The 72,089-nt window shown below is 38.1% G+C and overlaps 1 long non-coding RNA gene across 3 annotated transcripts; it reads left to right on the top strand.

Moving 5' to 3' along the window:
- The first annotated feature begins 32,695 nt into the window (after positions 1 to 32,695).
- Positions 32,696 to 61,962, top strand: LOC135448511 (uncharacterized). 3 transcript variants are annotated; one of them, XR_010440478.1, is made up of 5 exons: positions 32,696 to 32,767; positions 39,482 to 39,640; positions 40,132 to 40,311; positions 50,441 to 50,515; positions 50,855 to 51,839. It is a non-coding gene; the product is annotated as an uncharacterized LOC135448511 (long non-coding RNA). The 3 variants fall into 3 exon arrangements; XR_010440480.1 differs by lacking the exons at positions 50,441 to 50,515; positions 50,855 to 51,839 and adding an exon at positions 61,248 to 61,962; XR_010440479.1 differs by lacking the exons at positions 50,441 to 50,515; positions 50,855 to 51,839 and adding an exon at positions 40,923 to 41,673 and having other exon boundaries at positions 32,698 to 32,767.
- Positions 61,963 to 72,089: the final 10,127 nt, after the last annotated feature.

Raw genomic sequence — 72,089 nt, 5'->3', positions numbered from 1 at the left:
AAACAGTGTTGGATTTCTGCTATGGAATTTATCAAGCTCAAGGGAAGAGAACAGGAGCATTTTTCTGGATTTGGGTCAGCTTTATGGACATTGTGGAAGCAGTTTTGTAATTTTTTGTCTTAATTTTCAGCCTAGCCTGGCTTTTCTTCGTTCAGCAGTTTCATTGCCGTAGTAAGAACTCTAAATCTTATTTCTGTAACTCTTGCATAAAGGCAGAGCTTATGTCTTATTTTGCTTTCTTCAGTCTCCCACAGAGAGAATATCCAAGTTTTAGATATTGTTTCCTATGGCAAATGACTGTACTGAATACTGGGCATTATTTATATACCTACAAAATTCCTTGTTATCTCTCAGGAAACCAACTTGCCATTGGATCTATCTGTTCCAAGAAAGCCTAATTCTAAAAGCAGAATTTTTCCTTTTGGTATTAAGGCATTTTGCTCTGTCACAAAGAGTAGTTCTTTCAGGCTTTGCCTTGAAGAAAAATAGCTGCATTTGTAAACTGGAGAAGACAACAAGAAGTTTTACGCAGGTCAGAACATGGCAGTGATGTTTGACAGCTGTTTCTGGTGAAGTCTCCAGAAAGCAGGTGGTGAACCCTCAGAAAATGGAGATAACCTTTTTATTTCTGATCAAAATGCTCTAGCTAGGCATTACAGGCAGTGAAATATTTATGATGTGAACTTCCTCAGAGTTAAAATCAATCACAGGGGCCCAGTTTTGGTGTTTTCTTTCAGAAACTTTTTAGAGAGAGTAAGGAAATCTGTGACTATCAGAACAAGCCTGGGAATATCTGAGGAACAGAGTGAAGATGTTGCAAGTTAAATATCTGGTTAATTTTTTTGCATTATTTCTTCGTGTGATTGTGGCACCTGCATAGCAATACAGGCTGGAAATTAGACCTGTACTGTCATATTTGGATATTTGTTGCACAAAACCACAATCCATAAACCAAGTTTACTCTTTATACACATACAGAATGACCTGTTGGCTGAAGCTAAAATATTTACCTACCAATACCCACATAGGTTGTTAACATTCACGTTTTCTTGAATGAATCAGTAAGAAAATAAGCCTACAGTTACTTTTTTAATTTTGACACTACCTCAGCATACCTGTGTGTTATGACTGGTTTGAGTGGGGAGCTTTTCTTGCAAAAATTTTAATACTCTTTGTCAAAAGTTTTTCTTTATTTTTTTTTTTTGTTCAGGAGAAGATTTCTAATCTCAAAACTGTACAGGACATTACCTGCCAGCAGTCCACTTCAGCAGGTAGGAAACTTTGCTTTGCTTTTTTTGTTTCTGTGAACATTCAGTCTTTGGAAGGCTTGAAGTGATCAATAAGAAAAACCCACCATCAAGAAGCATTTATGATTTTTGTTTTGGTTTAGGATTGTAGTCTCTTGAGGTATTTATGATGGAGGCATAGTAATATGCTGAAAAATATTGCACATTATAAACAAGAATCCCAGATTGAATCAAATGTATTTTACACAAACATCAGCACTACATTTTTGGACTTATTATGTCTCACAAGAGAACCCTGCTATTGACTTTAGTAGGAATAGGGTTTTAAAAGCTTTTGTTTCAAATATCATGTGCATGCTCACGTTCAATCACTGTACTGCAATTGTAATTTTTTCTAAATGTATTTAAAATATATCCAGTTATAAAAATGCCTTCCATCAGATTTGTGTGTTGCAACAACCAGTCTCAACATGTGTGTTTTCAAAATGTCTTTCTCTTGAGAATTTTTTCCATAGAAAATGAAGAAAACTCCCATAATAATAAGGATTATTCAGGTCGCTAACACCTCACAGGGTGAACTGTTTAATAATAAAATAAAAGGTGGGTGGGTGGATGAGGAAATGTGAGCTGAGCTGCTAAATGAGATGTTATTTATTGGGTTTTGGGGCAAATTTGACATCTGATTTATGGCTGCTCTTTATGCCATTGTTGTCTGGTTCATAGTTATTCCTCAGTATGTTACAAAAAAGGTAAAAAGTTTATTTCACTGTGCATTCCCCTCCCTCCCTCCAGCCCCCAGTAAATTCTTGTCTAACCACTTGCCCAGCACAGACACATCTGGCTCTCCATCCCAAACCCCACTGAATGGAGCATTGTGTGTGTGCAGACTGCCTCTAATCAGATCATACATGACCAAACCATGCCACAGGTGGAGCAGCGTTTGGTGTGGTCAGGAAAGGGGGAGATAAAGGAGGAGCAGGGCTCCCACAGCATTCCTGTCATAAGTGCTGTGCAGCACAGCCCCTGTAATCCTCCCGAGCCTGCTCTCACAGGCTGGGGGTGAGAAGGGCCAGGGATGCTCTGGGATGCCAAGACATGAGCTCATGTCTGCAGGGAATGGGGATCCTGCTCTGGGGAGCAGGGATCCTGGTTTGGGGAGCAGGGATCCTGGTTTGGGGAGCAGGGATCCTGGTTTGGAGAGCAGGGATCCTGGTTTGGAGAGCAGGGATCCTGGTCTGGAGAGCAGGGATCCTGGTTTGGAGAGCAGGGATCCTGGTCTGGGGAGCAGGGATCCTGGTTTGGAGAGCAGGGATCCTGGTTTGGGGAGCAGGGATCCTGGTTTGGGGAGCAGGGATCCTGCTTTGGAAAGTAAGGATCCTGCTTTGTAGAAGGGATCTGGCTTTGGAGAACAGGGATCCTGGTTTGGAGAGCAGGGATCCTGGTTTGGAGAACAGGGATCAGGTGCTTTGGAGAACAGGGATCCTGGTTTGGAGAGCAGGGATCCTGGTTTGGAAAGTAGGGATCCTGGTTTGGAAAGTAAGGATCCTGGTTTGGGGAGCAGGGATCTGGGTTTGGAAAGTAGGGATCCTGGTTTGGAGGGCAGGGATCCTGCTTTGGAAAGTAAGGATCCTGCTTTGTAGAACAGGGATCTGGCTTTGGAGAACAGGGATCAGGTGCTTTGGAGAACAGGGATCCTGGTCTGGAGAACAGGGATCAGGTGCTTTGGAGAACAGGGATCCTGGTTTGGAGAGCAGGGATCAGGTGCTTTGGAGAACAGGGATCCTGGTTTGGAGAGCAGGGATCCTGCTTTGGCTCTGGGATCAGGTGCTTTGGCTCTGATTTCCATACAAAGCATCTTTAGTTTGCCATTAAAAAGAATTATATAGTTATACTGTATAGATAGAATTTATAAGTAGGTATTATTTTTATAGATAGATATAGCTGGATAGTATTTATACTACTTTATACTTCTGTGTATTTATAGAGAGGTTTAGGTGAATTCCAAACACCCAGAAGTGTCCCAGTTTAGTTTTAGTACCAAACCTCATTGTTCTTCATGTAGCAAGGCCTGCACTGCTTATCTGGGATTCTTCACCAAGTTTCATTCATGTAATTATTGCACTGACTTTACATTTTGATTAGTATTTCCCTGCAATGGCCTGATTCTCCTGATTGTAGGAAATGGAAAGACAGAAACTTCCACAGATACTGGAGGATTTGATTTGCAGCCCTGGAAGAAGCTTGGGTTGATGTAAAAATAAAAGTACACAGACATAAAGCAGAAAAATCATTAACTTACATTTCTATAGTTGTGAGTAAGAATATGCCTTAAGTAAGTGAGAAAGTGAATTGATAAATGGGGAATGGTTTTTAGTGCAGTAAAGTAATAGCATGGAGTAAGCTCAGAGTTTACAATAGAAGCACATGTGATAGCAGTCCATGGGATAAAAGTATCCACAGTGCAGCAGAATGAATTAAAGGTGATAGCTTAGAAAAACAAAATAAACTTTGTGGCAGCTTTCCATTGGATTAGAAAGTTCTGTATTGTCTTGTAATGAAAAAACTTGGGACTACTCTGAGCTACGGCTGAGTTCTTGCTCCTCTAAAATCTCACAGCCTCTGAGGCTGATGTTTATCTGAGCAATAAATGGTTTTTAGCCCAAAAAGAGTCTCATCCCTTCATTAAGGCATCAATAATAATAGTTATCAATTCCAACTGAAAAGGTAAACTTGGAACATATAGCTGAAAGAATACAGACTTCCACTTGGAAATGGAGTTCACTTTTTCTGTTTTAATGCACACACAAATGTGTGTATAGTATAGGGTATGCTCTAATTGAAAACAACAAAGAAATGGTTTCCATCCCACTTTCATAGTTTCCAGTTCTGAAATACACTGGAAGATTGTAAACTTGAATTTTCACTTTATCTATATGGTTATCTCTGAAGAATAAACTTTCTGTGTGATCTGTGTGCCTGTTTTGGGTTGTGTACTTCACCTTTTACAGAAAATTGTCCCTTAAACAAGTTTTACTTTAAATGAGTTTGTTCTATAGGAAGGGATTTAAACAGTCAGGCATATTTGAAGGACTGAAGTGTTTAAATTTTCTTCTGAACCAAAAAGTACATTTTAAAAATCCAGATTTTTTGTGTTCTTGTTCTATGCACTCATTGATATAGAAAATAGTCTGGATCTTTTCTGAATACATTAGGCTCTGTCTAGCAGTAGATGGATTAATTTTATCTAATTTTTTTTTCTTCTTCCTGGATGTTGTAATCTGAAGGGAAAATAGAGACCTAGAAAGAAAAATAAATTGCTTAGATTCAATACTTCTTTTCCCTCTCTTAAAAGAATCCTTTTATTAAGTTAAATGTTAAAAGTAACAGAGGTCTCAGTACATGGATTATTGTGGCAATAACACAGCCATATTTGACTCTAGTGCTTGCATGAGGCACTCCCCAAGTATAATATAGTATGATATACTGGTTTTTTAACACTTTTTTTTTATTATTTTCTCTCTGGAGATATTCCTTTGGGTCCTTTGGTCTGGGCTGCAGAAGGTCCTGGGTCAGGCTGGTCCTTGTTTTTCAGTTCTGAGACATTTCAGGCTCTGAGATGTGCTGGTCTAAGGCGTGGCTGTGCCTGTCTTTTGGGAAGTGATGCAACATAAAATCACAGAGTGCACTCAACTGAAATGTACTTCCCATTTTGGTAGGTTGGGAAAGTAAAAAAAATTTTAAAAATTTAAAAAAAAGGTGCAAAGCGTGACCACTGCATTTATGAAAGGCATTTCTGTGCACAGCAGTAATCCTTATCTATAAAAAATCCAAAGGTGTCAGCATTTATACTTGAATATAAAATATTGAATGTGTTATATCATGTTATATTATATTATTTACATTACCTTGTATTATATTATACTATGTTATGTTTATTATATTATATTATATTATATTATATTATATTATATCATATCATATCATATTATATCATATTATATTATATTATATTATATTATATTATATTATATTATATTATATCATATCATATCATATTATACTATATTCTATTATGTCATACTATATTCTGTCATACTATATTATACTATATTCTATTATAAATATTCAAAGATATAATTTGAAGCTCAGTACTCATACAGAGAAAGCTCTGAATTTCTGTTGGCCTTGCATTGCTTCAGTCATTCTGCTTAAAACACCATTATGTAGTTTTTCATACGAAAAGGAAATAGTTGTTCTGAGCCTAAACTATGAGGTACAGAAGTTAAAATTTGCAAAATATCTTCTATATTTAAGGGATGTTAGGCTCATGCAACTGACATACTTTATAACATCTATCTTATGAACAAGAAGCCTCTTTACACTTAGTAATTTTTTATACACTAGTATAAAACTTCGTAATATTAAGAATATTTTAATGCCAAGTTTTGCTTTCAGTATCAACATCTATGGCATTTTCAAGTCCATCCTTAATTTCTTTTGAGCCAAAAAGTCCTGGAGAAATTCTAGGAGTTCTCAGAGAGCATCTTAGTCCAGCAGAGACTCACCCAGAGGCTCCAGAGAGCCAAGGAGTGAATGCTGCTGGTCCTGCAGCACTCAGAGCAGTTTGGTAGCTCGTGTTTGGCTGGCTCACATGTGATCTAAGAATATCTGATAAGAATATCTGATAAGAATATCTTATCTGTGGTTGGATAATGTCAGGTGTCTTGCTGCTCAGAGAAAAGGAATGCAGTGCCAAGACTGCGGGGAGAAATGGAGTATGGAAAGTGGGGATGGCTGAGATGTTTGCCTTGACATTGTTTCTCTAGATCTAAATTAAAGGGTAGATGCAGCCAGATGATTACTGAGAATTAATTGTTTAATATGCATTCTTGCATATATTTTTGCAGGTACACAAAGGCGACGAAGGCACAGAGGAAGAACTTCTCTATTAACAGAAAAGAACTGGGAAATTATTCTGAGAATCAACCCAGAGCTATTATGGAAAGACTAAGTAAGTGATGACTTTAAATTCAAGTATTCTCTCATTCAGCATTAAGTGATTTTAGGTTTTCACTGGGTGAAAAAAAAAGGGTTTTTACAGCTTTGGTTGTTGACCCTTGGGATTCCCACAGGGCTGTCCCACATCAGAGGCATGGTGATGTCCCTTGTGCCAGGGAGAGCTGTGCTCAGACATCTGAGACCCAGGCACTGCTCTGCTGTGCAGGAGAACCCTCTGCTGTGCAGGAGAACCCTCTGCAGTGCAGGAAAATCCTCTGCAGTGCAGGAGAACCCTCTGCAGTGCAGGAGAACCCTCTGCTATCCAGGAGAACCCTCTGCAGTGCAGGAGAATCCTCTGCTATGCAGGAGAACCCTCTGCTGTGCAGGAGAACCCTCTGCAGTGCAGGAAACCCTCTGCAGTGCAGGAGAACCCTCTGCGTGCAGAGAACCTCTGCAGTGCAGAGAACCTCTGCAGTGCAGGAAATCCTGCGTGCAGGAAACCTGCGTGCAGGAAAACCTCTGCTGTGCAGGAGAACCCTCTGCGTGCAGGAGAACCTGCAGTGAGAGAACCCCCACTGGAAAACCTCCTGGCATCTCTCTGTGTCAGGACTGTGGGCTAGGAAAACTCTGCCAGGAAGAACCAGCTCTGTGCAGAGTGCCTGGCAGTTCTGACCCTCTGCTGGCAAGGACACACTGTGGGCTTAGCCCAAGATACTTGGTCGAGATGCACTGACTGACCATGTCCAGGTTTCAGACTCTTACCTAAAGAGCATGTTCTGTGGTAAGAGAAAAAATCTGCTGGGGGTTATATCCAGATGTTTATCGTACGAGTTGAGGCAATTCTCAACGAAGGAGCGAGTCCTTAACCTTTAATAAGAGGAAGGGGGGAAGTGAGCACCACGTGAAGGGTCAGTAGGGCCCTATAGGCAATGCCAGGCTGGGCCATCACACGCCTTGTATTACCTGATTAGGCACACCAGCGAGGCGAGGGAAGGAAAGTATAGCACACCTGGAAGGACCGGTTTATAACTGCCTGCAACACACCGCAAAGCACACCCATGGTTGCCCTTAGCGAGTCAGGAGTCAGCTGATTATCTCCTGCCAGGTTATCTCAGCTCATTCCTGACATAGCCAGCATGTTTTGTGGTAAAAAAAAATCTCTTTATTCCATCCCTTGTCTAGCCAGATGTTCATATAACATCACTTTCTTAATTAATTGGAATTTTGTATCCAGAAATGAACGTGTTCAGTTTTGAAAATTTGTATTTCCTTTTTTGTGCCTCTTCATTGAACAGCTTTTACGAAAGTGGCAAATTATTTACACATTCATGATAACCATAATGCTTTCTTCTTGTGGTAGTTCTGATAGGACTTCCTATTCTGTAGGCAATTCTCATGCAGAGACATCTGTAAACTACAGACTCAGATTTTGTCAAAGTTGGTCAGACTGCAGCTTCTGTGTAAATTTTCTTATTTTCTCTAAGTAGATGTCTTTCCTTAGTCATTGTTGGATCAGTAAAATGTGGCTCTAGAGAAGCCTGGTAGAATCTGCTCCAGTCTTATCTATGCTCAGGCATGAATACTGGGAAAATAGAATTAATAGATATGTTAAAGAATTTAAATTTGGGTCAAACTGCTCTTGAAGCACCATAATTCATAAGAGCTAGCTAGTGGTCATTCTAGCTATAGTTTAAAAATTAAATTTTTTCAAAAGCAGTTGATAGATCTGTCTCAATTCCTGGAGCTCTTAAAATCTCTTTAAGCTCATGACAAATTTCGCTTTTCTTTCTGGGAGTGCTTTTCATTTCTGGCAAACCACAAAATTATGTCCAAAATTAATTTTTTAGTTGCATTCAGGGTTATATCTGTGTTTGAGTATAACTAGTTATGAATGTCATTTTTGTCAGTAGTTCTGTTTTGTGCTTCTTCAGAATCAGGTGTCTGTGGGAATGTTTATTTTAGCCAGGTGAAAAAATTAAATGGTTGTCTAAAATAGCCCAGGTGAACTGAAAAGTGATACATGAGACCTCCTGAGTGAATTATAATAAACAGCATACACTAAATGAGATCTGTTGGGAGGGATAAAATAATCTAATAAGCAAATACTTTTAGATATTGGAAAGCAGCTTCTCGCTGAATTCAACAAGAATATGTGATAATATCAGAAAGAAACTGTAGCTGTACTTTTAAAATACTGTCTTTGTGATGTCGTGGGCTCTTCATCCCTTCACCAGTGAGGCTCTTTGCTTCATTCTGCTTGTCCCTTTGTTTTGTTTTCATGGAAAAGCACTTTCCACAGTCCAGGGTCCCATTGTTACAGTATTTTTGCGGAGTGGCTGATTTTCAAAATTACAGTATTTTAAAAATTGTTTTGCTAAGCAATTGTTACATGCCTGACTTCTGTAGTTTAATTTGATTTCTCTAAATTGAGATTAACCCCTGAGATCTCCCCAGCTAGTGTCACATTCATGCCCACAGTTGCCCAACCTAAAGGCACTGTGCAATGGCTGAGAGAATGGGGATTGTCCAGCCTGGAAAAAGGCTCTGGGGGTGGGTGAGCTCCCAGGAATTTTACTGGGACAAGGAACATCTGCCAGATTCCATGAGTTTCACCCCAGGTTGTGTCTTTTTGTCAATGTTTCACCACTGCTTGCTTTCTGTTGCTCTTCATTTTTGCAGTAGTTTCCAATATGGTGTTTTACTTGGATTTTCACTGGGGAAATTTTTAAACATTGCCACTATCTAAATAATAACAATAACAGTAACAATGACAATGACAGTAACAATAACTATTATTATTATTATTATTATTATTATTATTATTATTATTATTATTATTATTATTATGTTATATAATCATATTATATATAATATTCTATATTATAATATAGAATATAATATATAGTATTTAAAATAAAGTATATATTGTAATGATATAATGATAACATACTTATATATTATAATGATATGATAATAATATATAATTATATTGGATGACATTATATAATAATATATAATTATACTGGATTATATTATATTATATTAAATTACATTATAGTATATTATATTATAGTATAGTATAGTATATTATAGTATAGTATAGTATATTACATTCTAGTATATTATAGTACATTATAGTATATTATAGTATATTAATTTTATTATATTTATTATAGTATATTAATAATATCAATTCTGCCCTATCAATACTGTAAAGAGTGGAAGTCTTTACAGTCAAATTCTTGCAGGCCATTGGTATCAGGCTGGTTTTAAGTAGATCTGCTCAAAATCATGGTGCATGATACTCAACATTGTGCGCTGGATTGTGGCCACTACTGATTGCCAGCAGTATCTGGCTTTGCTTGGGCTGGGGATGGAGATGTGAAGGGTGTGCACACTCAGACAAACCTGTTTCACACTCAACAGAAACCCAGAACTTCCAAATGCTTCTCATATCTCAGAGGGCGAAATCATTTGGAGGTTATGAAATCCTAGATGGCTATTTTTGGACAGCAAACAGGAGAATCACATGGCATGTCCATGGTGTGAAACTGATAAGGTGTGTTGAGGAGCAGAGATTACCTTCATATAAACAATCCAGAAGCTTTAATCTTCATCATCCTCAGATGCTCAACTCAGAGCCCACAAAGGTGGCTGTACTCAGAATGTTGCCCACAGATTCCTAAACAAACCCCAATGTCTACTAGAAGTACAATCCTGCCCTTGGAAAGATACCTTGACAAATACCTGTCCCTTTACAGCTTTTGTGTACTAAAGAATCCATCACATTAGTACACACTCATTTCAGAAAAAACAAACTTGCTGCTTTGCTTTTCCAATTATGCCTGATTTGTTCTGCTTTTATCTGCTTGAGTAAACATTCCTTTTTATGGAGAGCCAGTGCTGCACTCAGAGTCAGTGCAGCCCGTGCTTTTGGAGGTGAATGATCCCACATTTCACAGGAGGAGTCTCTGGGGACAGACCCCTTGTTTCTCTTGTTGGAACAACAGGGATTGCTACCTCTCAGCCCTTCTGTTCCTGGGATCTGTGACTTTATTAAGGTTCAAAGGAAAGATTATTTATTTATTTTCTCCACACATAAAAGACACATAAAACAAGTTGTAAAAATAAAGCAGGACCTCTATGATCTTATTTACACTTTGATCTTTTCTTGATGGTTTCTTGAAGTTCATGTCAGCTCCTTTACTATTCCGAGTGCAACATGCACCATCTTCCCCTGCACGTTTCCTTGCTTCTGTGTTTGCTTTTATCAACACACCCTTGATTCCCCCTCATCCTTTGCTCCAACTCTTCTTGGTTTGGTAGCATTTCAATGCTTGCCAGCTTCGCTCACTGTGGAAAAAGTCAGCTTTGTCTAGCAAGGAGACAAGGAGGCATTTGGCAATCCCATACCCACTCCCACTGAGAGTTGCTTCTCCTCCCCTTTTATTTCTCCCTTCTCTCCACCAGTTTTCCATCCCCTTGTTCAGAGTACAATAATAAATTGGACATGCCTCTGGAGGTTTCAGTGGCCTGCTTGGCATCCAGGTCTGTTGTAGTGTGTTGTAATGTCCTGTTTTAGACTTCCGGGTCCCGAGTCCCTTCCCAGGTGTGCCTACATGCCTCTCCCTTCCCCCTTGCCCCCATGCTCAGTGAGTCCTGTCAATCAGGCTTAACGTACCAGCAAAGGCATCGTGTGGTTGGTCAAGTTCAAAGGATGCCCCTCAGGCCTGGGGGTCATTGGCCTGTCTAGGTGTCCCTCGTCCCTTGAGACCTTGCCCCCCCCACCTGGTTGGTGGCTCACCTGTCCCCTCCCCTCCCCCTGAGCTTAAAAGGTGAGTCAGGCCATGTGCTCAGTATTCTGTTGGAGGTCTCCCCAAGATTCAGACCTCTGTAACCATGGAATAAACCACTGCATATAACCCTCTGGCAGCATCCTCTCCTTTTTTCTCTTCACCTTCGCCTGAAGCCTCTTCCTGAGGTAAACGGAGTTCCTAACAAGCCTGGACTTGTTTAGCGCCCAGCTGAAACCATCAGCAAGCTAAAGGTGTCTCTGGGGTGATACACCACAGATGCCGCCTTTGGCTCAGCAGCGAGGGTCAGACTGGCCCAGGCACAATCTAACTGGTAATATTGGGATTCATATTCCAATACAGGTCTTCTTCAGCTCAGCTCTCAGCTCCCGTTCAAAGTAGGTGAGGGTTGGAGCCCTCTGTCCATAAATGATAAAGCTGCCGTGTCCTCCCACTCCATGGTGCCAAACTTCCAAGTTGGCTTGTTGGAACCTGAAATGCAGAGAACTCTCAGGACTTTGGGTTTGTAAGCCAAAGCTTAGAATTAAACCCAGGATTTGACCTGAGGCCTTGGAAAAGGCTCCCAAACTCGGGTGCTGGAAGCCAGAATGTGAATTTATAGTTTAAAGCAAAGACACATTGAGCTAAGTAAAGTTCAGAGTTTTAGAGTTTAAGATATAGAAAAAATAAAAGTTACAGAGGTAAAAAAGGAATTTAGATTGCAGCACTGTAGGTTTGTGTGTCATAACATGATTGCTAAGAAAGCTTACACTGTAACATGGGTGATGAAATATTTAAGGATTGGGTCAAAACCATAAATACCCTTGTTGGCAGTGTTTTATTGGTCAATAACTCCTTAAAATGTCTTGTAATTGAGGGTCTTGTGGCCTTCTGAGCCATGCAGTGAAGGTGTGAGCTGAACTCACCCTTCCTGCCTATGCAGAAGATAAGAAAAATAAACCCCATCATCAAAAACAACTCAAAGATTCCATCTATAACTCATTCAAAATTCCCCACAAGGGAATTCTCACACTGGCTGGGAGCTCTGCCTCAGTTCCTCACTAAATCTGATGTCCAGGATTTCTGTATTCCCATCCTTTGGGCTGCTGCTGGAGATGTGGCTGTTCAAATGCTGCAGGTGTTTCTTTGTTACCTCAGGGGTTTCCTGTGCTAGATGTAGATTTCTCTTTCCTGAGTTTATTTCATCAAAAATAAAACTAACTGTTTTTCCTTTAAGCCTTGGACCTCTAAGAATTAATCTTTCAGTCTTGAAGGGGTACTTTCATGCTTTTCCTATCTATGTCATATATCCCATTCCAAGGTTTTCATTATAATCAGAATAGTGTCAATATTTTTGCATGGAAATGATTTTGCATTGAAATTTATGCTGAAATCCTCCCTAAGAGACCATGATGGCTGGTTGGGTGTTAGCTCCTGCTAATAGCAGTGAGATTCCTGATATAAACTAGGAAGCTGAGCTGTTTATTCTCAATAAAAAGAGAGAATGATGGAAAATGCCTTGTTTATCATAAAACCAGTGTGAATAGGCTCAGGCTGGTGTTTATCTCAGCCTATAGATTACAGAAAAATCCTAAACCCCTACTTTAGACTGGATGACTTCTAAGATCTCATTTCTGCAACATGAAACCAGAACCCATCTTAAATTGGTGGCTGAAGTAGCTGTTGTGGTTACTGAAATTTAAATTGGCATGCCTCCATTATCTAACTGGATGGAGGGAAATGCACATTCCATTTTCTTTTTTACTTTGTCTTCCATATATATAAAATATGTAACTTAGTGATTGAACTAAACTTAGAAATATGTTTGTAGAAAACCTCAGATTTCAAACAATAAAATGCATTTTTTCATATTGCTACAGGCTGAAAAAGCAAAAAGATTAAGTGAGCAATAAATGAAACATCAGCTATTAGGGTATTTTTATTTTTATATTATTATCTTTATTATTTTTATTATTATAGTATTATCTTTATCTTTCCATGCAATCATTACATACTTCAAATATGGATTTGAACTTAATATTAATTAACATTTATTAATTCATAGGTATTGGAATACCAAGAAAATTGGCATATCAATATGGAAAATATTGTTTGATGTCTAGTTAATGTCCAATATTTAATATCCAGTACTTACCATCAGCATGTGGGTGGATTATTTATATATACTCTCCATTCTTGAGCTCAAATGAGAATTGATATTTTATATAAATATAAATTTAATATATTTTTCTACCCCAAAAGCCTTGCCACATTTGTTCCCAATGTGCCTCTGCTAAGTGTGACTAGGAGAAAATTTAATTAAGTGGTAAAATGGGGTGTGATTAGATAAGGTGGACATGATTACACACACATATATTTCTTTTAGTGACAAATAAGTTTAAGTAGTCTGTCTTTAACACCTCATCCACATATTATTGCCCCCTTCTCTCAAATTATTTTAAGTAAAAAACCCCAAAGCATCACTTTTCCAACCTGATTCTTCACATGTCTTATACAATAGTTATGAAGGTGAAGATGTGAAGAACATACTGAAACTCAGTCTGTGAGCAGGTAGAGCAGAAAGGGAGATGAGACTGAAAAAACTCAAATTAGAAGTAACCATGCTTCAAGAGAGTGCAGTAGCTGCAAAGAAATTGCCTTTTAGTCAGAAGAGAGAGGCAAAAGAGGATTTATGATCTAAAGGAATAATTCTAGAGGACTTAGGACCCAAAGAATCATTCTAGAGGATTTGAGACCCAAAGGAATGATTCCAGAGGATTTAAGACCCAAAGGAATCATTCTGGAGGATTTGAGAACCAAAGAATCATCCTAGAGGATTTGAGATACAAAGAATCATTCTAGAGGATTTGAGACCCAAAGAATCATTCTACAGGATTTGAGACCCAAAGAATCATTCTAGAGGATTTGAGATCGAAATAATCATTTTAGAGGATTTAAGATACTTATAGAATTATAAAATGTTTTGGATTAGAAGGTATCTTAAAACTGATCTTGTTCCAGGGTCACTTTGTGCTGTCCCAGGTTGCTCAGAGCCCCATCCAGCCCTTGGACGCTTCCAAGGATGGGGCAAGCACATCTGGGCACGCTGTGCCAGGGCCTCCCCACCCTCACCGGGAACAATTCCTTCCTAAGAGATCATCTGAACCTCCCCTCTCCAGGTTTAAAGCCATTCCCCTTGTCAAAAGTTCCCCTCCAGCTCTCAGGACTGGATGTGCCACAAGCTCTGCCTGGAGCCCTCTCTTCTCTGGCACAGCCCCGTCACTCCCAGCCTGTCTGTGCCTTCCCAGCAGCTCCGCGGGCTCCTCTGGCCTCGCTGCCGCAGCTCTGGGGACGCAGCGCTGGCTGGGCTGGGGCATGGCCAGCGTGGAGGGACTGTCCTGTTAGCAGCACTGTGATGGCACAGCGGGATCTGCGGGGGACACGTGGTGTGGGATGGCGGGTGCAGTGACACCAGGCCTGTCCTGAGGCTGGGCTGCGCCAGGGGCTCAGCACGGCTGTGGAGCCGGGCCTGGCGCTGTTGAGTGGGGCTGTGGAGCTCCATGGGCCTGGCACTGTGAAGCTGTTGAGTGGGAATGTGGAGCTGGGCTGTGGAGCTCCACGGGCCTGGTGCTGTGGAACTCCATTGGCCTAGCATTGAGGAGCTCCATGGGCCTGGCGCTGTGGAGCTGGGTTGTGAAGTTCCATGGGCCTGGTGCTGTGGAGCTGTTGAGCGAGACTGTGGAGCCAGGCTGTGGAACTCCATGGGCCTGGCACTGTGAAGCTCCAAGAGCCTGGTGCTGAGGAGCCGGGCTGTGGAGCCAGGCCTGGAGCTGTGGAGCCAGGCTATGGTGACTAGCCACGCAGTGACGCTATGCCTGTCCTGGGACTGGGCTGCGCCAGGGGCTCAGCACGGCTGTGGAGCTGGGCCTGGCACTGTTGAGTGGGGCTGTGGAGCTCCATGGGCCTGGTGCTGTGGAACTCCATTGGCCTAGCGTTGAGGAGCTCCATGGGCCTGGTGCTGTGGAGCTGTTGAGCGGGACTGTGGAGCCGGGCCGTGGAGCTCCATGGGCCTGGCGCTGTGGAGCTGTTGAGCGGGACTGTGGAGCCAGGCTGTGGAGCCAGCTCCACGAGCCTGGCACTGTGGAGCTCCACGAGCCAGGCCTGGAGCTGTGCAGCCGGGTTGTAGAGCCCTGCCTGGCGCTGTGGAGTGGGGCTGTGGAGCCGGGCCTGGCCCTGTGGAGCTCCACGGAGCAGCAGCGGGAGCGGAGCGGTCCTGGCCCTGTGGAGCTCCACGGAGCAGCAGCGGGAGAGGAGCGGGCCTGGCCCCGTGGAGCTCCACGGAGCAGCGGCGGGAGCGGAGCGGTCCTGGCACGCCCCCTGCCGGGCCCGCCCGCGCCTCTCGGCCCGCTCCCGGCTCGATCCCTGTCCGGAATTCCCGGGAAGCCAGGGATCCCAGGGGCTGCTTGTCCCGCCGGGAAGCACGGCTGGTTTATCACGGAAGTTAAAATATCGCTCTGTTAGTTGATTTTTTATCATTATCGTCACTGTAGGATTCGGCGCTTGACGAGCTTCAAACTGCCAGGCCTTTCCTTCCCGGAGGGAAAAGGGCAGGAATTAAAGCTCCGCTTTAATCGAAGAAAAGAGAAAGCCGTTTAAAAATTGGGGCTTTTGTGGTAGAGACTCCAGGTAGGAGCTAAGTGTGCCTGTGGCTGTCAGCCGCATCCTCGTTGTCAAACTAATGCGAGGGGAAGTTTGATAACCCCGCAGGTAAAAGCCCTTGGATTTTGATTTTGAAATTCCGATAAAATCCGAGCGCTCCCGTTTTGAGGCAGGGAGCTGTTTTGCGGGATATGACATCTCTCCGTCTCGTACTTTCTGTCCTAATGCCTTGTCATAGTTGTTGATGTGTGCCTGTCAGCGCAGCGAGAGGGATTTTTTCATGTCTGAGTAGTCACCTTAATGATAGCAGATGGAAACGCCACGGGGGGCCCGAGCCCATCACACTGTCATTGTCACACGCTGCCCTGACCCGCTTCCACTCCTCCGTTTTTTTGTCCCTTTTTAAAGGAGAAATGGATGGTAATTGAAAAGGATCTTAAGCAAGACTTAGGAAGCTGCAGACAACGCGATTCCCCCGCTCGCTCTCTCTCTCTCTCTCCCTCTCGCTCTGTTTTCACAAATAAAGTCTTAACCTCTTAAGCACCAATAAGAGCAGAAAGCAAGCTAAATTGGTAAAGCTTTATAAAGATTGGGCTGCCAAAGCTTTCTCCTTTCCCTCCTCGGGATGCATCCGAGCTGTGTTACGTCCTTAGCGTGGTTTATTTCCTTCAATGTATCTTTTATTTGCACAGATTCATCGATTTCCTAAGGATAAATATACAAGCACTATCAATTCTTTGCTGTGCTATGTGTCTTTGTCACGTCAAGAAGCTTCTAGGCTCTTGTCTAAAAGTAGTTGTAAAGACCCATAAACTAAAACCAGTTGTAAAGACTCATTCTGTGTTGTTTGCTTGATTATTTTTTATTTGGATTTGTTGGCAATTATTTTTTATTAGGATTCTCTAACCTGATTTGTGAAATCTGCGTGAAGTTACGATCAGGGAGAAATCACATTTTGGTTTTAGTAATGCTTTTAGCTAAGAAAAGCCGTAAAATCATTACAACTTGAAGAAAGTGACATGTCAATGGGATAGTGGAAGAAAGTGTTAGTTATGTACAAATTTCTGTCTAATATCATGTGATATTAAAATACCCTTCATATCTCCAGAGGAAAAATTACAAGCTCTCAATTGTACTGGAGCACAAATAAACTTCAGAAAGGCAGGGCTGTGAGGTTTTACAGTGAAGAGACCACTTCTGAGGTGTGCAGAAACTTTGTACATGGATTTGAGTCTCCCTTTTGCCATACAGAAATAACATTCCTTTTTTTTTTTTTTCAGTTTTAAATATTAAAAAAAATAGGCCAAATACCTTTTGAAATGCGTCTTTTTTATCAACCTCAGAGCTATTAAATCAAATTATTGAATATTTTGGCTTCTTTCTTAAGTTGAAATGGAATCATACACTAATTATCTTCATTGTTACTCAGAGGCTGAATGGAAGTGAAGAAGAGCATCAGAGCTAAGTTAATTTCCTAAAATCTTGGATGAAAGCAAGTTCAGGATGCAGGAGAAGCAATTAAATAATTTTGTAGGCCGTCCCATTTAAATGAAAATGACACACTATGAGGGGTGAGCTGGCTTGTTTTATTTTTGTGGGCGTTTGTTTGTTAATTTTTAGTGCTACAGTGAAATGCCTCCAACTGAATTAAATGTGATAAGTGATGAGGCACTTTTGAAAAAGCTCCTTGGTACCTGTCTGAATCCTTAGAAAATGAGTTACCTTTAAAAGCCTGGCTGTGATCAAGCTAATTGAGTTTTTAAAAAATCAATTTAATTGATTTTTAAATTTTTTTTAAAGCCTGTCCTAAATCTAGATTCAGTAATACTCTGGGTAAATTCAGAATCAATTAGAATTGGAGAATAAGCTAAAAATTACTCAGTGGCAAATCTTCCAGTCATTGTTCAGAAAAGATTCTTACTGAAACATACAATTTATTTATTTTTTTTACTTTTGTACTTGATATAAGCCAATTTGGCTCTTTCTTACACCAGGAAAGGATTGCTCTGGCTATTCCCTCATCCATGCTCAAATGACCTGGGTTAAACCAATAAAATCTATTACTTCATAATTCAGTGAAAATCAGAGGTGGATTATTATATGATTTTTAATGAGTAGTTATAATATTCTAATTTCAAAAGCAGTTTTTCTGTCTCTCCTCTCCCATCAATTTATGATTGGTTTACTCAGAAGGAAATCCATGTATCGAGCAAATAACTTGTTCTATTTTTTACAACTTATAAATTTATATTTTACACATTTTGCTATGTTTCTTTTAGTGTCTTATGAAATTATATTTCAACCCATTGAATCTCACTGTAAAGTCAAACTGACAACTAATACTGGCTAATTTCACCCCAGTTAATTAAAAGTGGGCTTGTTTAGTTTTTAAGTTAGGCTGTTTTCTCAATAACCCTGCAGTAAAATCAAAAATAGCACATAATCACAAGGAAAAAAAAAGAGGATTTAAAATCAAACAAAAAGCTTCCTCACCCAAAAACCCAAAGAAGCTCCCAAAACATTTACTTTCTGATTCTCTGCTTGAAATACCCAAATCCACAACAGGAAAATAAATGCCAGTGTGGTGGGAATCATTTAGGCACAAAATAAAATGTACACAGTGGAAAACGTTGAAGGAAAATACATGGAATATGATTTATTAAAATTTGTCTTTTCATAGCTCTGACTTGTATCTGAAACAAATCAATGAATTTCAGACAAGTCTCTTAAAATATCCTTTAATTGAAAGAGAACACCTTGTTCCTACTTTTCTAATTTTTTCAGGTATATGAAAAATGTATTACTGTTAAAATATATTAAAATATATTACTAAAGAACATTAAATATAGATTATATAAATATATAATATATAAATAATATTAAATATATATTATTAAATCATATATAAATATAAATATTTTTATATAAAATATATAAAATATTTTATATAAATAAATATATATTTATATTATATATTGATAAATATATAATATATATATATTATATATATGAGGGCTTCCCCGAGCCCTCATTTTTATCTGCTGATTGGATGTGACAAGTGCAGTAATTCCTATTTTGTCAAAGTTCTCTGATATATCTATTGGTAGATAAATGGTGGGGGTGGAACAAGACTACAATGAAATAATTTTAAATACCTGTGAAAACATGGAGATAATCTGGTAAAGAAAATCAAAAATTTTAACCGGTATGAATCAATGAAAATTGAAGGAATAAAGTAACATTCACAATAAATAAATTCACTCCAGTGAAAATACCCTTGTATTTTCTGCTTTCAAGTGTATAATTACTAAATATTCTTTTCTGTTTTTGCTTTGATAATGATTAATTTTTACTGTTCTAACTAATTTTTATACCTGTTGAAACAATGAAAATCTGGTGAAAAACTAAATTTGTATCAGAGTATATCCTACAATAAATAGGAATACAAACTCCAGAAAATTAATAAAATTTCTCCAGTGAAAATACCCTTTTATTTTCTGCTTTCAAGTGTATAATTACTAAATATTCTTTTCCGTTTTTGCTTTGATAATGATTGATTTCTACTGTTCTGACTAATTTTTTATACCTGTTGAAACAATGAAAATCTGGTGAAGAAACTAAACTTGTAACAGGGTATGTCCTGCAATAAATAGGAATACAAACTCCATAAAATTTCTCCAGTGAAAATACCCTTTTTGTTTTCCTGTTTTCAAGTATGTAATTATCAAATATTCTTTTCATGTTACTTCTGCTTTGATAACAATTAATCTCTACTGTTCTAACTAATTTTTATACCTGTTGAAACAATGAAAATCTGGTGAAAAATTAAACTTGTAAGAGAGTGTGTCCTACAATAAATAGGAATATTATCTCCATTCCTGGCTACAACAGTACAATGGGTTATTTCAATTCAGTGCTTCCTGGAAATTAGGAAACAAAATGACACTTGATTTGACAATTGCTCAAAGGTATCTTAAGCAAAAATAACCAATAGCAAAAACCTGAGCCTACATGAGTTTATTAATGCCTTATGTGCTTTTTTGTCTCTGTACAACCTTGATCCTGTGAGTGCTTGGGCCTCCAGGTTGTGAGCAGTCAGTGCTGGGCATTTGATCAGCTTCACTCCTTTTCAGGATGATGCTTCTGTGGTCCCAACAAGCAGCCATAAGTGTATGTGAGTTTGCAGAATCAGGATCGATATTAAATCCTGTTATATGTGCATTTTGAGTCTTAAGTGCTAGCCAAGAAAGACAACTGTGTACAACAGTAATAACCCAAATTTAAGTCTTTCATTACTATTGCTCACTTGCTGGCTTTTTAAAGAACAGTTGAGATTTGCGCAAGCAAATTTGTTTTTTATACCATCATTTAACCTCCCATTTGTGTGTGTGCAACAAGTAGTCATAATGTTTCTTGGGTACAAATTAAACTCTTGTCAAATAAAGAGGCCATTTATCCCTAAGAACAGGTAATGGACTAGAATTGATTACCATGGTGGCATAAAGTAGTTCTCTACTGTGAGTTATCTGGGCTGCCTCTGTATTTACCTGAGTAATAAGGTGAGTACACGTTTGCAAAGAGCTATCAATTTCATCCTGAAGTCAGTTTCTGGACAGGTTTTCTGCAATGCACTCCACTGGAGTTTATTTCTGAGCACAGCTGGAGCTGGATTGCCCAGAGGTTGCTGTCCCAAGTGATCTGAGGTGAGCCTCCCTTCCATGGCTGCTCCTGACCAAAAGGAGAAGCCAGCTGGCCTCTCTTGGAGGAATGTCCCCAGTTTTGGTCAGAGGGTCTCTACCCAGACCTTTGTCATCCTGGCCACAGCACCACAATCCCTTTTGGAGGAATTCCCAGTTTGAATCCATAACTGTACAACTCAGAAGGCGGCACTGGGGCTGCTGGGTGCCCTTCCCAGTGGGGTGCAAGTGATGCCTCAGGTTTTGGCTTTTATATTTTTATTTTTCCCATTCTGTGCTGCTTTAGTGTGTGGGTCTGGGCTTCACATTCAGGGATGGTGAGCTCTGTGCACAGAGCAGGGAGACAAAACAATTCCTGCTCCAGCTGGGCACCAAGGACAAATGATCCCAATCTCAGCCCCAGAGCACAAACCCCGTGGGCTGCAGAGAGAAAAACAAGCAGGGTGGGAGTGCCTGGGCTAAAGCTGGAATGGGACAATGAACTGCAAGGTGCAAATGGAGCAGAACTGATCCCAGGGAGAGAGCCCGGGAGCGCTCCTGCATTTTGGGGCCATTTTGGTTCATCTTGGGTGCAGCCCTGGCTGGGCTCTGGTGCTGCCCAAGGTGGATCCATGGAGGAGATGCTTTGAATCAATCCCTGCTTTGTTCTGTAGCTCTGTCCAGCCCCTGCTCCAGGGCAGCCTGCACAAGGCATCACAAGAAGGGTGCAAGCAGAAAATTGAGTGATTAATACCTCCACTGCTTGAAGACTTGAGTTTTACCCAGCTTCATTTTGGAAACAGAATAGTGATTTGCTTAGCAATTTTTTCAAAATAGTCCACTTAAATGCTGATTATTGTGCAGTGGTTCTACATATTGTCATCTTACAGTGGTCTAATATATCTCAGAGCTGTTATCTGGAACATTTGAATATTCCAAATTCAAATATGTTATATAGTGAAAGGAATAGCTAACACAAACTTAAAAACAGAAATTGTGCTTGCATGTTCTGGCTTTGATATTAGAAAACAAGGTGAAAGGATCCACAGTTGTGCACCTGGAATGAACGCTATATCACACATTGTGATGTCTTCAAGAGGGGCCCTTTGAAGCTAAATTTGGGATAAAGGCGCCAGGTACAGTATATTTTTATCCTCAGAAGCTTCAAGTTCAGTGAAGTACAGAAAACACTAAGAGGATTACACTAAGAGGGGATGGATGTTCTGGATGTGTGTGCTTTAAAAACATCTTCAGATTTAGGTATTAGAGCTGAGCCCCTGGCTGTTGCTCTTAATCTTTTATTGCCAAATGAAACCTCTCCAGCAGAGGAGAATTCCGGGTGTATAATCCTTGTACATAAGCCTGGGATTGTGGCTAACCTTGACAATTACAGCCTGTTGTCCTTTTATCACTCAGGAAGATCAGCCCTAAACCAGCAAGTTGGGATAGACAATTGTCAGCTGATGTAATCCCTCAGAATTTTATCAGATGTTTTGGGGTTTTTTAGAGGCCTGAGGGGAGAGTTCTTTTTGGGGTCTGGGTTTTGTAGAGTTCAGCAGTCTTTTTATGCTAAGATTTAGAAGCATTGTTGTGCACATTTCTATGTCCTTGATCTGTTGCAGGATGAGCAACAATTTAAATTTGCCACTAAAGATTACTAATTTCTTTCATTCAGACCAGGAAATTTTCAGTGTTTTGACTAATTCAAGACGGATTTTCCATCATGCTCTTACATTTTATGTATAACCATTCAATACTCAAGGCATTCTAAACAGGAGAAAGCATAATAGAGGAAAATAACTGAGACCCATTTATGAGTTAAACACATTAAGTAGAACTTTAGTCCTTTACTATGAATACTTTGTCAAACTATTTTTATTAGAATAAATTTTTGTTAATATAAAAAAATAGGAAAAAACCTTCACTGCCTGCAGTTTTGATTTCACTGCACTGGCATTATTTTTGAAACCTTTCCCCAAATATTTTGTAATATTACAAGGTTTTTCTTTGCTAAATTTTATTCTCTAATTGGTTTATTCTCTTAGGCTTTCATTAAATGCCTTATACTCTTTCCTATGTTTTACAAATTAACTTAAGAGAATTTGATGTTTAACTTATGAATGCTTAGTGAAAACTCAGAAGTGTCATTATGGCACCCTGTCTGTCATGTGTGATACAATAGCTTTGCATGGCACAATAAAACAATCTGTGTAATTTTTCTTGCTGTTTGCAAACTTGACAAACTTTTCCAGCTTTGTTTGCCATTTTGACTGTTCTATCTCATCTAATTCCCCTGTAATTGATGGGATGCTAGTCTTGAAGAAGCTATAACATTAATTGAAAAAATTTAAGCCCCTAAAACAAAGTTAACAGTAATTTTTTAAATGCCCATGGAAAGGCAACAAGAAGAGATGATTTTACTTCCACTGTATTTGCACTCTTGCTGGATTTTGTCTATTTCTCTCACAAGAATCAGGGTGGATTCTTCAAAGTTGAAAAGGTTGAACTAATTTGAATTTCAAAGAGAATTGAATGTTATAATGTGGGAGCTTATGCTAGGCAGGAAAAATAATTTCTCAGGCTAAGAAGAAATAAGATATTCTCTTTAGTTTAGCTGCTATGAGGTAAAGCCTAGTTTCTGTAATTTTGCCAGTGTGATGAATATGAAAGCCATCGTGGGGAAAAAAAAATCTTAAAATGCTTCTAATGGAAATAACCTTTCCTTTTCCTTTTGTCTTCCCTTTTCCTTTCCCCTTTTCCTTTTCCCCCCTTTTCCTTTTCCTTTTCCTTTTCCTTTTCCTTTTCCTTTCCTTTTCCTTTTTCCTTTTTCCTTTTCCTTTTCCTTTTCCTTTTTTCCTTTTCTTTCCTCTTTCCTTTCCTTTTCCTTTTCCTTTTCCTTTTCCTTTTCCTTTTCCTTTTCCTTTTCCTTTTCCTTTTCCTTTTCCTTTTCCTTTTCCCTTTTCCTTTTCCCTTTCCCCTTTTCCTTTTCCTTTCCTTTCCTTTCCTTTCCTTTCCTTTCCTTTCCTTCCCTTTCCTTTCCTTTCCTTTCTTTCCTTTCCCCTTTTCCTTTTCTCCTCTTTCCTTTCCTTTGTTATTTTCTCTGCACTGTGATCAAGTGACACAAAAAGCATTACTGTGCTTGGAAGGGACTGTGGTGTCTAAGCCTTGTGGTCATGGAAGTGAAAGATGATGACAGAAAGTAATTATATGGAAAATAAAAATAGAACTGAAAATTTCTGGCTAATCTTTCTTGAAAAAGACATGGCAGAAAAATAACACTGGAATTTCAGGTAATTTCCTGTCCTTATGAATGCTCTGTAAACACCATATGGAACAGAAACATTAGCTGAATATCAGACAATTCCTAAACTACAAACCTGTTAGAAATTGCTCCCACTCCTGTCTGATTTTAATCTTTATTCACTTAAAATACCTCTTTACAGCTATTCAGGTCTTCTGGTAAATTACCTACATCAGTAAGTTTTCCCAGGGAAGGCTTAAGTTAGCACAGAGTTTACTTGATTCTAGGATTCTATTCCAAGTATCTTTTGATCAAAATCAAGATTCAGCATTGGATTTGATTTCTGAGGGGTTTTTCCCCTGTGTAACCCAGCCCTGTGTTCCTGTCACGTTTTGTTGTGTAGCTTTGGGACCCCTGATGGAGCCTTGCAATACCTGTGGGAGGCTGACAGTGAGAGGAACCCGCAGGCCCTTGGGAGGTCAGTGCTGGGGGAATGAAAGACAAAAATTTGAAAGGGAAACTTTGGTGGTTGCGGGATGAGAAGCGTTCATTAAGGATGATTAAACATTGAAACAAGGCACCAGGAGGGTTATGGAACCTCAGTCCTTGGAGTTCTCAGCACCTGAAAGAACTCACCATGGAGAAACGAGGCTTCAAGGCAGGGCTGTCCCAGCTCTGAGCAGCACTTGGCAGCAGACAAACTCCTCAAGTCCCTTGCACCATGAATGATTCTGTGACTTAATCTTCCTTTTTTTTCTTTTTCCTTTTTTTTTCCCTCCCATTTCTCACCACAACCTTACAGGAGCATTTTTTGAAGCAATGGAGCTGATGAGATCCCTCCATTTATTTCCCTGGGGCTTTCTACTCTGCTAGGATGTGCAAGGGGTAAAACAGGGCCTGTGCCATCCTTGGAACTGGACTGCCCACTTGGACCAAACAGGGAGAACTGAGGGCAAAACAGAGAGAGTTACTGGCCAAAAATGGAGAATTACTGGCCATACAGAATTGTTGGCCAAATGGAGAATTTCTGGCCAAATAGGAAGAATTACTGGCCAAAAATGGAGAATTACTGACCAAACAGGGAGAATTACTGACCAAAACCAGAGAATTACTGGCCATAAGGAGAATTGCTGGCCAAACAAGAATTACTGACCAAAACCAGAGAATTACTGGTCAAAGGAGAATTGCTGGCCAAACAAAGAATTACTGACCAAAAAAGGAGAATTGACTGACCAAACAGGAAATTGCTGGCCAAAAGGAGAATTCTGACCAAAAGGAGAGAATTACTGACCAAAAGAGGAGAATTGATGGTCAAATAAAGAATTACTGAAAAAAGAATTGCTGGCCAAAGAATTGTTGGCCAAACAGGAGAATTGCTGACCAAACAGGGAGAATTACTGGCCAAAAAGGGAGGATTGCTAGCCAAACAAAGAATTTCTGGCCAAAAGAAGGAGAATTGCTGGCCAAACAGAATTGCTGACCAAACAGGGAGAATTACTGGCCAAAAATGGAGAATTGCTGCCAAAAAAGAATTATGGCCCAAAAGGGAGAATTACTGAACAAACAGAATTGCTGGCCAGAAAGGGAGAATTGCTGACCAAACAGGGAGAATTGCTGACCAAAACCAGAGAATTACTGGCCAAAACTGGAGAATTACTGGCCATACAGAATTGTTGGTCAAATGGACAATTTCTGGCCAAAAATGGAGAATTACTGACCAAACAGGGAGAATTACTGACCATGCAGAATTTCTGGCCAAACAGAGAATTACTGACCAAAAAGGGAGAATTGATGGCCAAAAAGGGAGAATTACTGACCATACAGAATTGCTGGCCAAAAAGGGAGAATTGCTGACCAAAAATGGAGAATTGCTGACCAAAACCAGAGAATTACTGGCCAAAGATGGAGAATTGCTGGCCAAATAAAGAATTACTGACCAAAAAAAGGAGAATTGCTGGCCAAACACAATTGCTGGCCAAACAGAATTACTGGCCAAACAGGAAGAATTACTGACCAAAAAGGGAGAATTGATGGCCCAAAAGGGAGAATTACTGACCAAACAGAATTGCTGGCCAAACAGGGAGAATTGCTGACCAAAAATGGAGAATTGCTGACCAAAACCAGAGAATTGCAGATCAAACAGGGAGAAATGCTGGCCAAAAATGGAGAATTGCTGGCCAAAAATGGAGAATTACTGACCAAGCTGGGAGAATTGCTGGCTGTTCTCTCAACTGACAGCAGAGTGAGTGAATTTGAACGAGAGTTGAGATCCAAATTCTAGGGGGAAGGGTCAAGACTGGGTCCTGGACACCAAGTTGTCAGCTAGCATGGAATAATAATTTTATTTCTTGGCAGGGACGCGGTTGGAGAGATGGAAATGGGACAGAAATTACCACTGCTGTCCTCTTCTTGACTTCTTGCTGAGCAATGTAGCAGAGTCAGATGCCATAAATTGCAAATGTGAAGAACTTCAAATGAACTCATGAAGAAAAGGAGAAAGCTGGCTTTTGCTACTTTATCATGCACTTTAATTGAAAACAAATGTATTTAACCTCTTTTAAAGCCTGTAAAAGCCTTGGAATATAAAAAACTGGAGTGCATTTAAAAATTTTTTTCTACATGAAAACCAGGTGATATTTCAGCATAAAATCAAAATAATTTTGTGATTTACTTTTTTAAAAAGTGTGTTACATAGCAGATATTATTAAAGCCTTGCTTAGCCCACAGTCAAATGCTGAAGACCTGTTATCGATGTGGTGAATAATCATTGCTTCCACCACGTTGTGAAGCTTCACCTCCTGATGAATGTAACCAGTTCCTGGGTGCCAAATCAGCCCTAGCCAGTTCAAGTCCCGTTACACTGAGCATTATTTGGAATTTTATACCTGCCAAGAGTTACAGGACAAACAGCTTGCCCTGGGTGTGTGTGATGTGTGTACACAGCACGCTGTGCGTCTAAGCGATGCGCAGATTTTAGTTAAGTTCCAAATAGTTTGTTTCTGCTATTAAATCTCTTGTCCTGATACACGTAAATGGAAACATTCTCCTTGTTGACCTCACATAACTGACCATGCAAAGTCCACTCCAGAAAGCTCAGTGTAGGAGCTTTCTAAATGAACTATTTTTAGTGGCATTTTCCCTGCAGTTTAAGGGGGACGTTCACAGTACTCGTGAAACACATAAAGCAAACTGGATTAGTTTACAATAATCCTATCAAATCTGAATATTGACAGATTTTTGAAATCACACAAGCACAATTTCTTTTTTTCTTTTTCTTCTTGGTTTTACTTAGGAAAAAAAAGGTAAGCGTTTACTGAATTATCTAGTGCTATTGTCAAAGTGACTTAAACTCATTTTAGTAGGTGATTTATTTTATAAATTTGTCTTTGGAAGAGTTCATCTGGTAATACAGCTCTTTTTCTGGTTCCAAAATACAATGTCCCTTTTCATTCTCCTGCTGTGTTGTCCATATCAAACTTGGGTATGATATGACTAATAGTCTTGGAGAAATGAAAATTCTAATATTTATTATTAAAAGCTTCCCCCTTCCCCCCAGTACTTCAAGATCTCCCTTTTCATCTTAATATTCTGCTTAACTGACGTTCTCTAGTCTTTTTTTTTTCTTGCAGGAAAACCTTTATTTAATGGAGTTATGAAAAGCAATGTATGCAAAACTTGTAACAGGAAGCTGAAATGGAACATGGAGCCCTCAGAAGTTGAGTTACATCAGCACAGGGCAGTCTGAAAGCTCCCTTGAATCCACCTAAAATGTTTTTGTATGGAAAACTGATGAAACTGGCATTTTTATGGTTTTCAGTATTTCCTTCTTTTTTCCTTCTTTATTTTCCTTCTTTTTTCAATACTGAATTGCTGATCAAACCAGCAATTCAGGACAAATTTAGGATGTTTTCATTTCTGCCCTCTGGTAGCAGAAGACAGCGGAATACCTGGGAAAGTTTAGACACAAATCTTTATCAGGACTTGTAAAATCATGTAGCCCAGTTCTTGGATATGCTGCTGAAACATTTATTTTCATGCTTAATTGAACAAAATAATGTTTTGCTGGCATTCTGCAGTCCACGGTAAACTTCAATTACATTTTTTTTTTATCCCTTGCTGCTCTGTAGTGTGATGTTTTCTGAAACATTCCAGGCTGGATTTGTACAGCAAATGTTTCTTAGAAATTAGAAACTGTCTTCTGAGACTGACATTTTCCTAATGTCACCTCTTAATCAGTGGTTTAGAATGGTTATTTATGGTTGTGTAGAAAAAATGCACAAGTAGAAAACGTTCTTAGAAATATGTATCTAGAATTATTATTATTATTATTATTATTATTATTATTATTATTATTATTATTATTATTATTATTATTATTATTATTATTATTATGCTAGTTTTATATTTTAGTATTATTATTATTCTATTGTTATTATTCCCAATCTAGAATAGCTGTTAATGGCATTTTCTACTACAATTTTTTAAGAAGGACTGAAATGTCACTGACAGTGTCCTTTATGAAAATAATTCTTTCCATTCTTAATTTTTCTCACCTTGTAGTCAGTGCAGTAAAATGTTGATGACTAAAGACTTTAATTTTATTATTGCTAATACAATTGTATTATTGCGAATGGCTAATACGCCATTCTTATTTTAAAATGGGGTTTAATTAAAAAATACTTTTGAGCTGTTGTCCTGTAGCCAAGGTTTAAGTGATCTAATTCTGTAGTAAATATTGCATTCAAATGGGAAATAATAATAATATCTGGTATGTAACAGGCTTTTTAAAAAGTAAATCCCATGTTGTAAATATTGTAGTAAATTTTCAAAGCAAAAATAGTTCAGACTGGACTTTTAGCATGTTTAACCAATATTGTTTCAGACTTGGAGTAAAACTTTATATTGACCCAAAGAATATGGATTTGTTGCAATCTTTGCAGTTCACTGAACTTTTTTTTTTTCCTGTGCATACATATCTCAAGTAAACTCCATGGTTATACCAAGTGACACGTTATGGACCCTAAATCGTTGCACTGTGAAATATGCACAGAAAAAGGACAAATGAAGATATCAAGGGTCTGTTCCATTTCTCACTGAACTGTAAAATGCCACCCTTGTTGTACAGCAGATCACTGCCTCTGAGCAGGGCTCATTGACTGCTAAGTTGTGGGTAGTGTTTCACTTTCTGCAACTGTTAATATCCTGGCTTATCCAGGCATAATGACCTCTCCATTTGTGACACATTGTTGAATTTTCTGGTTCTTTTAACTTATTCAAACCTTTATTTTTTTTTTTTTCCTCCTTCTTTTTCTCCATTCATTGGAAGGATTCTGAATTGAGCTGCACTACAGAGGTGCCTCGCTGTTGGTCAGCCAGTTGCAGCTGAAATACGTGGTGGTGGCACATCTGTAAATGAATAAAAACTTAAAAATGTGCAGGAAAGGTGCTCTACATCTGCACTAACCCTTCTTTTATATAGGCTATGTGTTTTGGATAATATTGGTGCATCTGCAGTATAGTTTGGTTTCATTAGTTCGGATATAGTAAATAATCCATACTGCAACAATCTATACTATGATATAGCTCACAATTGATATTTAAACTGATAGGAAGGAAATTCCAAATTTTGAACTAGTCACTAAATTACAATTACCTCTCAATACCTAAGGTATTAAATATTTTAAATGTTGGTAGTGATTTACATTTTTAAAGACTGTGATGCTTCAAAATATGCAAAAAACCCAGGAATTATATGCAGCGTACAACATTTGCTTTCCAGACCTAAATCCAGACCTGGCTTATAATGATTTGAAGTTAGTGGGAGTTAAAATTTTATCTCAGGTTTCGACCAATGCCTATCTTTTCTTCTACTGCTTCCCCACCAAAAGAAAAATGTTTATTTTGTTTTTTTTGCACAGGATATTCTGGACAGCTCCAAGTTTTCTCTGGCCCCGTAGAGAGCAAGGTGCATTTGGGAGGGTTGCTTGAGCTGTCTGCAAGGAGTAGAGTCTACAATATGTCAGATGGATAAATATTTTGTTCATCTTCAACACTGTTGGCTCTCTTTTATGTGTTTTTATGTGTTTTTTGCGTTTTCTATGCCTTGTTCCCTCACTAAAATCTGTAAATCTTGCCAAACTTCACTGTTGTAATTGAAGAAAACACTTGCTGCTTTCAGAGCACTTTGAAACCAGGGCCCCATATATTGAATAATGGGGAGGATCTAATATTCAATGCTGAAGGCTTTTCTCTTTCTACCAATCAATATTTTTGTCTCAAACATTAAAATGTTCTGACATTTTTGTAGGTAAATTGAAGCCTCTATGATGCAACAAAATTATATTAAAAAAGAATATATTTGTAAAAATATATTTATAATATCTTTATAAATAAAGGAATATATTCATATAAATATTTACTGTCATATCCTTCAAGAGCCTGAAAAAAATCCACTTACTGTCTTTCTATGTGGCTCCTGTAAGAAACACCTGCAAGTATTTACAGCATTCACTCTAACCAGACCCAGGCCATGCCAGAGGAGTCAAGGGGGAAGATCTGTTAATAAATTAGACCTTGTTGAGCATGACATCTGTCACTGTCATATTTTCTGAATAATCTTCTTTGCCCAGGATTCTTCTCCTGGAAAGCTGAGAAACCTCAGAGGAAAAGAAAAAACCAATATTATCTCATTTGCTTCTCCCTGTTTTGCTGCTTTGGAATGTGGTCTGGACACTGTTTACCAACAGGTGAATGTTTGATTTCAGGTTTTTACTTAATGACCAATCACAGCCAGCTGTGTCGGACTCTGAGGAGTCAGTCACAAGTTTTTATTATCATTCTTGTTAAGCCTTCTGTCTGTGTCCTTTCTATATTCTCTAGTATAGTTTTAGTATAGCATTCTTTTAATATATAATGTAATGTAACGTTATAATGTAATGTAATGTAACGTTGTAATGTAATGTAATAATATAATATAATACAATACAATATAATGCAATATAATATAATATAATATCAGCCTTCTGAGAACATGGAGTCAGATTCTCATCTCTCACCTCGTCCTGGGGACCCTCACAAACTCTCCAGGCATCCTTTGCTAGGATGGATGTGCTCCCAGTGGCTCAGCTCCAAGGGTCACTGTGCCTTTTATGCCTGGGCTTTGCAGAAAGGAAATGGCTGCACAGGATAGGGTGAATGCTTTACTAGACCATTGGGCACATTGATTTTTATTTTCATGGATATGTAGATCAAATTGAAATAACCTGGAGGGGCTGATGTGATACCCTGGGACTGTTAGGCACGTCAAGATTTGTAGGAAGACTGTGTCTTTCTGCTTCTTGGTACCCCCTGTAGAAAAATAGCGTGGGGTGTCATTGAGATCTGTCACTGGCTGACACTCAGGGAGAAAAATAACCCCCACCTCTGCCAGCCATTCCCTAGATGTGTCCCAGCTGAATTGGATTGTGTGCTGGACCTAGTTTGGATTTATTTACATTTAAAGCAAGTGCTGTGCAAGTCAGACACGCAGGATCCCGGCTGGCTGATATATCCTTGAGCAACTGTCTGCATATTGGCATGTGAAGGATTCTTGCTTGCCTGATGGAGGACACTACTTGGGAAATGTGTTTTTGTAAACACCCTGGAACTACAGGGCAAGAACAGCTTCTCTTTGAAGGCTTGATAGAACTGCATTTATTTCAGAAACCTCTGGTCAACTGTCATGTTAGAAAGAAACTATTTATAGAACCATAGAGCATCAAAATGCACAGGGAACAAAGAAATCTGGAAAACTGAAATTAAGGAAAAAAAACAGCATAAACCAAATCCTATTTGAAATTTAGACTTTGAATTTAAAGATTTTTTTACATTAATATATTTTCACCCTAGGCTCAAAAAATTTTTGCGTAGATTATGCAGATCTCAGAGAAAGTAGGAATATAAACTATATTTTAAACATCAGGATCATAAATACTGCTCTGTGTGTGCAGCGCCTTTTCATTTCTTGAACCTGCTTTTCAGTTAAAAAAAAAATTAAAGTTATCTTTATATCATACCTTTATGTCCTACTTTTATATCATACCTTTATGCCATATATTTATATCATACAAATTCAGCAGATACGTCTGTGGAAATTAAGTTTGGTGACTGTCTGATTTTTTTTGTTCAGCTGATATAGATAAAAATAATTTAAAATTTATTTAATGTTGCAGAGCTTGCTGGACTGACAGGGAGATTTCAGTTTTGCCTTACTGTCAGGAATACTTTGTGTCTTCTTGTTGGCATGCCTTGTTCCCAACTTCCACATCTGAGATAAAAATCTTGTCTCTCTCTTGGTATATAAAGACTAGTCAGGGACAACTCATTCACTTTACATAGTTTAACCCATGAGCTGATTTTCACCTCTTCTTTAACCTATAAATAAATAAAATTTGGACTGCTTTCAAGAAGCTTATGAGAAAGTCTTTGCATTCCAATGTGTTAAACTTTCAAAGCTCTGCAATATGTTTTGGTGAACCTTCAGAGGCAGAGGCAATTCTGAGGCTGAAAATCAGGTTGAGGTTATTATTCTGGGGAAATTTATTACATTCTGGGTATTTCCATAACACAGATGGTGAAATAAAATGCCACACACTTACATAGACATGTGAACCTCTGGATTTATCTATACAGCATTTATCTATGTATGTTGAGAAAAGGAATGAAGCTCTCCACAGGGCTGGTGGGCAGCCACCAGTGGTGTTCCTGAGGGCCACTTCAGTTCCATTTCATAATCAGTGATCCAAATGCAGGATTTGAATGCAAGCTTGCAGCTGATGCCAACTGGGATGTGCTGTTGACTCTCTTGAAAGATGGGACATCTTGCAGAGGGATCCAGACAGACTGGGGAACTGGACAAATATCAATGGGATGGAGTTTAGCTGTAAGGGGATACAACAGAAGAAAATAAAGGTAAGTAATCTTGCCCCCTAAAGAGTTGCAGCTGAGCCAATTATTCAGGATTAGGAGCAGACTTGATGTTAACAAGCCACAGCTGTAGCCAATAAGAAGAATGTTATAAAAGAGTGGGTTGGTGGGATCTGGAGACAGTTGGCTGCTGTGAGGACAAGGAAGAGTCAGTGCCTCGAGGAGCTGCCTGCAAGAAACATCAAGGAGGTACAAAACTCTGGCAATATAGAACTCTTGCAATGTAATGACAATAGAACATTTGCAATATAATGAAAACACTTAGCAAGTCCAAATGCTTGGTTCTTGTCTTGGTTTAGGGTAAATTTTGGAGAAGACCTCTGAAGGGGTTCCCTCTAGAAAGTAAATTCGAGTGGTTGCTTTTCTAATTGGTACAGGAAAAAGATTTCTTTGAAGAGTGGAAAAATTGCTTCTTTAATAGGTAAAGCTTTTATTAGTACAAAAAATGGATATTAAAAAATAAAATTTTTTGTGGTTTTGAAAGAGATGATAAACTGAGAAAGTTCTCTTTGTGGGCTGTAGTTTAGTCCATTTAATCTCTTATTAGTCCCTCTAGTGCTGGAAATGTTGTGGTTTAGGCTCCGTCTGGTGGGCTAAGGGTGTGAGTTGTTGGTGTTCTGGGTTTTTAGTCTAGAGTAGGTTTAAAAAAAAGGAAAAAAACACAGGGAGCCAGGGACCTTCTCTACCTCGGCTAGTTGGAAATCAAAAGCAAGGGAGAGCTCTGTCCCACCATCTGTCCATCTGCAGACAACACAGGAGCAGGAATGTGGAGGAATGAGTGCAGGTGCTGAAAACAAACTCCATACTGCTTCTTCCCCCCTCTTCACTCTCAGAACCAGCTGTTCTGGGCCAAACAGAAGAATGGGGCATCACAAAGCCACCCCAGGCCAATTCTGCATCTGGGGTGGAGGAGCAGCAGGCTCAGGTGTGAACTGGGAGAGGAGAGTCTGGAGAGCAGCCCTGCAGGGACCTTGGGGTGCCCAAGAGAAGGCAGCAGTGTGCCCTGGCAGCCCGGAGGGCAAACTCCATCCTGGTGGGCATCAAAACCAGCTCAGCCCTGCACAAGAGCTGATGGCCCTGCCTTGGTGGGGCCTCACCTGGAGTGTTGGGTGTGAGGGTCCTTGATGCATCCAGAGAACAGTAACAAAGCTCAGGAAGGGTTGGGAAGGACGTGCTGTGAGGAGCCACTGGGGATTTTGGGCTTGTCTGGTTTGGAGAAATGGAGGCACAGAGTTTGTGGTGATTGGGAGTGGAGCTGTGGCTGTGCAGGACAGGTGAATGCTATTGAAGGTGAGGAGCCAGGGAGTGCCCAGGGGTGGAGGGCATAAAAGGCTGGGCTGAAGAACAGGAGGAGCAGTTGCTTGCACCCCTCTGAGGTGGAATGATGTTTTTCTGTATGGGCAGGTGCCTGAAGCCCTCTGATGAGGTAAGGTGTTACTGTGTTTGGGTGAATGCTTAAAGCTTTCTGGTATCTTATGGTGGCACTCTGTGTGTTGTGGCCATCTTGGCTGTGACAGGGAAAAGGAGGCTGAGGGGTGGCCTTGCTGCTCTCCACAGTCTCCTCTGGAGGGTGAGAGGAGTCCATGACGATCTCTCTCCTCCCTGGGATGCAGTGGTGAGCAGAAATGGTTCAAAGCTGTGCTGGGGTAAGTTCATATTGGGTGTGAGGAGGCATTTCTTCATGGAGAGGTGGTCAAATGCTGGAACTGCTTCCTAGAGAGACAGCTGATGCCCCAGACCTGTCACAGTTTTCCATTATTGCCCCTAGTAATGAAGGGATGGGACTATTTTTGGGCTAAGAACAATTCATTGCTCAGATGAGCATCAGTCTCAGAGCTGGGAGGTTTTAGAGGAGCAAGAACTGGGCCATAGCTTGGAGCAGTCACAGGTTCTTTGTTACAAGGCAATACAGAACTTTCTAACCCAACAGACAGCTGCCACAGGGTTTATTTTGCTTTTCTAACCTATCACCTTTAAATAATTCTGCTGCACTGTGGATACTTTTGTCCAATGGGCTTTTAACTCACATGCACACATGAGCTTCTATTAAAACTTCTAAACTCTGAGCTGCTCTATACAACCACACCCCTACATTATAAACCCTTCACCATCTTACCCATACAGTTCCTCACTTAAGGCATAATCTTTCTTACAACTATAGAAACATGAATTTATAATAAAGATTTTATTATGCTTATTTATTGTGAGATTTCTCTGCTTAATGTCTGTGTGTTGTATTTTTACATCAATCCAAGCTTCTTCCAAGGCTGCAGATCAAACCTTTCAGTGTCTGTGGAAGTTTCTGTTTTTCCAATTCCCACAATGGTTTAAAAGCATTTGGACAATGCCCTTCATGGTATGCTTTAACTTTTGGGGAGCCCAGAAGTGCTATGGGAGTTGCATTATAGGTAATTTCCATCAGAACTGGTCTGTTTTAGATTTAAAAAATAAATATTTTTAGAAATATGTTCTCTCTTAATGAATTTGGTCTGGGTTCAAATGCTCTGAAAGAGAGCTGGGAAATATAATAATTTTGAACCTTTATAAAGTCCAGTGTTGTCAGTATCATATAGAGCTTGAGAACTGTTCTGGTTGAGGTAGTTTTTCTGATTTTAATTGGCACTATTAACATTAATTCTTTTTTACTCCAAAATATCAAGGCATGACTTATTTCCTAATTCTTTTATTCAACAGCATAATCTGCAGAGATTAATTCTTCTCACATCTTAATTTATTGTACTAGATGCTTGTTTATCATGTTAGCTTCAGAAATCAAGTGTTCTTTCCGGGTGGAACCATGCTATTTAAAGTATAAATACTGTTTTATCTGCTAATTTATTTTTGAGCTCTGGTAACAGGGGTTTTAGAAACAGTATAAGTATTACATTGTATTTGCATTTCCCATGAAATGGATTTTTATGTGGGTTTTTCTCATTTGTTTTTGTCTTCCCTTTTTCAAAACGAAGCTTTCAATGAATTGTTGTGATGTCACTGCATTGTTTGTTCATGTTATTTCCATAAATATTTTATATTTCTAAAAAAATAGAAACACACTGTGTTTTATTAAAACCTTTTTAAATTCAGAACCTGTTAAGAATTTTCATTGAGATTTTTTGTTTTAATGTTTTCTTCCTTGAATTACAGTGCATTTTTTATTTATTTCAGTTATGTAGTAAAAATGGGCCTTATTCTTTAATCTGTGTAGGAACCTGTGATGACAAAGGGTCTGTGTTTGGAAGTGAGATCACTAAAAAAAAAAAATCTAAAGAGTGATTGGCATCTAGAATTAGTTGTTTACTTCTCTGCTTTTATGTAGTTTGGTTAACAAAAGCTTAAAACACATTTTAGGATAGAAATGAAGTCCACTGAGCTCAAGCTGGATATTTTATTAACGCCTTCTTTTAGCAGTTAACAAGCACAAAATAAAAAGAACTTATTTATTAAACAATAGTAAAACTATTAAAATAGCCAAACTTCAGTAAAATAAAAATTAGTCATTTATTGAACAAATAGGGCTAAAGTTTAGTAAAATAATTATTCATTTATTGAACAAGTAGGGCCAAACTTTAGTAAATAGTGAAATGTTCTTTGATTAGGTCTGGTTGTCCTGACTCTTGCATAGCTGAAGAAAATAATCCTTTCAAAACAGATTGTTGATTTAAGAAAAAAAATCTTTTCCTAGAAAATGAACTGCTGAGAGGTTCCTTTCCAGTTTGTTTGGTCAGGTTGAGTGTTTAGATGGCAGTGAAACTCCCAATAATCTGAAGAAATGGTAACCATGTTCCCATTGTTTTGCCTGTTATCTGGAATTTTTCCAGACTGATCCAGATCCATAAATAAAAATCAAGTTTACAGCTGCACAGTTCTTTCTTTCTCTATGCACACTGATTGTTATTTTTAAAATATTTTAAAAACTGTAGCTTGCATACCATGAGGAGAGAAATTTCTGGAGTTTCTGAGGGTTAATAACTATAGCTCTGTTTGGTTCTTGCCTGTTTAATTTTATTAGGAAAATGGTAGTGGTTAACAGCAGATCTCCTTGGAAAATGTTGCGTTTCTCCATGTGTTTCACATTCCCTTTATCTGGAGTGTCATGTTGTTTTAAGTTGCAGCATATGTAGGCCAACAACAGCTGACATGAAGGGAAGCAGCACAGTGCAGGGTAATGATATGTGACATATCCAGATTGAGAAGGAAATTCAACTTTCTTGGAGCTAGTACCTACTGCTCACTGTGTTTCCCATGAGCATGCCCTCCCTATGCAAATATTAGAAAAGATTTATGTGGAAATATTTAGGTAACAAAGTTTTGAAAAAAGCCACCCAGCGTTTTTGAGATGATCCATAATTCAATCCTGATATTTTTCCCTTATTCAAAAACTAGTCTTATGCAGCAGCAACAAATTGATCTTGATATTTTCACTTACATTTTAGTCAAAATATTACTATTTAATTTTATCCGTATTTGTGAAAGGTCAAGTTATGTGCTCTTATTTGGGTAAACCTTATGGACAACTTAAAAAAAAAGACAAGTTAAAAAAAGGAAATTTGAAACTCCAAATGAATGAAAGTACAAGTCAATTATCAGTCTGAAAATATACCATGAATCTGAGTTTTTTTAGTCAGAATTAAAATGTGGGTGGAACAATGAGGCAGGAGATAAATGCTTTGCAATATATTGTGTGTTGTATTATATTTGGAAAATATTGTCCATACAAGCTGATAAGCAGCAGGATTGTCACTGTTATTGATTGGTGAAGAACTTTTTTTCCTTAAGGAATAAAAGCCCCCCACTGTTTATTGTATTCTTGCTATTGAAGGGCTTTATTTTAAAGTAAAATATAAGTGGTCCTAAATTGAAAATCACTGCACTCATGGGAAAAGTCTGAGAAAAGGCTCAAGAAAACATCATGCCACTGAAGCGAAGCTGTTGGAATTTTCCAGTACAAACCAAGCTCAGAACAACTGATATTATTGAGTAGTCATACAATGCAAGGAAAAAATTCTCCCCAGAACTCTGAGTTTTGGTGTTTTGCTTTCCACTTGAGCTTAGAAAGTTCACTGAATCTCTGGGTTGTCCACTCAGTAGTGGCTTTGGAAAATATGCCCAAGTGTTTAACTATAGTAGTATTACCTGCCTTATAAATGAAATTACTTCTGTTTATTCACTAATGAGTGATGGAACAGAAAAATATGGCTTTTTTTGTACTTGTTGTGCATTTCACTCTCTGAACACAAGGTTTTAATAGATTATTGATTTCATTTTGTTAGAGTGTAACCTGTCATTTTCATAGCTTCTGGTCTTGGTCTAATTTAGTCTACCTAATATCCGTACATTTTTTGTAAAAATAGTGTAGGTGTTCACAGAAACTTAAACTAAAATTTCCATCATAAATAAATAATATTTTCTGTAAGTGAAAGTTCTGCCTATTTCATCATGAGGACAATGGGGTGGCTACTGCTTGAATTGAAAGAGCACCTGAGAAAATGCAAAATAAATAACGTTCAATACATTTCCATGGTGCAAAATACATAACATTCTGCGCATTTCCATGATGCAAAATCTGAATTTTACGAGGCTAAGTGGATGAGATGTTAATGCCTCAAATTCAACAGATTTTTATTTGTCTTTTTTTTATTTGGGGCATTTTGCCCCATCAGCAAGGATCAAAAGAGCATTGATAAGGCAAATTGAGGAATTAAACCAGTAAAATTGACTCAGGTTTCAAAACCACTAGGAAAGCTTTTTCTTTATGTCATGTGTCTTGATTTCAGACTATTATGAATACTCTGAACTAGTAGATTTCATATATATATTTCTGAATATATAATAATATTCAGAATAAATGCCGTTTTAAAGTCTCTTAATGTGCTACATGGAAATGTACCAAAATGTCACCTGTAACTAATTAAATATTCCCAAAAGACAGGGATACAAAATTTCATTTCTTTATATTTATAGGCATTTTCATTTTGAGAGCTGTTTGTCTTTATCCTTAAACTGATATGTGTGTATGCAATATACCATGTGTGTATGCAATATACCATGTGTGTATGCAATATACCATGTGTGTATGCAATATACCATGTGTGTATGCAATATACCATGTGTGTATGCAATATACCATGTGTGTATGCAATATACCATGTGTGTATGCAATATACCATGTGTGTATGCAATATACCATGTGTGTATGCAATATACCATGTGTGTATGCAATACCATGTGTGTATGCAATATACCATGTGTGTATGCAATATACCATGTGTGTATGCAATATACCATGTGTGTATCAATATACATGTGTTATGCAATATACCATGTGTGTATGCAATATACCATGTGTGTATGCAATATACCATGTGTGTATGCAATATACCATGTGTGTATGCAATATACCCTGTGTGTATGCAATATACCATGTGTGTATGCAATATACCATGTGTGTATGCAATATACCATGTGTGTATGCAATATACCATGTGTGTATGCAATATACCATGTGTGTATGCAATATACCATGTGTGTATGCAATATACCATGTGTGTATGCAATATGATTGTTTATATCTATATTATATAGTGCATATATTATATCTATATATTATATCTTTTCTGTGTATTATATTATATATATTTTTAATATATTTATATACATACATGAAATATATATATAATATTTGAGTATCTTGTTTTTTCATCGTAGCATATAAAAAGGTCATTATTTAACCCCGACTTTGGAAACTTTGTGGAACACAAAGTCCTGTCCAGGCAGGAGTTCCTGTGACATTGGAGCATCCACAGCCACCTCTCCCACTGCTCCCTGGTGCTCACACTGTTGTGATTCTGCTGATATGGCTGATGTTTTTCTTCATTATCCCTCTGCCTTTGTCCTTTCCTCCAGGCTTAGCCTGAGTTTGTCCTGACCTACCTAGAGGAGCTAAATGAAAGAGAGGAGGTGACCCAGACAGAAAACCACATTCACCATGGGGCCTGGGCTGCAGCTCATCAGGAGATAGACAGCAGCTCAGCAGAAGAGGTCACAGTATTGAGCCAGAGGCAGGTCAGACACAGTCCTTTCAAAAACACGTTTTGGAAAGAGAAATATCAGTGTGGAAGCTTATTTTCTAAAAAAAAAAAAAAATAAAATAACCTATTTTATTTCTCATTTTTTCGTAAATTTCTTAATTTTGTTATTTGATTTCTTAAAAGGGTTTTTATATATTAGGTAAATAATAGCTATATGTAGGATTATAGAAAAATAAAAAATTAAATATATTTGTGTCTCAGAACAGTTCATGCTTATAGCCCAAATTCTGGAAATTTCTTTTTTTCTATATGGAAAAACTCAAGTAAGGAAGAGAAACAAAAAAACCCCAAAAACCCAAAGCCCCAGACCACTAAATCTCTAGATCTGTGCTCCTTGATGCATCTTGACATAGCTATTTGTATTTCTGACATTTCCTGCTAATCAACAGCCTTGCTTGAAAAAGTAGACACACATTATTTTAATTAGCAATATATAAATTGCACGGTTGTACTTTCATCTCTTAGGTTCTGCAAAAAAAAAAACCACAACAAAATAAAAAATGTCAGCAACCCCAATCAGAAACAACTTTCAGGACCTTTGGACGCCCATTTAATGCCTGCAGATCCCCTGGGGCAGACTGCACAGCTGACAGTGGCACTGGTGAGGAAACCAGAAGAGAAACATCCTAAGGCCCCAGCTCAAAGGTAAGGCACTGACAGAACTGATATTTATTGTTCAATGACATTAGATGTTTTCCTTCAGTTTCATGTAAGATTGATTTCCTGGATATTATTGAAATATCTCAGAAAGCCTCTGGCTGATAAGCAAAAAGGGATTTTGACCAAAAATTAATGAAAAGGGGTGACATTTATGTGCTTCTTTTTTTTTTTTTTCCTTGATTATTTTGAAGATTGATGTGGATGATGTTTGGTAGCAATTGCAAGTTTACTTTTAAATTTTTTATCTGCAAACCTCACATGGTGCGAATTGCAACAAGAAACAGGACTTGTGTCAACATTGTGACATATTTTGTGGCACAAGACTTAAATTTAAATGGTAAAGGTTTTGTTAGAAACCTGAAAGTCATGCTGAGCCAAAACACTAAGTGACAGTCACTTCCCATGTGGGACTGGATTTTAATTTCAGTAAAAGATAAAGAGTAGTGTTCTTAATTGCTTCCACTGACAGCAGGCAGGAGACTTTGTCTTTCTTTAGGGAACTGAAGCTGTGTTTTACAAATGGCATTTGGCTAGTTATCTTTGAGGCTTTGGGTATTTTTGGAGCAAAACATGTTAAAAATGGAGCTCCCATTCAGATCACAGGACATCACTTGCTATGAGGAATAAAGTTGAACTTCTAAAGTTGTGGCTACTACTGGCAGTAAGTTTGTGACAGTAACTTGCAGATGATTCAAGCAATGAGAGGGTTTGGTCCATCTAAGCTTCTGTAACTCTTCCCTTGGAAGAATTCCCCGTGGAGAACCCACAGATTGGCTCTTCTGGCCTTCCTTCAAGGACTACAATTTCGGATATTTCCTTTATAATGCCATTTTAATTTATTTTTTGTATCAGAAGTGTTTTTCAAAGTCCTCCTTTAAGGACTTCAATTCCAGGTATTTCTTTATACTTTGTACAAATATTAAGTATTTTTGTGCCTGGAATGTTTTTCAAAACGTGCCTGAAAGCTGTGCCATGGCTGAGGTGTTTGAAAGTGTTGGCTGCCAGCAGCTTTTGGTATCTGCATAGGTAGAGGTAGCTCACCTGTATTTTGGGTAGTTTTATTTTTATTTGATGAATCCAATAACTCTGAGGCTTTGTTAAAAATAAATTATGAAACTACTAGGGAATAATCTTGTATGTTTAAAATGTAAACTCTCTTTGTTGGCTATATTGACTCTTTCAAGAGATGCCATCTGCAAAGCAATGGGAATATTTAACCACCATCATTTGCTCCTCTGTGCTTTGAGTATGGATTTTTGTGCTTTAAATAGGCCATGTGATGTCAGGGTCACCAAAAGCTATTTAACTTCATTTAAGTACACTGGAATAAAGGAATTTTCAACTTAATGTCTGTTCTTTTAGCCTCAGATAACAGGATATAAATATTAAGCAAAAAAATGTCTTGCAGAACAAACATATTTGTTTTACTAAGCGCTCTGCAGTCAAGGTCTTCCAAAAGCAGACTTCTGCAGCCTGGAGCATTTTCTTGAACTTGAATTAGATGTAGAAAAATGCATTTTAATACCAAAATAACGTTACTTTTGCTGTCAGAAATATTTGGCATTAAATACCAATTATAACTAATTCAAAACTTTTGCAGTTCCCACTGTTAGGGAGGTACTAAGTGCTTTAAATTCTCTTTACTGCAATTTTCCACTAGACTGTGATAAGTACTGATGTGTTCTGTTAAACAGCTGCCACATCCCCCTCTGTAGTCTGTAGAATCCTTTCAGAGACTGAAAAGTGATGTAAGATTGGGAGATGGGGGGGTTTTTTTATCTCCTGTGACTTGAAAAGCTGTTCAATTTCCAAACAGCAAAAAATTCTGCCTTCCTTTACAAAGTGAAAAACTGAGTACAAATGAGGTATGAGCTGTGTGTTAGGGGGAAATATATCTGTGTTCTTGAACTGTTCCAGTTGGTCCAGCTGCATGAGTTGATAAATTGAGGGTTATGATCGCTGTTCCTCCAAAGTTCATCTGGTTTTTGTGAAGTTATTTTGGTTAACGGCCCTATTCAACAGGTTTGTCGATTTTTGTGAAACACGGCTTTGCTGAGAGGGAGGGAAGGAGACTCAGCTGCCCAGACACGGGTGTGCAGAGGCATTTTGAGGTGTTAAATGGGGTATCACCAGGCATCCAGCTGCTTTGGGGTGCTAGGAGTCTCTGCCAGCACTGGGATGGATTTGTGGAGCTATGCAGATCCAGTCTCAAATACCACTTTTATGGTAATAACATTAACATTTTATGGTAATAACAATAACAAGCTAGTGTTTCCCTTTAAGCTACTGAGTCCTGCCCGAAGGGTTTTGCTTTCCAGCTTTGTTTCACAGGAATATGCATTTCAGACACCTCATTTTTAGTGTTTGGTTTGGTTTCTGAGGAACAGCTGCCCTTTCACAGCGAGCCACAACAGCCAGAGAAAAACCTTACTCTATTAGATGGCTCAGGGAGAACACCATGACAGGGTTAAGTTTCAAAGAATATCATTAATTAGACTGCAAGGCTGTCTGTTTGCATAATTTTCATACTTTCAGACTGGTTTCCTTATTTATCTTTGCTGGTTGAAAGCTGCAGGCAGTCCCTTTCTCTTACCTGCACATTGTTCTGAAAGTTGCACATTTCCCTCTAATATATGTTAAGATAACAATGAAATGAAGTTGTTGTTTTCGGCAGTTTTTTGGGGGTTTTTTTGTGTGTCTCATGTTAGTGGTCTGAGGAAGTTCTTGGTGTCTTGGCAGTCATCTTATTGAGTGTTTTTCCAGTGTTGATTACTTAAAGCATCTCACACTTTTGACACTTGGCTTGATACATGATGCCTGTAAGATGGAAAAACATGAGCCTCATCTCTGATTTACCAGGCTGGACCTCTGAGTTTCCATATGAAAAGTGGAAAACTGTTGCTTTGTTTTTTTAAGTTCTAAGCCTTCTGATGTTTACATTCTTGTGATGAACCTTCTCACACACTTTCTGTAAATAACTTATTGTTTTGTGTTCTTTTATGGAGGAGGAGAAATTTGATGGACTGTTGGTTTGTCCAGTGTCATTGGAGAGGTGGCACTTTCACCCTCCAATCCTCTGTCACTTTTGGAAATCTATAAATGTTGGAGTCAGAATTAAGCTTTCCCTCTTTTTTACCTTAGAGAGTGCAGTGTCCGCATCGTTTTATTTTGTGTCCTAAAGCAGCAGAAAACTTTTCCATTCCAGCAAATGGAGGAAAAAGGAACAAGTCCCAAACAGACCAAATCCCAACACAAGGTAGTTGTAGACATGGAAGGTCCAAGCTGCTGGGAAGACTTGACTTTTAGGATGAGGTTGAGTAGAGAATTGAGCTCTGTGACTGTGATTTGTGTACTTCCCTCAGTGCACAAGAACCAATGAATTAATTAACTAATGACTGCTGACTTCCTTGCCATCCTAATTCTCATTCTCACTGTTTGTGTGTGGGAGATGGCTAATCCATTGCCTCCTTTCACTCAAAAATTGTTTGGAATGGACAGTTTTATTAAAAACTTTGCTGTGTCAAGATAGTAACGATTTAAGCGTTGTGGAAATGTAACCTTTATAACTTCTAGCAGCATTTTAAGTTATTTCTCTTGTTGTGATTTTACATGTTGGGCCCAATTAGGAAAATAAGGAAGTACTCTTGAATCAGCTGCAACAGATTTGTACAGTACATTCAATGTGAGAATTGTCCCTTTAGAAGGTGCTGGCCACCTCTCTAAAATTCATCACCTGTTCTGATGCAGTTTTGGTTTCGGGCCTTATTGGATCACTTTGTTTCTCTAAATAAGCTTGGTTTCACAAGTTTCTGGGTACTTGGTCTCTAACCCAGGCCTGCATTTAGGTGTGCTCCAGGGTAGGTACAAGCACTCTTGGATCTGAAGCAGAATGTTGGTGACCTTGTCACATTTACTACTGAGGCAGGTCCATCTGGGACACTTGGTTTCATTTTAGTTTTTCTGAATCGCTTGGACAAATCCAGTTGTTACATTTTGTGTAAGACTCGCTCTAGTGTAGGGAAAATGACTAAGGAATAGCCCCGAGGAAATGGGAACCTTCTCCCACTTCCATTGTTACAGCTAAGCAAATGCTTGACCTTGATTCTTGATACTCTGTTCACTCATTTTAAACTCCATGTGGGCAAAAGAGATGAAAAAGTCATGATCTATGTCTGCACTGTAAATTGGTTACTCCATGAAGACAGATCAGAATGTATTAGAAGCACTAATTATTACTGGAGTATTAAAAAAACCTGTTTATACACAACCCACAAAAAAAGAGAATGTACTTTAGACTCTATTTTTTGCATTTTAGAAGTCTGCTTTCATTTGATATACTATAAAAGTGGAAAGTCCTCTATGAGAAAAGCACCTTTCCCTTGAGTTGCCATGATTTTTCATGATGCATCTGCCATGTGAGTGTTGTAAAGGTTAAAACTTCAAATTGGTGCCAAATTAGCTTTCATTATCTGCTTTAGTCGCGTCTTGACAAAACTCTTCCAGGAGCTGTATCCTGTACAAACCCAGCACAGGGCGATGCCATCCATCCACCTGAGAAGGAAGGTGTACCAAAGAGCAGACTCCCATTTGCAGGCAGCGCTTGCAGATATTTTCTGGCACTAATTCGAGGCGCTTACCTTGACTGGGGGGCCGTGGGGGAGCCGGGAGCAGCCGAGCAAGCACGGTGACCCAGCTTGTCACCCAGTGACCTGTGAGAAGGAAATAATGAACTGTGAGTAGCTGTCACCCTAAGTGCTTCTGACAGTTTGGCTCTGGGCACATCTGCGGTAGTTGCATGGAAAGGCCTTTGTTGTTTTCCCACTAGTGACTCTGCAGACCGCTGTGGGCTCTGCTGGCTGCCCTGCTCCTGCACCTCCCCTCCTCTTTCTGTAGCAGCAGCAGCTGCCACTGATAGAGATGACATTTCTTTTAATGATTTGCTTGGCATTTGTAGCACTAAAGAAATGAAATTGAAGAAATTAAATCGAAATTAAATTGAAATACAGCAGTCGGTTATTGTAAATGAAAATACTCTCTAAATACACTTGAGACCTGTTAGCACTATTCATATAATCATTGTCTCACCTGCATAACTTGCAACAGTGTTCAGTATCTCTATCCCAATGGTTTGCTTAACTATTTTGAGTGAAACATTGAGTTTTATGGTAATAACACTTTAAATAATCCAGTAAACAACGAAACTAGGCAGCTTTTTTGGCTAAATGATATATTTATGGCTAAATGATATTTCTATGTTATTTATTTATTATATATATATTGAATATATAAATGAATAAATTTATTTTTTATATTTATGGAAAAATGATATATTACAAAATAAACCCAACCTTGCTCATTTATTTATTAACCACTATTGCAGATTGACCAAAAGCTGCCTGTCCTTCCTGGTACATCTTGGGTAACTTGGCTCACATTATGAGCATTTCAGCTAGAAAACTGTTAAATAAATGCTCTTGTAATAGGTTCTTTGCTGATTTGTGAGTGATGATTAAGAAAAACATGAAACCCTAACTTTTATAAAATGAATGACTGAGGAATTGCTTAAAAAGTGTGAAGCTGCTTCAAAAAAGTGTAAGTTTTTGGCATGGTTGCTATACATCATGGCTTTTAAGTTGTGATATGCTTGGAGTAGGTTGGCACAAATTACTTTGCAGGAGTTGAATATTCAAGACTGCGCTCTAGACTGAAAGAGCATTGTGCTGGGACTGAAATCTTTTTAGTACTAATTGTTTGGGGGAGGTTTAGGTTGTCTTTTTGTATTTCTACATTATTTTCTTGCTCTCTTAAGCCGATTCATGCCCCGAGTTCAAGCTGTCCTCGATACTGTTCACATGCAAGGAAAAAGAAACTTATATTTTACCTCTGAGGATGCACAGATTTCTGACCTGGGTCCTTTGAGGGTTGTAGAAGTGTGTGCAGGCTGCTCTGGAATACAGCTCTTCCCAGTTCTGAGGTGATGGAGCCATTGGATCCACACAACCACGGCTCCTGTTGCTCCACTTTTGCTTCTCTCCAGTGCAATCCTCTGCCCTTTCCTGTTTAAAAGTGCAGCTGTGAGAATTCAATTGGTGTTGCCATTTCTATACTGATAAATAACCTGAAATTGGACACTTTCAGCAATATGAGTGCCTTCATTATTGAGAGAGATCACAGTTTGAATAATGTTTAGCAAAACCAGAAAACCTCACTGCCTTGCAGCAAGTGTTGGCACCCCTCTTTATTGCTGAAAACAAACCACAAAGGGCTGGATTTTGGGTTTGTGGGCTTTGATAACAAAAGAGGGCACAGTTCTGGCTTCCAGTGGAGCTGAGAGCAGAACTCCTGCTGTCCACAGCAGCAGCAGGATTTCTGTGTGGAGCACAGGAGGTGTGCAAACACAGCCCAGGGAATGAGCTGCAGGTGCCTCCCAGCTTCTGGCATTGCTCTGGGCTGTGGGAGACAATTCCTCAGCCCCACAGCTCTGCACCAAGCTGTTGAGCTCTACCAACACTTGTGAGAGGAAGGTGAATATTTGGACAAAACCCGAAAGGATACAACATGATTTCTGGTGGGGGCAAATGGTTCTCATTTGCACTGAAATCTCACCTGGCACCAAAAGCTTTTTTTTCCATCAGATCTCCCTGAAATCTCTTATTTCTCTTAAGAGGGGTTAATGCCACAAGTGCTGGTTGAAGACATGGAGTTGCAGAGGAGCATCCATCAGATCTTAAACTTGTTTGTTTGCAGAGAAATTGCCCTGCTGTCATATCTATATACATGTGTCTGTATGCATTTAAAACAGTTAAAGGCATTAGTTTTTTTTGTACTAAACTACTATTCAAAAAATAATAATGGTTTTTTTAATACATATTAAAGTTAGAGATGGTGGGCCTCAACTTTTACACATTTTGCAAGTTTTATTTGGAAACCTATCCCTTCTTTTTCAGAGAATTTTAGTACTCACTTGAGTTGCGGTCTAATGGACTTACTGAAATTTTAAAAAGTCCCTTATAATAGAATTTCTTCATATGAATTAAGATTGTTATACAGGTAATGGTCTTGAAGGGAAAATGCAACTTTTGTTTCCTGGTTGGACACTCACTTATATAAACTTTATTGTTATCGTTGTCTTAATAGAACAATCACAGTCAAGCAGCCGTTAAAAACTATCAGCTGTTGGAAAAGTGGAAATCAGTCTTAAATTCCCAAGAAAGTGCAACAACTGGCACTTTGATCTGTCAGTTTTGAAGGATAAAAAGATGAAAATTGTAAATGAAAGATGGTTTTTCACAACAATTGGGCACATTTCTAAATTATTAACAAATTAAATTTTTGGGATGCACAGTATACAAAATAATAGTAAATAAATTTGAGAGTAGTGCACAAATGCTCTCCTGAGAATTTTTTTACAAGTTTGTTTGTTTATAAGCTGGTTTTTGGATTTGTGTAGTTTGAGGTGTTTTCTGTGTGTTTGGGCTTGTATTTTTTTTTCAAAATAACATTTTGTTTCTGGGTAAAGTGATACAAGAGAGAAAGAAGTGTGTTTATTCTTATGTATTGAAGTAGTCATATCTCATGATCCAGATATAATTTGATGAAGGCAAAAGATGAGAATTTGTCCTAAATTGCAGGGAACAAGAGTTATTAACTAGAACAAATAGTTATATCACTCCCTTTTCTTGCTAAAAGTATGCGTATCAGGAAGTGACAGTGAAACTGAGGAACTGGGCTGAATTTCTTTTGAGATAAAGCTTTAAAATGCAACAGATGGGGTGGGGCTGGCTTTGGATTTTTGGTGGGTGTTTCCTGCTTTGATGGCATGTAAAAAAAGGTTAGAAAATGTGTCAGTGCCTGAAATGGAGAGAATCTGGTAGGTTTATAATGCAGTATGTGACAAAAGAACTTTATAAGGAGGCTTTGTGCCAGCAATCCTCATGCCAGTGCAAAGTCTTGGGATATTAAAGTTGAGAAATGCTGTTTGACTCACTTGTCTCGTTATATTGAGCAGAACCCCCACAAACACCCTGACAAGGATAAAACTGACAAATGCACAGCCAACCTTCCCGCTCCCAAAGACAACAAAATTACTTCTGTGCTGGTGGAGCACAGCTCGAGGCTTCTGCAACAATAACAGAGATTAATTTGTAATTGCGTAATTTGTAATTGCCCCCTGCTCCTGCAGCCCATCTGTAGGTGATGGGAAGGGTGGGAATGGCAAGAAAAAGGGAGGGAACCCAAAGGCAGGCTGGGATAGATGGTGGGAAAGGGTGGGAACGGCAAGGAAAAGGGAAGGAAGCCAAAGACAGACTGGGAATTCCCTCCTTGCCATGTGTGCTCTGTGCTGCCCCAGTTGTGTTCTGAAAATGACAGGAATGAGAGAGGAGAAAGGTGTAACAGCCATTTAAAAATCATCTCAAAAGCCCAGTACTGTTTTCTACAGCATCTTCTGCAGTACCTAATTCCCTTTCAAAGGACTGAAGGAATGAGACTTTTATCACTTTCCCTTGGGGGTGGCTTTTCTGCAGTTTAATAGTTGTCTTCTCTGTTAGGAATATTTTTTCTGACATTCAGCCAAAAAACATTGTCTGCTCAATTTACTCCCATCACTCCCCTTGTGCTACATAGGTTTGCACCTTTCCAACGGTTTTGATAGGAATTATTCCCACTCAATGCAGTGGTGGAGCTCAGTTTAGTTGTATTGTGGTTCCTCTGCAAAGCTGTTTAATGAGGAATGCCTCTGTCTAAATTACTTGAATCACCTGGGCTCACCTCATTTCCAGGGGAATCTTGTGTTTCATCCCAAGGGTGTTTGCCAGGAAAAGGTTTCTTTTCTGAAATACCAGAAGTGTATTAATACTATAAAATAATTAATGCTCTTAATTAATGGTACCCCTGAAATGATTGGTACCCCTGAAATGATTGGTACCCCTGAAATGATTGGTACCCCTAAAATGATTGGTACCCCTAAAATGAGTGTATAATACTCTAACCCCTTATTTTTGCATTCCAACTCTCATGCCTTTTCTTTTACGCTAGAAGTTTGTTTCAGAGGCAGTTCTGGTATTTAAGAGCTTTAACAGAATTTGCCTTTTTTTTTTTTTTTTTTCAGTTAAGCCTATCTATGTTTCCAACCACACTTGGAACATGTAGGATCCAAAATTCAGTAATCTGAAATGGTTTCAGGGCTCTTATGAGAAGCTTTAATGAGTTTTCCACAGGACAATATGGGACCTTAAACGTTTGTAAGATATTCAATGTGAATGGTCAATGATTAGGACTGGTAAATAATTGCACAACCTCTTAATAAAAACAGTGCAGGTCTTTTTAATAGGTCTGGGCCAATATTTTATTGTTGCAGTGCTGTTGAAGAACACCTTGAGATTAAATTTTTTTTTGTGAACGTAAACTTTGGCCTTAGCACATCTCATTTTTCTGACCATGACTTCCTATGAGAGAACTGTACCCACAAGAAGAGCACTCCTAGGAAAAATGCGTTTATTACAACTCAAGGTTTACAACTTAAGGTTTCTGTCAGACTAATAGTACTTTTTTTGTTTCCCTCTACACTCAAGAAAAAAACTATAGTGATTAAAGCTTAATTTCTGCTTTAATTTCAATGCTCGTATGTCTATTGCAGTATTGCACATAACAGTTTTCCACACAAAATCACTCAAATCAAGTTTATGGGTAGATTTAATTTATAATAACTTTAAACTATTTTAATGACTTTATTATTACTAACTTTAAACTTTTTTGAAAATTTACTTTCTGATCTTTAAGAATTGGCCACAGCTACATGGAATGAAGCTAAGAATAAACATGTGAATTTTTCTCTTCTATGAAATAATATCAAATTTTCCCCAACTTTAGGAATTGTACCTTTTTTTTGTTGTTGACCAATATCATTACAGCTATTTATAAATGTATTAAAGTTAAACTGTGCTTTCAGATGCATTTCTATTTGATTGCTAGAGTATGGAATTTTATTTAAATTTTTTTCTTCATTCAGCTTAGTATTCAAGGTAATGCTAGTTGTTTGCTTTCAGATAAAGCTTAGTTTACTGCTCACTGAATTATCTATTTTATCATTTTCATTTTTATCATTTTTCATTAGCTTTGAAAATGGTTCATTTATTTGGCTACCAGCAGAAACACTTGGCAGTAGTAACCGACTGCCAACATGAACATGGTAAGTTAAACATTTTTAAAATGGGACAACTAAGACTCCATTTCATTCTGTTTCCAAAAAAAAAGGATAGAAATTGCTTTTTTACTCAGTTATATACTTTAAGTTTTATTAATGAAAGTCACATCAATTGAAATAAGATAGAGGCTATATTGTCTAATTATACTAATATGAACTGATAATGAAACTGAAAATACAAATATTTTTGCCAGACCTCCATAAATATTGAAGGACATATGTAAAAGTAAATGTTAGCTAAACAAGAAAGCCACCAGAACTTCAGCTTTCTTTTTCAACTCCATGTCAGTCATTTTCCAAACCCTTTTTTTTTTTTTTTTGCAGTGGAGCTTTTATTCCTTTTTCATTTGACTTTGCCAGTAGGGACCTCTGCTCAGTGTTTCATCCAGAGAAGGCACCTTTGACAGTGTGGCTGCTCTTGCCCTACGAGCACTGTGCCTCTGTGGCACCACTGAATTACAGCCTAAGTTTTTATCTTGTCCTTCAACCCCTGACCCGCTGGCCTGCAGGCAGGAAAATTACCAGCACAGCTATGCTGGGGCAGGCAGCAGAGCGCACACAAAGATAAAACAGTCTGGAAACAGCAAAATCTAACCAGTTCTTTCTGTTTTTCTCTGCTAAAAAAAAAAATTAAAAAAAAAAACAAATAAAGGCAAAACCCCCTCTTTCTTTCCTCTCCAAGCTGGAGTGTGACTTTAGGCAGCTTTGGCTTGCTCACTGACCCATGAACAAGCACCATCATCCTATTAGTACCCTGAATGTGAGATAACTGTGCCATGGCAGTGTCTTGAACCACAGGGTGTACATATGTTTTGAGGCAGATGAGGATAATGTGTTTGTATTTTTGAGGGGGTGGTGTCTCTTCATGGTGATAATTATGATTATTCCAGTCTGTTGAAAAGAATTGAAAAAAAACCATTTTGTTTAATGCATAATGAATCCTCATCAGAAACAATTCAAAGGAACATATATGTGTTATACATATATGTATATGTTATTTATATATATGTGTTAATTATTATATGAACGTGTTGAGATTTTAGCTAACTAAAGACTAGAAAAGTACAAGGCCGTGGGTAATTCCAAGTCCTACACCTTCAAGATAGCGTGTCCTTAAGCCTAGCTGTAGTATGATAACAAATAGTGACAGAGACATGAGAAAAGAGAGATGTAACCTCTGAGGAATGAAGAAGAGCTAGTGTTATAATGTAGCCAGTGGACAGTGTAAATTACAGAATATTCATGAACTTATTACTTGCTGTGTAAAAGTCTGATACTCTCTTCAATAAACAAGACTTACTAATAACTCATATTGAGCCCTGAGTTTTCCCTACACCCAACAAATAACTCATCCCCAACAAACAATTTCTACAACATGAACGTATATATATGTGTGGTAGAACATATATATTTCAATTTGCTTTCTACTGCTGAAATGAAACATTACAGGGATTTATTAGCATAAGAAATTTAACTGCCCACTGTGAATTGGTTCAAAACCTGCAATCCTTCAGTAACTGCAGCATTTTATGTCAAGTTATTCCACAGGTTAATGAGGCACTTGTTCCCTTCTTTGTTCTGTAGCCTGTAGCAGCTTGCTCCATCTGATCAGCTGCCACTTCTCCAATTGAAGCACCCATTGAACAGCCAGGCAGTCCCCTCTCAGTCCCTTCTCCTTGCCACCCAGTGCCATCACGCCCTCTGCTTTCTCATTCCACCCTCCTCAGTTTGATAAGAAAGCACTGTGCTCACCTCTTGTGTCTCTTTATGCTTTGCTTCAGTTTTCCTCTACATTCTTTTTCATATGGCCAGAACCAGAACTGCTTCTGTTGATGGATTTAACAGTGGCATAGGGGTGTTTGCATTTTTGTTCAATGTTTTGTTTTCCAAAAATATCCAAACTATGCTCAGCTGTGCAGGTGAGACTTCCTGGGACTTTTTATTGTAATATCTGGTTCTTCAGCAAGCAACTGGAGTTAAATAACTACAAAAGCTGTAGAAAACATAGGAATGTGTTCAAAAGAAGCACAAGAACAAAGAACTTATTTTGAGTGGTTGTTTTTCCCCGTTTAGGTATAGAGATTTGTTCTAATAAGGATAAAGTTTGGTAAACATGGCAGAAGTGTTTCTGCACCATCTAGATGAACTAAAACTGATGGCTGTGATGAGCAGAGGAAGCCAGGAGAGGGGCAGCAGCAGACATTGCAGAAACCACTCCTTTCTCTTTTATGCCTCTCAAAGGGACTGCTGCAACGCTGGCTTTTGGAAACACTTCATTCAAATTGAGCAGTTGCTGATTTACAGGAGCATCAGGGCAATTTCCTGGGAACAGAATCCTCCAGCACATCTAAAGTGCCGGATAAATAATCAAATATGCCAGTTGAAGAAGCCACATTAAGCTATCAAAGTATCTAGGTGAAACTTATCACTGGGATCTTTAAATCACTTGGAAGAAATTTTGTTAATACAAATGAAAATCCATCACATAAAACAAAGGAGCTGAAGGTTGGAATTCATGTTCAGCCTTAGTCCCCAATTCTCATTGTGGGGTTTTATTTTCCCTAATATTTATTTTTCATAGATTGTGGATGTCATTTGACATCAATTTGTGAACATTGAAGGAGTTTAGTGTTATCCTCGTAAAATTAAGCCCCTAGGCCTTGGTCTTTGTGCTCTAAACTTGTCTGGTGGTGCAGAGTGGTTGTGGAGGTGCTGAATTTGGTTCTTGGGGGATCCCAGCATTGCTGGAACACTTGACTTGCATCAGGGCTGCTTTTGCCCTTTCCCTTTGTTCTGTGGGCGCTTGGCTGAGCTGTAAGGGCTGGGCACAGCTCCTGATGGAAACTGAAAAGTGGCTCTGAGGTGGAGAAGGATGGAGCCCTTTGCATTTTCTGTTCTCTTTGTCTCCCATTCAGCAGCAAGTGTCACTAAACTCACTTCCAATAGCTTTACATTAGGGGAAGTGTAATATGTCTTATTACATGTCTTATTATGTCTTATTCTTCTTCCAGATTCTTTGGAAAGATTAAATTCCGAAGGCTTTTCCTGCCTGGTTTTAGTATCGAGCATACTTTTTTTGGACTTTGCAATGCATTTGTGATAGAATGAGTGTTTTCTTAGACTGTTGATTTCATAATCTGCCAGAATTTTTACTCATTCTCTACTTTATGGAATGGGAGGCTGGGATGAAGAAGAAGCAGGGAAGGAAATGCATCAATTTCACCAGGTCCTGGTTTCCAATATAGAGATAAATTTTCACAAGAAAAGTCATCATTACCAGCTAGATTGTGTAAATTCAAGGCTGAGATCCATCAGTTATTTAATTAAGGCATTTAACAAATAATTGATTAAGCATTTCTAATTATTAGATGCAAAAGAACACCTTAATCAGAAAACAAGAAATGCTTCTCTTCACATATATTCATATATATGTTAAAGATCAGAACAATGTGAATATCTGAGGAAGAAAAGCAATATATTTAGTGCTCTTGGTATTTTTGTACTGAGAGACGTAAATTTGCAATAAATAGAAAATTTTATTATAGTTCCAAATTCCTCCTAATTTCTTACACTGACTTCAGAGAAGACAGCCCTCTCATATTTTGCTTAAATGTCCTTTTTAGAGGACTTCATAGATGTGTTTTAAGAGAAGATCAAATATGTTTAAAAAACTAAATTAACATTTGAATAAATGTAATACTTGTATGTGTCCTTAAAATGAAACAGGTCCTTAGAATTATCTTTACTGAGGATAATGGAAAAAGCATCTAACATTTAAGTGGGCATTTTTATCTGCTTTTTATTTAAAGAACTTCTGTATTTTCCTCTGTAGTGTTTTCTTCAGAGAGATAATTTCCTGCAATGCCACAATACCTTGCACAGGTTCTGCCCAGTTTGGATGAAAAAATCTATGTATCCTATAATCTTATTTAAAATGTTGATGGAAATTATTTGCTCAGCTGTTATGACCTTTATCCTTATGAAATGTATAGTGTCTAAATGATTAATCTGAAGGCACAACCATTCTGCATATTTTCTACTGTACATTGTACCAATAGGAATGCCCAAAGAGATTTGGGCATTCCTCTGCCAATCAGAATTTTTCATGTAAGTAGATAACATTTTAAATAGATAATGTAAGTAGATAATACTTTTTCATCCATTTGGTCTTTTATTCCTAGGGGAAAAGAAAATAGAAAAGTTTAGTTCTTTGCTGCATTTTCCTTAAGAACTCAGTAACACCTTATTCCTGTCAAGCTTATTTGGAAATCATGTGTAGCAAACATTTACAGATATTATTTTTGTGTCTAACAGAAAAATGGAATACATTAGAAGGGAAGTTATTTAGGAAATACTCCATGTTCTTTTAGTTGCAGCGTGGTCAGGATTTAATGGCAACCTTATAAAATAATAGTATAAATAGGTTAGATTCTCCTAGAATCCTTTTTCTGACTCATTTATAAGGCAGAGGAGCCCCAGGTTACTGCTTGTGTTGTATGTCCAATGTGGCTTTTCATTATGGAATGCCACAAGTCCTGGATCACCCCTCTGCACCTTAAATACTTGTGGTTTTGGTGATTAGGCAAGTTTTCACACATTGATGTTGGGTGTTTGGTGGATTTAACTTTGTTCAGAGCAGAATGCCTGCTGGAGGCCCGAGATTGTCCTGGCTTTTGAGTGGTGAGAGCAATCTTAAAACCTGCCTGCAGAACCAAATAGTTTTTGATATGTCAGAGAAACAAGCTTTTCTGTTAAAAACCACGTGACAAATATGATCAGCAGCCCTGCAGGAGAAACAGCATCCCAATATTTTGCTTATTCCTAATGGGCTCATTGGTATGTCAAACGAGTATGGAAGTGTCACCATGATATTTTATGAAAAATCCCTTCACCAGGGTTTTTTCTCCTGAGAAGCTTCAGCTTCTCCATGTTTTGCTGCTTTGGAATGTGATTTGGAGAATTGTTTACCCGACATGTGAACAGTTTTAATTTAATGTCCAATCACAGCCAGCTGTGTAGGAATCTCTGAGTCTTTCATGGGTTTTTATTATTGCTCTTGTCCAGCCTTCTGATGTCTCCTTTCTCTTTCTTTAGTGTAGTTTTAGTACATAATTTTCTTTTAATATAATATATTATCATAAAACAATCAGCCTTCTGAGAACTTGGAGTCAATTCTCAACTCTCGCCTCGTCCTGGGGACCCTTACTACAACATGGAAGCAGGGAACAGCATTTTACACTTTTAATCCATAATGCACCATTCACACTGCGTCATAATTTTGTTTTGCTTAAGCTCATAAGAGCCCAGGTAAAGATGAGGAATAAGATAAGAGGAAGCTACTTCTGAACACAGTTAACAGACTCCAAGGGCGGAATCTCTAAATTAGTTTCTCCCCCCTAAGCGCGCACACAAAGCCCTCGGCGTTAGTCCCATTAAGGCTGGGTAATAAGTTATCGGGGAGCCCTGATGGAAGTTAAACGTGCCTAAATCCCGTGCCTGGGCGGGCGGGAGGTGTTTTCCACATGAAACAGCAACCAGCCGGGCGCACATCCGCGGAGCAGCGCGGGTCAGGGCGGCGGGAGGAGCGGGCTGTGCCGCCGCCAAGCCAAGCGCGCACGCCATGCTCAGTGGCATTTCCAAAATCAGCTCAGCTGGGGGCCTCTGCTTATTGCATCAGTGAGAAAAAACACTCAGGAGAAAAAAAAAAAAAAAAAAAACAGGTTAAAAAAAATTGAAAAAAAAAAAAAGAAGGAAATAGATGATTTTGTCGAAGTAGCGGATCGCCGTCTCCCCCCCCTCTCCCATCCTCCCTCCTTCAAAATCGCGCTAATAGCTCTAATAGATCCGGGGTTTATGCATATTTCAGTCGCAGCAGTATTTCTAATGCATATGTGAAAGGGTCCTTAATTTATGTCTACCAACTGTGTGGTGCCCTTCTTTTGGGTAATGTCATCATCCTAATGGTGTTTCTATTATACTCAAAGGTAGCAAATGAGGCTTATTGCGGGAAGGTAATTGATTTTCACTGAGTGAAAATGTAAATAGCCATAAGAAATCCTGTGAAAGACAAGCAGTTCGGAATTGCCAGCAAATTCATATACATTACTTATTGGTGTTAGTACCTGTAAAATGTGTCTTATTATGAGAAACCCACAATGACTGTATTTCACATTATTTTATTTCAAATTGAAGTAAAAATTGGAGAATTTAGATGATTTTTGCCTTTACCAGTTTGACTGTGCATTTTATGAAAATTGCCATTCTGTTCACTAAGGTTGCTTCATTTTGTCAGGTTTCTCTCAAGTGGAAGGGAATAAAATCCCTGATAGAGACGTGTAAAGAGAAATGGTTCTGTGGGATTTCAGCACTGAGAGGCAGTCATTTCATGCACCTCTTTGTGGGCTGTCGGGGTGAGCCTGCCTTTGCATCTTGAAGGGTTATTTGGGATGGTGCGGTTTACTCAGACCTCAGGATTCCAGAAGAATGCATAAGTTAAAGTGAAAACATGCCCTTGGTGTTCTGGCTGCATCACAGCCACCGTTTTAGGGAATTGTTTTAGGTCAGCAGAAATAGCCACCTGTGGTTACAGTCTTCCTGTGTGTTTTGCAGAGTGTGTAGGCTTTTTTCTTTTTTTTTTTTTTCCCCACTCAGAATATTGTCTTCCCATTATTTTTGCTATCCACAGTGTGCTCCTGATTGCCAAAGTGATACCTGCTATGAAGGGCAAAGCTGATTAGATGCACATTTATTTCCTTTCAATATTGCGCTGGGAGTTTAAAGTTCTATGTGTTTTATGATCAAGGACTGGTGGCAATAGGTTATTTTTCTCCCATGAATAAACTGATTTTCAAATCTTCCAGTGAGTAAATGACCAGGAAATGCTGCACATTTTAGTCCCTGCTGGCTCTATCCATTATCTCCCAAGTCAGAGTTTTGTCCCAGCATAATTGTTTGAATGTTTTTGCCATGTAATTATTATTTTCATAGCAGAAACACAGTTTAAAATTTTTTTGTTTAGAGTTAGAACGTTTTTGGCTTTCTAACTAACAAGTATTTGTCCTTCTGCAGTTTGCTTGGAGGAAAATATAAAGCTCAATAGAGATTTCACTTAAAGCATTGACTTGAGAATGCTGAATTTTAATATGGAATGACAATACTGGTGTTAAAGGTTAATGTGGAATGTATTCTATTCAAAAGGTCTTAGAAAGTTACAGATTAAATTGTTCTTAGTTCTTTTAATTAGCCTCTACATTTAGCTTTTTTTTTTTCCCTGTACATATTATGTGTTCTGGCTGTTACAAACACAGGTCAAGTTTAGGAATGTGTGTTAGCGCAAAACAGATCAGAAAGCTCTCTAATTTTACAGTAACAGAAAGCAAAAATTGTTTGGGTCTTTTTAATGTCAAGTTCCTATCTCCAGTCTTATGCAACCCACTGCTTGACTCTTACTAGCACCTACAGGTTTTAAAGATAAATCCATTATTCTTTCCAAAAACTAATTAAAAAAAAAAAATCAACTTTTGGAAAACCTGTAGAATTAACAGTATTGCAGAATTATCTATATGGAATTATTAGTATTGCAGTCTTAACTCTCTACAGATGCAAACTGTGGTTTAACATCTTAGATGTACAGAGTACCTCCATCACTGCCTCCTTCAACTTGCTATCAATCTGTGAAGCCTGAAAGCACAATAAAAAAATAATAATCCAGGTGTGTTGCTTAAATCTTCATATGTGATGTTACCAAGGCATAGCTGTGATGTTTTTGAGAAGTATTTTTGTAATGAGTCCAATTTTTTGTCTCCAAGATTAGTCTGCAGATTGTCTGATATAGCCATTTATTGTGCAATTGATAGCCTCCTAATTTTAGGTCTTTAGATAAAAAGGAAGTAAGGTTTTTTGCAAGAATGAGTAAACAGACACAGGGAAGTAAATCTGAATATCCTGTTCTGTCCCCATAATTTTGGCATCTTGGCCTCTTCAGGCAGGTCTGTGTTAATAAATCTAGGGAGGGATCAAATACAGGATAAAAGGCAAAGCTCAGTGCAGAAACATTCCACTCTGTTCAGCAGAGAAAAACAACTCAGATAAGCAAACAATTAGCAAAATGCTGTATCTGTCCAGTCACCACATAAATATCTGGCTGTGTTATATAGCCATATGTTTCACTACTGTAATGATTACAATCTAACAATAATGTTCAACATCTTCTGGTGGTTTTTGGTTTTTTTTTTATTAAAACTGAAAGAATAGCTGGTACTGTGTAATTCTGTGGGGGAGATTTGAATCTGCAAACTTGATTGCTGGTTAATAGAGATTATTTGAAACTTGAATCCAAATGCTTTTAAAAAAAAATCATGCCATTTTGTTGTTTGACACTAATTTTCTACCCAGCATGTATTAGCAATGACTGAAATTAGCTCCCAGTGAATTGTAGTTAAGCTATTTTATGCCATCTGCAAGGAGTTTCTGATGGCAGCTCTATCTGTTGTGTTTGCTGGTTTGGTTGGTTTGGGGTTTTTTTGCTTTGGTTTTTTGGTGGCTTTTTGGGTGGTTTTTTTTTTTTTTTTTTGTTGTTTTTGTTGTTTTTTTGGTGTGTTTTTCTAGTTTTGTTTTGGTGTTTTTTAATGTAATTCCCTGCAAGTTTAGAGCTCACAGAGGGTGAAATACAACGTTGTTAGAGGAGTTCCACCATGGCAGGTCCTCACCCTGACCCCAAGATACAGATCTGAGCTCTAACGTGACATTAATTCCCAGTCAACTCCTAGTGGTTGTGTTCTCTAGTCAACTCCTTGTGACTCCTGGTGGTTGTGTTCTCTGTGATATCTTCTCTTAGCCTTCAGAAATCCTGCATTTCTGTAAAATCTGTGTGTGCTAAGTCACCACGTTGTAGATGGCACCTTGTGCACACACATTTGGAACCATGATGTGTGCTATGATCTAAGAATTCTCCAAGGGATATGGAAAATGTCCATAGCTCCTGGAAAACAGCAAAGATTCTTCGAGCTTTGGGCATGCTGGGGTTTATCTCAGAAACCTGAGAGACTGCGGTATAAAATGACAAAACTTCTGTGTTTTCAGATCAGGACCTTTACCAGGCACACAGATTTGCAGTGGTAACATAAAGGCAGTGTTTGACCTTCTCCACCCCTTATAAAGGAAATAAATTATGGTGGCTGGTTAGTATTCATAAGAAGTCGCCAAAGAGAGGATTTGCCTTGGAATAAATATGATTGAATTAGAAATGCACAGTACTGATACCCTGACCTCAAGTAAATGGGTTCCTTATTTCTAAAAATGTACCTAGATACACTTCCCTTTCCGTCTGTTAATTGTGGTCGTGTATTAAGTAAATATGTAACTCAATTCCAAAAGTAATTGAAAGGTTTTATTTAGGAAGATGAAAGGAGTCTGGCATTCTGACTTTTGAATAAACTAATCAGACTACTCTGAAAACTGATACATATTTGCATTTTAAAATATGAAATAGAAAATGTGTCTGCTTCATAAAGTAGATCTATTATAGAGTAGATCTATCATTTTTAGGGCTTTAATTAATGATGATTGTGGATTGTTTTAGACTTCTGTGAGGAGTTAATGTTAAGCTTTGGCAATGCTGTTTCTTTAATATTGCTCTGCAGTTAATGTTTCTTAGCTCTGAAACAACTGCTAAAGTAGTTGAAGTGAGTAAATAAGTAATAAAAAGCACATCAAAGTAGTTATGATGAGACAGCCAGATGGCAGAGAATTGCAGTTCTTGCTGTAATTTCATCAAAATTACTATTGTCATGGCATGTTAGTTTTCATAAGAATTTGTACAGTCACTGATCTCATAGAGACAAATTAATTTCAGGTTCTCTCATGTGTAGTCGCATAACAGCTATACTTGAGCAGGCACAAAGGAAAATTAAATAATCATAGTCACATAAACTTGAAAAGCAGCACAATTTAAGTTTACTACTCCATAACGTCTTGGGATCAGTGATCATTTTTCTTATGGTAGACTCAATTTGATCTACAGCAGTTCTGCCATTATGTGGTTTCTGCTGCATTTAATCTTCATTATGAAAAGATATAGTATCATCTAATAGGGTGGAATTAGTAGTAATGCACAAGCATTGTAATAATTCCTCTGAGTTATATCATTTCATGGAGTTTCATACTTCTACCTCTCTCATAAAGCTACTGGGATGAAAATAATTGAACCACTTAAGTTTCATAAATATGTTATCATTACGTGTTCTCTTCTTTGGTGAAGGATACCCTGTGTCTCATAAATGCTTGCAGAGGAGAAAAGATTGAGCACTGCACACAGTGAGCATGTAATCTGATTTTGATTTGAATCCCAGGTAGGATAATGGCAGTTTGTTTGCCCAGAGGAGGAAGCCCCATGGCAGACCACCAGAGGATTCCTCTACTGAAGATGGTTTTCTTAGGCAAACACTTTTTTCCTACTGTTTGGGGCTTTTTTTTTTTCATTGGTTTTTTTTTGTGTTTTGATTTTTTGTGTTTTTCTTTTTTCTGTGTGAGTCCATGCAAATGCTGGGTAGATCTGCTGTGTAGGCACATAACACTGAATGCAGTTTTAAAGGCTCATGTAGTCTGGCCAAAGCAGATATCTGTTGTGACTTTAGCCAATTTAAAGCACTCTAACTAAATACTACTTTTGACACTTGCTTTTCACTTTTCTTATTTTTTTTTTTCTGTGTTGGCGCAGGAACTCCTCAACAAAAAGAGCTGAAAAACCTTATGGAGAAATCATCAGGCTGATATTGGTGGATCTTTATGGTGCTGGAAGCTCATCAGTTTTCTTACTAATGCCTACAAAAAAAAAAACAGATGTGGAGGAAAATGAAATCTCAGCTACATTTTACTTTGGTAAAATTTTTTTGGTAAAAAATCAGTGTAAGGAGGGAAGTTTAATGCTGTTCAGGTTTTTTCTCCATCCCTGTGTAGCTCCCCAATCTATCTATACAAACTAGGTTCAGACATTTGTCCTGGTTGTTTTCAGTGATGTCAAAATATTTCAGCCACTGAATATGTTAGGTTCTAGTGGTTGTTTAGTGAATATGTCATCAAAAAAATGTGGCAATGTATAATGGAAGCATTACAGAAAATCAGATTATTTCTACATAAACAGTTGGTTATTGGCATATCTGGCACGGGAAGTAGTTACTGATATAATTTAAACAGCAATTGCAGGATGTTTCATTTCAGCCCATGTCTGACTTCACTGGTAGAACTGCCCAAGTTAAAAAAAACCCTGCTAGACCACCAGGGCTGGTCACTGAATAGATTTTCCTACTGCTACAGAAGGAAATATATCAAAGAAAGCAGCTTTGTCGTGTGCCTTGTGCAGTTTTTATTCTGCTACTTCACTTGAATTTGGTTTCCAGCCTGTAGATCATCTGCAACTTACATGCACAGAGAGAAAAAAGTTATTTGCCACCAGGCAATTCTTCTTGAATAAAAACTCCAACTATATATTGATTTTGGTGAGCTGATGGTGTGTTTACTTGAGCTGGTAATCAATAAATAGGAAGATGATATTATACTGTCAAATGAAGCTGTGTTCAGCCACAATTTAATCTCATGTATTTATGCAAAAAACACCCACAACCAAAAATTACTCTGACAGGAATAATCATGATTTGATAAGATTGTTTTAATTCCAAACAGCAACAATAAGTACATAAAACCTAGCAATACAATCGAAACAAATCCCTCCTAGAGAAATCTATAGAAGAGTTGAAATCTAGCTTTGAAATACCTGGAGAGAGGGGAGATCGAAAGAGAAACAGGAAAAATTAAGCAAGTAATAACATGAGCAGCTGGGGAGGAAAAGAGAAACAAAATAACAGTTGATGAGAGGCAGAAAAGAAAAAAAAAAAAGATTTTGTTCAAAACCTGTTATTACCAAGAAACAATTTTCAGTGTGGCTAAAAATCATGTTTAACAACAATCCAAGGCTTAATTCATTAAACACCCAAAAGCCTTGAGTTTCCCTTCTTGGAGGTTAGTGAATACAGTTTTAATCCTGTGTATATCCTGAATATGGCATTTTTTTCCTGTTGTGTAAGATTTAAGTAACTTTTATTTCAAGCAAATGCTTATATTTATCTGCTGGTTGGTGGGTAAATTACTGGTAATAATGGAAAATAATCAACAATGAACAAATCATCTTAGGATATGGAACAGATTGTCCCCAGCATGCTCCTGGATGCTGATTCAGTCAATATAATTTCTAATAGAATAATTTAGGTATATTGTTGAAGAATTAATAATTGAGGGCAGGAAATGTTAGCTAAAAGAATTGAGCTCATGATTGTTGAGTTTGTGAGGGTTTCCAGGACAAGGTGAGAGATGAGGAATCTGACTCCGTGTTCTTAGAAGGTTGATTTATTATTTTATGATATTATATTAAAGAATGCTATGCTAAAACTATACTAAAGAAAGAGAAAGGATACAGACAGAAGGCTTGGCAAGAATGATAATGCAGAACTTGTGACTGACTCCTCAGAGTCTGATACAGCTGATAATAATTATTCATTAAATAAAAACAATTCACATGAAACCAATCAAACAATAACCAGTTGGTAAACAATCTCCAAACCACATTCCAAAGCAACAAAAACAAGAGAAGCAATTAAATAATTATTGTTTTCATTCTTTTCTAAAGCTTCTCAGCTTCCCAAGAGAAGAAATGTTAACACAAGAATTTTTCAAAAAATATAACAGTAAAACACGACTGCCTTTTTTTCCTAGAGCATATCTGATCTGCTGCAGGACAGCCAAAGCAAATTCTTCCCTTGTGGAGAATTCACCTCCGGCTTTGAAAACCTCTCAAGGCAGCCTCCCGATGGTTCTTCTCACTTGATCTCTAACAAACAAAGGAAAACCACACAGCAAATCCAACCCAAAATTTTCTACCCTTTTCTCTCTCGAAGAGTAATGGTGAGGTCTAAATGGGGGTGGGATATACTGAATATATACTTGTAATTTTTTTTATATATATATATATAATATATATAAAAATATATATAAAATATAAAAATATATACAAAAATATATATAAAATATATATAAAATATATATGAAAAATATCTAAATATATAAATAATATATATTATATTATTATATATTATTATATATAATATATATTTATAATATATATTATATAAAATATATGTAATGTATATAATTATATATATAAAATATATGCTTGTATTTACTACATATACTAGTAATATATATACTTGTATAACTGAAACAGCTTTATGCTCTACATTCATTATCTTACATACACTGGGTTTTTCTTTCAGAGGCTTTTCTGAACAACTAAGTGCACCTGAGTCATTATGACTGGCAGGAAATTTCTTCTAGAAAACATCTGGTTTCTATAGTGAGAACTCTTACAAAATGCCTGTTTAAAAAAATAAAAATAAAATAGCAACAGAAAGAAACAAACCCAAAAATGCCTGACCAAAAGCAGTGCCAAGGTAAATATAATTTCCAGCAGAAGAGCTGGAGGTGCAGAACGGCTGCTAAGCCAGCACGCTTTGGTTTCCTCCCACAGAAGCTCTGTTATTCTGTGAGTGCTGCGCTGCTCCAGGGTTGGTGGCTGTGTTTATGGACAGGGCTTTGCAGCTGGAGCTTGCTGCCCCCCAGCTCTCCCTTCTGGGAGCAGCAGGGCTCTGTCAGTGACAATCAGAGGTCCTGCGGGGCAGCCAGACAGGGAATTTGTGTCCATGGAAGGAGCAGCCAGCCCTGCCAATGGACAGAGCCTGGGGCAGCACAGCAAATCCTGCCACTGCTGGGAAGGGATGGGTTAAAATACTCTTTTTTGGGCCAGAAAGGTGTAAAGGCACTTACCTGATGCACAACTGACCCTTCTGTGGGATTTTTTCTATACAAAAAAAAAGTATTTTTCTTTAATTTACCCGGCTGAGGGCTAAAAAGCAATTTTTGTTTTAGCAGAGGACCTCAGTGAGGAAAAGAGTAAAGTTCAGTAGCTATTTTACATCAAAATTTTGTCAAGATGTGTATAGTACCAGCACCTAACCCTGATTATTAATTACTGGGGAAGCAGTTCCCAGTGTGGCAGGGCTTTGAGCCAGAGATCACAGCAACGGCCAGTGAGATGTGGAGGGACAATCCTCAATGTGCATCACCCTTTATTGGCCTTGTGGCCAGTTACAGAGTGCCTGCCTGCTGTTCCTGGGGGAAAAATATTTTTAGACATGTTAAATGAAGCATACTAGCGTTGTTTATTCTTTAAAGGACCAGAAGCACCCATAGCACTTTACAAATGTGTACCAAAGCAAAGTTCCTGCCCTTGTAGGCACCTGATGCACAAGAAATCATTTAACTGTGTGGACTAACTAGCAACAGCTACCTGGAAACAGCAGAGAGAGAGAAAGAAAAGCTCTTTAGTTTCTTTTATTAGCTAGAACTAAACCAACACATCAGCTAACTAAAATAACACACCATTTTTCAGTAGTAATTAGTTATCTGTAGCAGGACAAAAATATACTCTTGGCCATTGTGCAGGTTTGGTTGTTTTTCCACAAATTAGAATAATTAAAATTAGGTATTAAATTGGCTGTTCTATGCCTTCCAACAAGGCTTTATCACCAAATTAAGAGACAATTCAGGTATGTTTTCATCTGCAGAGACAACGCCCTGAGTGAATCATTGAAGGCAATCATTTCTGCAAATCATTTAAGCATTTCTGCAAAGGCACACGCCATCCTTAAATAAGTTCTCAATGCACAGACATGCACTCGGAGCACATAGAGACTTTTAAATTTTATTTTGGGCTCTCCTGAGCACCTGTGCTGCTCGTGTTGCTTTGTGGCTTGTGTGACAACATGACCTGTGCAGCCTGAGGCAATGCAGGGAGGGGATTCAGGCAGCTGCTTCTCCTGAACTCCCTGTCAGCAGCAGGGCCTGTTTGCACAGAATTCCCCAATCAATCAGGTGTGGAGGAAGTTGGCTTGTTAAGTTTATAATTTCTAACTTTAGAAGGGAAGTGTGGGCTCTTTGCAAAGCACCAGGGGTGTGTTGTGTTGTGAGCAGAGTTAACCCTGAGTGCTGTGCTTGTCCCCGTCATGGGGAGTCCTGCTGCTGCCAGGGAATCCTTCAGCAACATCTCCAAAATCTGTACATATCTCTCTTTGCATGCTCACCAATTATTTTTAATAATTTCCATTATAATTTTAATGAAGCAGCCATAATTTGCTAACAGAAGTCATCCACCACTCTGCCCAATGCTTTCTGATTGGTTTTGCAGTGAACACTTGTTTCATCAGATGTATTAACTAATTGTATTGATTTAATTTAATTTTGTATGGGACTGCTTTTGGAAAACTTGTGTAATTTAGTATAAACAGATTCCAAAAGGTTTCTTTCAGGCTTTTTAGCTCTTTTGGGTCATCAAAATAAACACAAGATCAAGAAAGTGTCCTTGAAGTAGCTGGGATTTTATGTAGTCACAAAGCAGACAGAGTGGTGACGAAGCTACAGTTTCTGAAGAATTTTAAAAGCCCTTCCCAAACTTGTGGAGAGCATCTCTGAAATACATCAGGATTTATCTGTGTGAACTCCCCAGTGCTTCTTAAAACACCTGGTCCTGTGTCTGGGGAGGCATGAACTAACAGCTTTTGTTCATGGAGCAGGAGGAAAATGTGGGAAAAAAATAATTCCTTTTCATCCTACTGAAAGTCTGGAGCAACCTCAGAGTAACTGAGTCACTGGGTTACATTGCTCATTTTCTTTAGTAATTGGTTTGTAATTTTCACTTCTGGTAATTTTCACCCTTCTGTGAACATTGCCTTTCTGGCTGGTCACATTAATCAAGGAGAGCTCATGATGTTCAGGCACTTGTGATATAATGATTTCACAGAGACCAGACAGTCATTTGATTAGAGCATTATTATTATTATTATTATTATTATTATTATTATTATTATTATTATTATTATTATTATTATTATTATTATTATTTTATTTTTATTATTATTACTATTATTACTATTATTACTATTATTACTATTATTACTATTATTACTATTATTATTATTATTATTATTATTTTTTTTTTTTATTGTTTTCGTTATTGTCTTTATTGTTATTTTTGTTATTGCCATCCAACCATTCCTTTAAGTACTAAAGTCCAAAACCCAAGTGCTCTTAAGTCCAGGGTCTGCCTGGATTAATTAAACTGTATATCAGATTTGAGATACAAAGAGTCTGGAAGCATCAAGGTGTTTTGGTTAATTTTTTTTAGGTCTGATTTTTCTTGCTCATTTTCTGCTGATACAAAAACTGTCAAGTTTCTTCCCAATTCCTTTTAAAGGCACCTCAAGGTTGCTTGTTGATTTCCCTAGCAGAGACCCAAAGAGTTTGTCAGAGGAAATGGGGAAATAAGTTGGACTGCTATTGCAAATGATGCTTTGTCTCTTTTTTTTTTTTTCTTTTTTTTGGTTTTTCAGACTCCTTTTAAAGAGAAGTGGACTGTAGGTCTTTCATAACCTCAGGCAGGACACTCACATGCACACATGATGTGCATGACTGGCCCCAAAGTGGAAGTGCTTTTAAATTGTCCATAAAGTGTGTGGCGCTGCTGTTAGTGCAGCACTGAGCTGAGATTCACCTCGTCAGTAGGATAAAGAGAGCAAGCACACTCTTGCTAACTACACTTGTAGATCAGTACTGCTAGCAAAGAATTTGATTTTCCATAAAATAATTCATTTCAAGGCAGAAAAACACCCCAATGTTAAAAATTCTCTGATACTCCAAAGTTAAAAATTCTCAGATGAGGTACAAAGACATAATAAACCAAATTTAATGTAGTGCTGTATAATTGGGAGCTAGTACTGGAAATATAGGTCTGTTAGCTCTAATGCTAACAGAAAATAGAAATATCAATCAGAGACTGCTCAAAACTTCAGTTACTAGGAATATTATGTAAGTTATACCTTGTCCCACTGTGGAAGGTATCACCCCAAGCCATGTAAATTCAATTATGGCTAAAGCAAATAATTGCACAGAAATCAGTGTGCTGCACTGATTACAAAACTGACTGAATCCAGCCAGACATATTTTCTATATTTCATGCCACTAGTTTTCTGGTATAATCTCAAGTAAACTATGCTGCAATAGTCATTTTAGTAATGTAAAGGGAGAGATCAGTGCTGTGAATTCACAGTGTTAAACTTAATGCCTTAATCCTTAATGTCTTTGCTAAAAATATTAGCAGGAGGAATGGAAATGGAAAAGAATTGTGGAGTCCAAAGTGACTTTAGCACAGGGTGACCATGTTCTGTCTGTAAGGTTTGGCAATTCTTGCTTCTGCTCACAGTCCTCACCTGTGCTAATTAGCAGTGTGTTTATCCCAAAATGCTGAAAGGAGTTTTTAGAAATAAACGCCTCATTCACCTCCTGTGTCATAGTGATGCCACAGGGTAAAGCAAGCGTGCCTCACGTCCTCTGTTTTTTAATTTTTGAGGTTGGAGAACACTCCTGTTCAGCAAAAGAAAAAAGTGGTATTTGTAATGCTAGTCAGCAGAGCCCAAAAACTTCCCTGGGGCTTTTCACGGGCCATTGGGAGCAAATGCCCAGCTTGCAGGTCAAAATCCACAGCACTGCTAGAACCCATGGACATGAAATCTCTCGTGCTCCATTGAACACTCTATTTCTCCTGTCTTGTTTTGACATTACTCACAGTGAAACAGCCAAATCAATCTAGATGAACTCAATCCTTTCTGGGCAGGAAAGCAAGAAAACTGTTCAAATCTGCTACTTTGCAAGGATTTGTAACACTCAAAAATGTATGGAGAGCATGGTTATTGTGAGGAAGGGCAAAAATTGTGTTTCAAAGCTAATAAATAATTCTCTGCTAGGATTCAGCTGGGAGATTTTTCAGGGGAAGCCGTATTGGCAATTACAGCCAGGTTTTATATCCCTTTGCTAACTTTGCTTTTCAGGGTGCTGCAACCTCACTAAAACTTCCAGGTGGGCACGTGAAGTTTTTGCATGCCAGAATTTTCTGTTGTGAAAATGACATTTGACATCTGTGAGCAAGCTTGGGACCTGTTTGAGAAACAAAGAACCAGGTAGGAAAAACTGGGTAGGAAAAATTGGGACACTCCTCTGCTCCCCAACAGGTGGAGGCTCCCTAAAACTTGTAAAAAGAAAACCAGCATAGAAGCACTTGGTGAGCACAGTGCACTGAGCTGTCACCTCCAATGTACCTTTGAAATGCTGGCTCTTTCTTAAAGGGGAGGATGGAAAGCAGAAAGTGTAGAGTTTCATTGGCAGAGACTTTGTCAGGGAGTGAGGCTGTGATATGATTTCTGTCAGAAACAATCTGCTTGAAATTTCTCTGTCTCCACTTTTGAGCACGGAGTTGCTTGTCTGTGTTCTAACCCTAGGTGATGGGATCTGCTGCCTTGTCAGATAACATTTGAGTTCACTCACTACCTGCTTGTTGACTAGTGCACAGACTCACTGTGGTGGCAGGGAAAGCCTTCAGGCTACCCAGCATCTGTCTCTTCTTGTAATTAGTTGCAGCCTTGTGTACAGAGCAAAACAGAGATTTTTTTTTTATATATATATATATCTATTTTTTTTATTATTTTTTTTCCTGTGAAAGAGTAATGTGCACAGACAGGAGCTTTTAAACTGCAAAAGAGTTTTTGCTGGTGTTTGTCATTCTTCTTTTTCAAGAGGAAATGGCTTTTTAGCTGCTGAGAATAAAGTGTTGACATCCTCTTTTTCAAACTACACCAAGGACGTAGATTTTTGGGAGAGTTAACCTCTATATGAAAACTGAATAGCCAACATTTCTGCTCTTATATCTGATGGAGGGAACTGGTGATTATGTTTCCTTACGCTCCTGCCCTCGTGATTTTTTTGTCCCATGTGTGCTTTGTCTGACAATTTGCATACTTTAAGCATCCTCCACACACTCCCAACCCTGAGTGCTGCTGAGAGAGGCCTTCTTGGACTAAACTTCAAAAAAAAAATCCAGCTAGAAGAAAAAACAGCTTTGAATATTTGAATGCTTTTTTCACATATTAAGGCAACAGCTGTGTAAAGTTAGAAAGTAAGTGTGTGCATGCCTGGGATTAATTTTGAATTCCATAAAGCATCACAATTAACAGAGTTGCCTGTGGTAGTTTGGTGGGAGAGCAGGAGAGATATCTTGGATTGTTAGAAGGATTTGTTCGGTTGCTGTTGGTTGGAATTTCTTGCAGCACCATTTTTTTAAATGCAAAAATTGATCAAGAAAAAAAAATCTGTTCATTGTGATCATTCTTAAAATCTATAAAACAGGTGATCAGGAAGTTGATGTAATTGATAAATCATCAGTCAAGGTGTAGACCACCCCTAACTGATAGAGATGGCAGCAAATTTTAAAGATGGCAGAGGAAAATCATGCCCTAATTGCTTGTAGCTGAATTTCTTCTTCTGCAACCACCATCAGCAGTGGGACTTGATGGATGGAAGTGTTGCTATGGTAGTGTTTAAATATCAGAATTTCATCATTAGCAGCAATGAGGTTTATGACATTGAAAAGAAAAATCACATTTCTTCTGTCTCCCACTGCTTCCCTTTACCAGAGTGATCCTGCATGAGCTGTCAATTGGGTGCTTTTTCTCTTTTCACTCTTATTTGAATGAACAAAATGCCACTGGGTTTGCATAAGTAATGTCAGAGCAGCTGCATTATTTTAAAAATCAGTTCCTCAGATTAAAGTGTCATAAAAATATTCCCAACTTTATTATCTAGTGTTGATTTTTTTATTTATTTGAGAGCTGAGCTGAGTTAGCCTTTAACTTCATATTTTGAGGTGATTGAGGGATATGCAGCAATGGGGACAAACAGATCTCTAGATGGTGCTATGTAGGTACCAGATTAAATTAATTACATAAGAATAATAAAATGAAAATGGGTGATTTCCTTTTAAGGTAGTGGGTGACGTTTGCGAAGTTCCTCAGGACTCAAGGAGAGTTTTCAAAAGGTGGTTTGGGCACATGGGAGCTCAGATTAAGCCAGTGGGAAATTTGGGAGAGTTTTAATTTGTGGTGACTTCTCCCTTTGTTCTGGGCTGTGGCACTGGCAGCAGAGGGGTGGGACAGCTGTGGTTTGTGGCTAGAAAATCAGGTTCCAAGCATCCAGGCTGTAATAATAAGTACATTTGGCTCTGTGGGCCTTGCTTCTAGAATTTTCTAGGAATTTCTAAGAAGCTCAACCACAATGGGTCCAGAAGTTTCAGACCTGAACTTAAAATCAGCAAGAACTGAGTAAAAGAAGGGTAGAGAGAACAGAAAACTCAGAGTGAAAAATCATATGCAGACAAAGCCCAGACAAAGCAGATGAATACAGGGAGATAGCATTTTAAAAACACCAAAGAACAACAACAAAAAAACAGGGAAAAAAAACCAACCAACAATAAAACCCCAACCCAATCCATTTTTAATTCCTGCAATACTCTGTCCTGTTCAACACAGCAGCTTTGCTCTCCAAGGATGCTGTGCCAGCAGCAGGGACATCCCTTAGGCTGCTAAATGGAAAAAAAGGAAATATTAAAACTCAGTTTGGTGTGGTTTACTCTGGACTAATTAAATGATTTTCCTGCTTTTTAGTATGTTCTTCTTAATGTGACTGATCCCTTGAGATTTATTGCACCAATATTTTATAATATGTAATTTCTGGGCAAAAGTATTAAATATGAACTATTGTTAGAAGTAAATATGCAGAAAAATATAGAAGTCTGCTTCCCCTGGCATTACTTCTCAGTATCACCCCATTTTTAACTATAGCCACAGAGCCCTCTGCTATTTATTAGCATCTGTCTTCTTCATTTCAAAGAAAATATTTGTTATAGTATGAATACTAATTTTATCTTCCTGATATTTTGACAGTAATATTTAGCTTTCAACAGGACTTTTCTGTCTACAGCTGCAGAGGACTTTATAAATCGAGGTGGTACTTTGTTTTTACAGAGGGGAAACCTGAAGCAAAGATATATTAAACGATTTATCAAAAGCTAGCAGGAAACAAAGTCTCTGGGCAACCTTTTCCAGTTTGTTCCTCATACCTGGCACCACTATGTGGATTATTTTGGTGTTTTTTTCTATTAAGTTTGGAATTAAATATGTGAGACGGCATTTTTTAGATGTTTATTAGTTTTTATCTATATTAAAGTCTCACAAACCATGAGTTTTACAGCACTTTAACAAACTAACAATGGAGTTGTATTTCTCTCTCTATAAGGCTTGTTAAGGATAAATTGTTTAATTAAGAAATTACATTTAAATTATTTTTAATTTTAACTTAATAACTAACTACTGCTCATGTTCCACAATGTGGACTTTTTTATTTAATTACATAATATTACCTAAACTCATGAAGAAGGGCTAGTTTCTGCTTGCAAACCTCTATCTTGTTTTATATATCTTATTATATTCTAAAACCTTAAACTGCAAGTTGAAGGTTTCTGCTTGAGAACTTCTATCTTGTTTTATATACATTATTATATATGTATATGTTA

This window comes from Zonotrichia leucophrys, chromosome 5 (genome assembly GCF_028769735.1).
Source record: "Zonotrichia leucophrys gambelii isolate GWCS_2022_RI chromosome 5, RI_Zleu_2.0, whole genome shotgun sequence".
Classification (NCBI taxonomy): domain Eukaryota; kingdom Metazoa; phylum Chordata; class Aves; order Passeriformes; family Passerellidae; genus Zonotrichia; species Zonotrichia leucophrys.
This window is presented reverse-complemented; position numbering and strand designations above follow the sequence as displayed.